The sequence below is a fragment of the Oryctolagus cuniculus genome, chromosome 7 (genome assembly GCF_964237555.1).
Source record: "Oryctolagus cuniculus chromosome 7, mOryCun1.1, whole genome shotgun sequence".
NCBI lineage: Eukaryota > Metazoa > Chordata > Mammalia > Lagomorpha > Leporidae > Oryctolagus > Oryctolagus cuniculus.
In genome coordinates this window covers 59,430,370-59,502,458 of record NC_091438.1, presented here as the reverse complement: position 1 = coordinate 59,502,458, position 72,089 = coordinate 59,430,370, and the positions used below count along the sequence as shown (strand labels likewise).

General features: G+C 41.2%; 2 protein-coding genes across 5 annotated transcripts; both read left to right on the top strand.

The window, feature by feature from the left end:
- Nucleotides 1-37,784: 37,784 nt before the first annotated feature.
- On the top strand, nucleotides 37,785-38,735 carry LOC100358174 (olfactory receptor 11A1-like). The gene has a single exon (XM_002715429.1). The coding sequence runs from the start codon at nucleotides 37,785-37,787 to the stop codon at nucleotides 38,733-38,735; it is 951 nt and encodes a 316-aa protein (XP_002715475.1).
- Nucleotides 38,736-43,573: 4,838 nt separating this feature from the next.
- On the top strand, nucleotides 43,574-68,826 carry CD53 (CD53 molecule). 4 transcript variants are annotated; one of them, XM_051856177.2, is made up of 10 exons: nucleotides 43,576-43,710; nucleotides 44,977-45,121; nucleotides 46,789-47,061; nucleotides 60,762-60,841; nucleotides 61,714-61,902; nucleotides 63,320-63,394; nucleotides 64,942-65,037; nucleotides 66,498-66,578; nucleotides 67,038-67,121; nucleotides 67,976-68,826. In XM_051856177.2, exons 4-10 carry the CDS (start codon nucleotides 60,779-60,781, stop codon nucleotides 68,045-68,047), a joined length of 660 nt encoding a protein of 219 aa, XP_051712137.2. In that variant the 5' UTR covers nucleotides 43,576-43,710; nucleotides 44,977-45,121; nucleotides 46,789-47,061; nucleotides 60,762-60,778; the 3' UTR covers nucleotides 68,048-68,826. The 4 variants fall into 4 exon arrangements, with proteins under 4 accessions (XP_017201494.2, XP_051712139.2, XP_051712140.2 ...); XM_017346005.3 differs by lacking the exon at nucleotides 46,789-47,061 and having other exon boundaries at nucleotides 43,574-43,710; XM_051856179.2 differs by lacking the exon at nucleotides 46,789-47,061 and having other exon boundaries at nucleotides 43,574-43,710; nucleotides 44,977-45,125.
- Nucleotides 68,827-72,089: the final 3,263 nt, after the last annotated feature.

The window sequence follows — 72,089 nt, the reverse complement described above, 5'->3', positions numbered from 1 at the left end:
ATAACAACAGAGAACAAAAATATTGAAATAAAAGCTGACAGCTATCTCTTCTTTTCTCTCTGTAACTCTGCCTTTCAAAAAAATAAATAAATCTTTGAAACAAAAACTAAAAAACAAAAAAATGAGGCCAGTATTGTAGTGCAGTGGGTTATGCAGGTACTTGTGATCTTGACATCCCATTTCAGAGTGCCAGTTTGAGTACTGGCTGCTCTTTCTCTAATCCAGCTCCCTATTAATGTGCCTGGGAAGGCAACTAAAGATGGCCCAAATATTTGGACCCCTGACACCCAGGATGGGGTTCTTGGTTCCTGGCTTTGGCCTGGCCCAGACCTGAGTGTTTTGGCCATTTGAGCATTTAGGGACTGAAACAACCGATGGAATCCCCTGCCATCTCTCTCTCTCTCTCTCTCTCTCTCTCTCTCTCTCTCTCTCTCCTCCCTCCCCCTCCACATGCATGTGATTCTGCCTTTTAAGTAAATAAATCTTTAAAAAAAAAAACCTGACAAAACTGTGAGGAAATGTAGACATCCAGTAATAACAGTTGTTGACTTCAACACCTCACTTTCAATAATGAGTAAAACAACTAGACAAAATATAACAAGAAAATAGAAGCCTTGAACAGCACACCAAATCAACGACCTAACAGACACTATAGAACACTCTGTTCAACAAGACCACAATACACATTCTTCTCAACTACTCATGGAATAAAAGGAAATAAACAGTAGAGAAGAAACTAAGAAATCAGAACTATGGGTTAACCAAGCAATGTACCCTTAAATTATCTTACAAGATAAATTAGAAAATAGTTTTAAATGAATTTTAAAAGTACAACACATCAAAATGTATTAAATGCAGAAAAAGCAAGGCTTCAAGAGAAGTTTATAACTATAAATGCCTACAGTAAAAAGAAAATATTTTAGCAATATTAATTCTTCCAATCCATGTATATTAGAATACATTTTAATTTTTGAGTCCCTGATTATTTCATTCATTAGTGTTTTATCATTTTCATTGTATAGACCTATAAACCTTTAATTTTGGTTAAAATTTTGTTTTTTAAATTTTGGTTAAATTTATGTCTAAATATTTTATTTTTTTGGTAACCATTGTGGAAAACATATGAGACCATAAAAAAAAAAAAAAAAACAGAACAGCCAAAGCCATCCTGAGCAAATATACACATGCAGCTGGAAACATCACAATACATGACTTCAAAGAATACCACAAAGCTGTGGCAATCAAAACAGCATTGTACTGGTATAAAAACTATTAATTATATCAATGTCACAGAATAGAGAAACCAGAAATTAATCTAGATGCATATAGCAAATTGATTTTTTACAAAGGTGCAAAGAAATATATCGGAGGAAGTTAACCTTGTCTTTATTTCTTATAAAAGATTTTTGAAAAGATTTATTTATTTATTTGAAAGGAGAGAAAGAGAGAGAGAGAGAATTTCATCTGCTGATTCATTCCTCAAATGGCCATTTCAGCCAGGACTGGGCCAGGCCAAAGCCAGGAGCTTGAAATTCCATCTGGGACTTACATATGTGAGGCAAGGGTTGAAGCAGTTGGGCTATAACCACTGCTTTCCCAGGAACATTAGCAGGGAGTTGGATCTGAAGTGGAACAGCCAGGACTGGTGTTCATATGGGATGTCAACATTGAAGTAGTGGCTTAACCTGTTGCACCACAATGATGACCTCTGATAGTATTTCCAAAAAATGGTTAGAGTAAACCTGGATATACATGTATAGAAAATAAAATCAGATTCCCACCTCTCACTATATACAAAAACCAAATCAAGATGGAATAAAGATCTAATGCTAAGACATGAAATTACAAAATTGCTAGAAGAAAACATATGTGAAACAATTCAAGAAATACCTGTAAACAAAAAGTTTTTGGATAAGACCTCCAAAGTGCAAGCAGCAAAATAAACTATATTAATGGGCTTTTTAAAATTTATTTTTGTGAACATTAAAGGTTCAATGTGGGCAAAACAATCAACGTGATACACCACATTAACAGACTGCAGAAGAAAAACCATATGATTATCTCAATAGATGCAGAGAAAGCATTTGATAAAATACAACACCCTTTCATGATGAAAAGTCTAAGCAAACTGGGTATGGAAGGAACATTCCTCAATACAATCAAAGCAATTTATGAAAAACCCACGGTTGGCTGGTGCCGCGGCTCACTAGGCTAATCCTCCACCTTGCAGTGCTGGCACACTGGGTTCTAGTCCTGGTTGGGGCGCCGGATTCTGTCCAGATTGCCCCTCTTCCAGGCCAGCTCTCTGCTGTGGCCAGGGAGTGCAGTGGAGGATGGCCCAAGTACTTGGACCCTGCACACCATGGGAGACCAGGAGAAGCACCTGGCTCCTGCCATCGGATCAGCCCGGTGCGTCGGCTGCAGCGCGCCAGCCGCAGCAGCTGTTGGAGGGTGAACCAAAGGCAAAAGGAACACCTTTCTCTCTGTCTCTCTCTCTCACTGTCCACTCTGCCTGTCAAAAAATAAAAAAAGAAAAAAGAAAAGAAAAACCCACGGCCAACATCCTATTGAATGGGGAAAAGTTGGAAGCATTTCCACTGAGATCTGGTCCAGACAGGGATGCCCACTCTCAACACTGCTATTCAATATAGTTCTGGAGGTTCTAGCCAGAGCTATTAGGCAAGAAAAAGAAATTAAAGGGATACAAATTGGGAAGGAAGAACTCAAACTATCCCTCTTTGCAGATGACATGATTCTTTATTTAGGGGATCCAAAGAATTCTTCTAAAGACTATTGGAATTTGGAGATGGCAGAATAGAGAGGGAAGGAGCACAGCGAAGCTCCACTAAGGGAAGGTTCAAAGAGGGATGAAAATTTGTAGTTTTTAAGCCCTTCCTCAAACTGAGGTGTTGGGGTGGACACACGGGGAGGACGCGGACGCCTGGGACTCAGGACACCAGCAGGAGCGTGTACGTGTACGCACCAGCGCTGGAGGCCGAGGTGAGACGGGGCACTCGCCCAGCACCGCGGCACAGCTGCCGCCGCCCCTCCCCCAACACATCCTGGGACGGACACTGGGACGTGCACGACTGAGTGGGAGAGCAAATAGAGAACGGGAACAGAGTGAGTGGCGCCGGCGGAGAGAGTGCACGATTCAGGGACACTAACTGAGAGACTGAGTAAGCCAGTGTCTCTTGGCGCCTCCCCGGAGCTCCAGCGGGCGGGAAGCAGCCATTTTGTTTGTTTACATTCGGGCTTAAAGGAGAACTATCTTTGCCTCCACACTAACCTTCGGAGGCGGAGCCCAAAGGTGGAGCTGAGGGTGCTCGAGGGAGGGCAGCCCGAAGCCCTGAGACTCAAGTTACTGAATAGCGCCTCCTGGTGGGGAAAAAGCACAGGATCCAGAGCTGCAGTGGGCAGAGAGCAGCCATCCTGCCTGTTTACCTGCGGGCTGTGTAGAGCAGCCTGGTTACACAGGATATTGGTAGAGACTCACAGCAGCCTATAGTAGAGGGAAATCAACCCGAAAAATCACCCAGACGGAATGCCAAAAAACAAAACCAAAAACCAAAAAAACATAGAAGATAATATAAATTTGCCAATGGAGCAGGCTAAACCAACAGAGGCAGAAGAAGAAGAAGTTGAAAACATGCCAGAAAAAGAATTCAGAAAATTAATAATCAGAATACTTAGAAATAATGAGAAACAGTGTCAAGAGCTGAATGAAAAACAAGCCCAAGGATTAGAGATCTTAAAGAGAAGCCAGAATGAGATACTAGAACTGAAAAACTCAATTGACCATATAAAAAACACCGTGGAATCCCTCGGAAATCAAACAGATGAAATAGAAGACCAAATATCAGAATTCGAAGACAAACTTCCAGAAATAATACAGTCAGTTCAATCGCAGGAAGAAGAAATTAAAAAATTAAAAAACACAGTCGGAGACCTGCAAGATTCAATCAAACGGTGTAATGTTCGGATAATAGGAGTCCCTGAGGGGGTGGAAAGAGAGAATGGATTAGACAGTGTCTTCAATGAAATAATATCAGAAAACTTTAAACAAAGACAGCTGGATAACAACACACAAATACAACAGATAACCAGGACCCCGAACAGAGTAGACCAGAAGAGAAATTCACCACGACACATTGTGGCAACACTCAGTTCAGTGACACACAAAGAACAAATCCTAAAATGTGCCAGAGAAAAGCGACAAATCACATTCAGGGGTAAGTCAATCAGACTCACCCCAGACTTCTCATCGCAAACACTACAGGCAAGGAGACAATGGCATGATATATTCCAAGTTTTAAAAGACAAACAATGCCAACCTAGAATACTATATCCTGCAAAGCTATCATTTGTGAATGAAGGGGAAATAAAGATCTTCCACGACAAACAGAAACTGAAAGAATTTGTATCCATGCGTCCAACCCTACAACACTTGCTCAAAGACGTGCTGCACACAGAAATACAAAAACAAGAACTTCACTGCAAAAAAAAGCGAATGTAGAGTAACCCACAAACAAAGTTCAAAATACATAAACAGCTCGTTTCAGGAAACATGAAGGGAAAAAGACAGTACTTAACAGTAATCACACTGAATGTGAATGGTCTTAATTCCACGACAAAGAGGCACAGACTAGCGGATTGGATAAAACAAGAGGATCCAACTATATGCTGCCTTCAGGAGACACACCTCATCAGCAAAGATGCACGCAGACTGAAAGTGAAAGGATGGAAAAAGATACTCCAAGCTAATGGAAATCAAAAAAGAGCTGGTGTGGCCATCCTAATATCAGACAAAATAGACTTTAACATAAAATCTATTAAAAGAGACAGAGAAGGGCACTATATAATGATTAAAGGATCTATCCAACAGGAAGACATTACTATTATAAATGTATACGCACCTAATTACAGGGCGCCTGGCTACCTGAAAGAATTACTAAAGGATTTAAAGGGAGATATAGACTCAAATACAATAGTAACAGGGGACTTCAACACCCCACTCTCACCAATGGACAGATCAACCAGACAGAAATTCAACAAGGAAACAACTGAGCTAATTGACGCCATAGACCAAATAGACCTAATAGATATCTTCAGAACCCTCCACCCCACAGACACAGAGTTCACGTATTTCTCCCCAGTACATGGAACATTCTCTAGGATTGACCATATACTAGGCCATAAAGGGAGCCTCAACAAGTTCAAAAAAATTGAAACTATACCATGCAGCTTCTCAGACCATAGGGCAGTGAAACTTGAAATCAACAACCCAAGAATCTCTACACCATATGCAAATATATGGAGAATGGACAACATGATCCTAAATGAACAGTGGGTCATCGAAGAAATTAAAAGAGAAATCAAAAGATTTCTAGAAACAAATGAAAATGATAACACAACCTATCAAAACCTGTGGGACACAGCAAAAGCAGTGCTAAGAGGAAAGTTTATAGCAATTAGTGCCTACATCAAGAAGCTGGAAAGGAACCAAACAAATGAACTCTCTATGCACCTCAAGGAACTAGAAAAACAGCAGCAAATCAAGCCCAAATCCAAAAGGAGGAAAGAAATACTAAAGATCAGAGAAGAAATAAACAGAATTGAAACCAAAAAAACAATACAAAAGATCAACAAAACCAGGAGCTGGTTCTTTGAAAAAATAAACAAAATTGACACACCATTGGCCCAACTAACCAAAAAAAGGAGAGAGAAGACCCAAATCTGTAAAATCAAAGATAGTAATGGAAATGTAACAACTGACACAATAGAAATAAAAAGAATCATCAGAAACTACTACAAAGAGATGTATGCTAACAAATTGGGGAACCTGGAAGAAATGGATAGATTCCTGGACAAATGCAACCTTCCTAAACTGAGCCGTGAAGATATAGAAAATCTAAACAGACCCATAACCATGGAAGAAATTGAATCAGTAATAAACGCACTACCGAAAAAGAAGAGCCCAGGACCGGATGGCTTCACTGCCGAATTTTACCAGGCATTTAGAGAACAACTAACCCCAGTTCTTCTCAAATTATTCCAAACGATTGAAAGAGAGGGAATCCTCCCAAATTCCTTCTACAAAGCCAATATCACCTTAATTCCTAAGCCCGGAAAAGACACAGCAGAGAAAGAAAACTACAGACCTATCTCCCTGATGAACATAGATGCAAAAATACTCAATAAAATTCTGGCAAACCGAATCCAACTACACATCAGGAAGATCATTCACCCGGACCAAGTGGGATTTATCCCTGGTATGCAGGGATGGTTCAATATTCGAAAGTCAATCAACGTAATCCAGCACATTAACAAATTGAGAAACAAAAATCATATGGTTATCTCAATAGATGCAGAGAAAGCATTTGACAAAATACAACACCCCTTCATGATGAAAACCCTAAGCAAATTGGGGTTAGAAGGAACATTCCTCAACACAATTAAGGCAATCTATGATAAACCAAAGGCCAGCATCATATTGAATGGGGAAAAGTTGGAGGCATTTCCATTGAGAACTGGCACCAGACAGGGATGCCCACTCTCACCATTGCTATTCAATATAGTCCTAGAAGTCTTAGCCAGAGCCATCAGGCAAGAAAAAGAAATTAAAGGGATACAAATGGGAAAGGAGGAAGTCAAACTATCCCTGTTTGCAGATGACATGATACTATATATAGAGGACCCAATAAACTCCTATAAGAGGCTACTGAAACTCATAGAAGAGTTTGGTAAAGTAGCAGGATACAAAGTCAACGCTCAGAAATCAACAGCCTTTGTATACACAGACAATGCCAGGGCCGAGGAAGAACTACTAAGATCAATCCCATTCACAAGAGCCACAAAAACAATAAAGTACCTTGGAATAAATTTAACCAAGGAGGTCAAAGACCTCTATGATGAAAATTACAAAACACTAAAGAAAGAAATAGAAGATGACACAAAAAAATGGAAAAACCTGCCATGCTCATGGATTGGAAGAATCAATATCATCAAAATGTCCATTCTCCCAAAAGCAATTTACAAGTTCAATGCAATACCAATCAAAATACCAAAGTCATTCTTCAAAGACCTAGAAAAAACGATGCTGAAATTCATATGGAGAAACAGGAGACCCAGAATAGCTAAAGCAATCCTTTACAATAAAAACAAGGCCGGAGGCATCACAATTCCAGACTTCAAAGCATACTACAGGGCAGTTATAATCAAAACAGCCTGGTACTGGTACAAAAACAGATGGATAGACCAATGGAACAGAATAGAATCACCGGAGATCAATCCAAACATCTATAACCAACTCATATTTGACAAAGGACCTAAAACCAACCCCTGGAACAAGGACAGCCTCTTCAACAAATGGTGCTGGGAAAACTGGATGTCCACATGCTGCAGTATGAAGCAAGACCCCTACCTTACACCTTATACAAAAATCCACTCAACATGGATCAAAGAACTAGAGTTGCGCCACGACACCATGAAACTAATTGAGAGCATAGGGGAAACCCTTCAAGATATTGGAATAGGCGAAGAATTCCTGGAGAAGACCCCACAGGCACGGGTAATCAAAGACAAAATAAACAAATGGGATTACCTAAAATTGAAGAGTTTCTTAACAGCAAAGGAAACAGTCAGGAAAGCGAAGAGGCAACCAACAGAATGGGAGACGTTATTTGCAAACTACACAACAGATAAAGGATTAACAACTAGAATCTACACAATGATCAAAAAACACCACAGAATCAAAACAAACAACCCAATAAAAAAATGGGCCAAGGACCTTAACAGGCATTTTTCAAAAGAGGAAATCCAAATGGCCAACAGGCACATGAAAAAATGCTCAGGATCCCTAGCCATCAGGGAAATGCAGATCAAAACCACAATGAGATACCACCTCACTCCGGTTAGATTGGCTTACATACAGAAATCAACCAACAACAGATGCTGGCGAGGATGTGGAGAAAAGGGGACACTAATCCACTGTTGGTGGGAATGCAAGCTGGTAAAGCCACTATGGAAGACAGTCTGGAGAGTCCTCAGAAACCTGAACATAGCACTACCACAGGACCCAGCCATCCCACTCCTTGGAATATACCCAAATGGAATTAAAGGGGTGAAAAAAGCCATTTGCACCTCAATATTTGTTGCAGCTCAATTCACAATAGCTAAGACATGGAATCAACCTAAATGTCCATCAACGGATGACTGGATAAAGAAACTATGGGATATGTACTCTATGGAACACTATATAGCAGTAAAAAACAACGAAATCCGGGCATTCACAACAAAATGGAGGAAGCTGGAAAACATCATGCTGAGTGAAATAAGCCAGTCCAAAAGGGATAAATATCACATGTTCTCCCTGATTGATGGCAACTAAACGAGCACCTAAAATGATACCCATTGAAGTGAAATGGACACTATGAGAGACAATGACATGAGCAGCCCTTGTCTAGACTGTTGAGGAAAAACTTACTATTTTGTTCCTTTAGTATTTTTGTTGTTGTTGTTGTTGCTCGGTGTGCTCTACACAAGACCACTGGTTGAACTCTGCAATCAATGCACAACCATTCTTAAGCGTTTAAAAATTAATAGGAAATTGATCTCTGTGGAACATGGGAGTGGGAATAAGAGAGGGAGGAGATATATAGGACGGCACATACTCAATCAGACCTACCTCCAATGGTGGAACTGGAAATGTGCCAGGGGATTTCAACTCAATCTTACCAAGGAGGCAGGTTCCAATGCCAGCACACTTGGCAAAGAGACAAATATAAATACACAGCTGATCCAAAAGATAGGGTAAGTGTCGAAGAGAGTACACAAATAAGACCAGTGTAAGCAAATAATGAAAGATAGAATCAAAAGGGTTGAGAATGATCCTGCGGGGGAAGCAGGTCACACAGCAGACTCATAGAATGGCAAATGCCCAAAACAGCACTCCTGCCTCAGAATCAACCCTTGGGACATTCGGATCTGACTAAAAGGTCCATGAGAGTCTCGCAGGCATGGAAAGCCATGACACGGTGGCAAAAAACAATCTAAATGAAGGATCTTGGCGAACAACACTCCAGCAGAAGGATCAGGCCATCAAGGAGAGAGGCGCCTTTCTCTGAAGGGAGGAAGGAACCTCCACTGTGATATGGCCTTGACTAAACAAATTCAGAGTTGGTGAAATCAAGGGGCCTCCATAGCCTAGACAGCTCATAGCAAGAGTCTCGGGTGATTGCTGACGTCATAAATAAGAGTGCCAATTGTTAAATCAACAACGGGAGTCACTGGGTTCATGCTCCCTTCGCAGGATCTCTGTCCTTAATATGTTTATGTATGAAACTCAAAAACAACACTACTAGTCGAACAATACCCTATACCTGGTTCGGTTGTGTGAGTGCAACCTGTTGAAATCCCTGCTTAGTATATACTAAATTGATCTTCGTTATATGAAGGTAACTGAAAATGAAACGTGATGAAGGGGGGAGAGGGGAGAGGAAGTGGGTGAGGGGAGGGCCACGGGAGGGAGGGAGGTCGGGGGGAAGTCACAACAATGCAAAAGATGCGTTTTATATTCTACTTAAAACTATTGGTTGAGCTCTGTAATTAATACACAATTACTCTTAGGTGTTTAATTAATGCTATAACTAGTACTCAAATAGTATTTTACACTTTATGTTTCTGTGTGGGAGCAAAATGTGGTAATCTTTACTTAACATACGGTAAATTGATCTTCTGTATATAAAGATAATTGAAAATTAATTGTGATGTGAAGGGGAAGGGAAGAGGGAGTGGGAGAGGGGAGCGTAGTGGATGGGAGGGAAGACACGGGGTGGGGGGAGGAGGCTATTGTGGTCCATAAGCTGTACTTTGGAAATTTATGCTTGTTAAATAAATTTAAAAAAAAAAAGACTATTGGAATTCTTAGAAGAGTTTGGCAAAGTAGCAGGATATAAAATCAATGCACAAAAATCAACAGCCTTTGTATACAAGGCAATGCCATGGCTGAGGAAGAACTTCTAAGATCAATCCCATTCACAATAGCTACAAAAACAATCAAATACCTTGGAATAAACTTAACCAAGGACGTTAAGGATCTCTACAATGAAAATTACAAAACTTTAAAGAAAGAAATAGAAGAGGATACCAAGAAATGGAAAAATTTTCCATGCTCATGGATTGGAAGAATCAATATCATCAAAATGTCCATTCTCCCAAAAGTGATTTATAGATTCAAAGTGATACCAATCAAAATACCAATGACATTCTTCTCAGATGGAGATTCATATGGAGACACAGGAGACCTCGAATAGCTAAAGCAATCTTGTACAACAAAAACCATGCCAGAGGCATCACAATACCAGATTTCAGCACATCTACAGGGCAGTTATAATCAAGACAGCATGGTACTAGTACAGAAACAGATGGATAGACCAATGGAACAGAATAGAAACACCAGAAATCAATCCAAACATCTCTAGCCAACTTATATTTGATCAAGGATCTAAAACCAATTCCTGGAGCAAGGACAGTCTATTCAATAAATTGTGCTGGGAAAACTGGGTTTCCATATGTAGAAGCATGAAGGTGACCTCTACCTTACACCTTGCACAAAAATCCACTAACATAGATTAAAGATCTAAGCCTATGACCTGACAATATCAAATTATTAGAGAACACTGGAGAAACTCTGCAAGATATAGGCACAGGGATTTCTCCTATGAGGATATGCAAATTGCCCACAAGCACATCAAATGATTCTTAACAGTGTCAGTCATTAGGGAATTGCAAATCAAAACCACAATGACATACTACTTCACATTCATTAGCATACCTTTAATATTAATTTTAGACAGGAAAATAACAAAAATTAGTGGGGATTTGGATGAACTGTAACCCTTATACAACTGAGAATGGAAAATGATAGAATTGCTGCTACAAATAGCTTAGCAATTTCTCAAAATGTTAAGCACTAAATTGTTATTTTAGCAGGTAATTTCAGAGAATTAAAAACAACAGTGTTCAAACAAAACCTTGTACATGAATATTCATAGTAGCATTATTCACAACAGCCAAAAACTTAGAGTAACTCAAACTTTCACCATCTGATGAATGGCTAAACAAATTATGGTATACTATACGATAGAATATTATTTAGTCAGAGAAGAGTGATGTATTGCTATATGCTCCAACATAATGAACCATTGAAATGTTATACTATGTGAAAGATGCTAGACCTAATTGTCATACATTGTATGATTCCTTTATGTGAAATGTCCAGAATAGGAAAATCCCTGGAGACAGAACGTAGTTCACTGGTGTCCAGTGGCTAGTAATAGAGTGGCAATAGACAGTGATGTCTTAACAAGCATGGTGTTTCTCTTTGGGGTGGTGAAAATGTTCTGGGATTAGATAGGAATGAAGACTTTAGAACATAGTAAATATACTACTGAATTTTACATTTTGAAATGGTTACAAAAGTGTTATAATATGAATTTTACCTTGACAAACTTTTTTAAAATAGTGGTAACATCATCTTCAAGGTGCAGAGAAACTGGATGATAAATATGCTACTGGGAGGAATATAAAATGGTATATGGAAAGGCAATTTCATAGTTTATTAAATTACTGAGCATGCAACCATTATCTAATCCCATAACTGTACTCTTAAGCATTTACTAAAGAAAAATAAAAACTGAAGTTTACACTAAATACTGTACACAAATGTTTATTACAGCATTATAGTAATCACCTACTACTGATAAAAACCCAGATGTTTAACTGGTCTGTAAACAACTTATTCCATCTGCACCATGAACTACCATTCAGCAATAAAATAGAATCAACTATTGAAGCATAAAATGTGTCTGACTAAATTCCTCTGTGAATAAATCTTCAGAAAAGTATCCTGTATGGAAAGAGGCATTCCAAAAAGATTAGGTACTATATGATTCTAAATGTGTGTAATTTTCTTCACCTTATAGAAATGGAAACAGAATTATAAAATTGTAGAACAGGTAGGTGGTTTCTGGGAATTAAGGAAAGTTATAGGTGAGAAACATATGGGGATGACAAGAAACAGAAGCAAGAAGATCTTTGTGATGATGTAAATATCATTTCTATTGACTATGTCAATGTAATATCATAGTTATGATACTGTGCTATAGTTTTGTAAGAAGTATTTGTCTATTGGGAGGAAAATGGAAAAAGGCACATGGGATCTCTTAATTATTTCTTACAACTGGATATGAGTCTGAAATTATCTCCAGATAAATAAGCTTGTATTTAAAAATGACAAGAGAAGGAATCTGATTTGTTTCTCTAGTGAAGTCTTTGCCAACTTGTGACCTTGAAAATGAAGAGAAAGCTAGTTGAGAGAAGAGGGACTTGGAGATGGAGTTTGTGTGAAGGCTGAAGGGAATTCTGTCTACTTCCTCTCTGCTTTCTGGCTCTGGCTACCAAATGGGAACAATCAACTAAGGGAGAGTGTTTTATAATTTCCTGATGGCAAGCATTTCCACAACTTCTGGGAAAGGAAACTGATAGTACTAAATCTACAATGAGGGTAGTCAATTCCTTGATTATTTGTAATCTCATGTCCATCTTGCAAAGTAGCATGGTATAAAATCAATGCACAAAAATCAACAGCCTTTGTATACACAGGCAATGCCATGGCTGAGGAAGAACTTCTAAGATCAATCCCATTCACAATAGCTACAAAAACAATCAAATACCTCGGAATAAACTTAACCAAGGAGTTAAAGATCTCTACGATGAAAATTACAAAACCTTAAAGAAAGAAATAGAAGAGGATACCAAGAAATGGAAAATCTTCCATGCTCATAGATTGGAAGAATCAATATCATCAAAATGTCCATTCTCCCAAAAGCAATTTATACATTCAATGCAATACCAATCAAGATACCGAAGACCTTCTTCTCAGATCTGGAAAAAATGGTGCTGAAATTTATATGGAGGCACAAGAGACCTCGAATAGCTAAAGCAATCTTGTACAACAAAAACAAAGCCGGAGGCATCACAATACCAGATTTCAGGACATACTACAGGGCAGTTGTAATCAAAACAGCATGGTACTGGTACAGAAACAGATGGATAGACCAATGGAACAGAATTGAAACACCAGAAATCAACCCAAACATCTACAGCCAACTTATATTTGATCAAGGATCTAAAACCAATTCCTGGAGCAAGGACAGTCTATTCAATAAATGGTGCTGGGAAAATTGGATTTCCACGTGCAGAATCATGAAGCAAGACCCCTACCTTACACCTTACACAAAAATCCACTCAACATGGATTAAAGACCTAAATCTATGACCTGACACCATCAAGTTACTAGAGAACATTGGAGAAACCCTTCAAGATATTGGCACAGGCAAAGAATTTCTGGAAAAGACCCGGGAGGCACAGGCAGTCAAAGCCAAAATCAACATTTGGGATTGCATCAAATTGAGAAGTTTCTGTACTGCAAAAGAAACAGTCAGGAGAGTGAAGAGACAACCGACAGAATGGGAAAAAATATTTGCAAACTATGCAACAGATAAAGGGTTAATAACCAGAATCTACAAAGAGATCAAGAAACTCCACAAAAACAAAACCAACAACCCACTTAAGAGATGGGCCAAGGACCTCAATAGACATTTTGCAAAAGAGGAAATCCAAATGGCCAACAGGCACATGAAAAAATGTTCAAGGTCATTAGCAATCAGGGAAATGCAAATCAAAACCACAATGAGGTTTCACCTCACCCCGGTTAGAATGGCTCTCATGCAGAAATCTACCAACAACAGATGCTGGCGAGGATGTGGGGAAAAAGGGACACTAACCCACTGTTGGTGGGAATGCAAACTGGTCAAACCACTATGGAAGTCAGTCTGGAGATTCCTCAGAAACCTGAAGATAACCCTACCGTTCGACCCAGCCATCCCACTCCTTGGAATTTACCCAAAGGAATTTAAATTGGCAAACAAAAAAGTGGTCTGCACCCTAATGTTTATTGCAGCACAATTCACAATAGCCAAGACCTGGAACCAACCTAAATGCCCATCAACGGTAGACTGGATAAGGAAATTATGGGATATGTACTCTTTAGAATACTATACCGCAGTAAGAAACAACGAAATCCAGTCATTTGCAAAAAGATGGAGGAATCTGGAACACATCATGCTGAGTGAAATAAGCCAGTCCCAAAGGGACAAATACCATATGTTCTCCCTGATCGGTGACAACTGACTGAACACCAAAAAGGAAACCTGTTGAAGTGAAATGGACACTATGAGAAACGGGGACTTGATCAGCATAGCCCTGACTGTTAATGAACAACTTAATACATTATCCCTCTTAGTAGTTTTTTTTTAATCTGTTCTACTTAATATGACTGGTTTAATTCTGTAATTAATACACAGTTATTCTTAAGTGCTGAAATTTAACTGAAATGTGATCCCTGTTAAACATAAGATTGGGAATAAGAGAGGGAAGAGATGTATAATTTGGGACCTGCTCAAGCTGACTTGCCCCAAATGGTAGAGTTAGAAACATACCAGGGGACTCCAATTCAATCCCATCAAGGTGGCATGTACCAATGCCATCTCACTAGTCCAAGTGATCAATTTCAGTTCACAATTGATCATAATGAAAGGACTAAGAGTCAAAGGAAGCACATAAACAAGTCTAGTACCTGCTAACACTAACTGATAGAATAAATAAAGGGGAGAGTGATCCAACATGGGAAGCGAGATACTCAGCAGACTCATAGAATGGCGGATGTCCTAAACAGCACTCTGGCCTCAGAATCAGCCCTAAAGGCATTCCGATCTGGCTGAAAAGCCCATGAGAGTATTTCTGGCATGGAAAACCAAGACACTCTGGCAAGAAAAAAAAAAAAAAAAAAAAAAAACAAACCCTAAATGAAAGATCATGAAAGATCTCTGTGAGTGAGATCCCAGTGGAAAGAACAGGTCTTCAAAGAAGGAGGTACCTTTCTCTGAAGGGAGGAGAGAACCTCCACTTTGACTATGACCTTGTCTAAACAAGATAAGAGTCAGAGAACTCAGAGGGCTTCCATAGCCTTGGAAACTCATGACTGGAGCATAGGGAGATTACTGATGCCATAGACAGGAGTGTCAATTTGTAAAGTCAACAACAGGAGTCACTGTGCACTTACTCCTCATGTAGGATCTCTGTCCTTAATGTGCTGTGCATTGAGATTTAATGCTATAATGAGTACTCAAACAATATATTTCACTTTGTGTTTCTATGGGGGTGCAAATTGTTGAAATCTTTACTTAATGCATACTAAACTGATCATCTGTAAAAAAAAAAAAAAGAAAAGAAATTATGAATTCCCAACTTGACTCTCACTGGGATTAAACATGACAATAGGTCTGATCTGATTTTATCATCATTTAAAAAATCATCTATTATTTTTCACTTTATGTTTGTGTGGGAGCAAACTGTTGAAATCTGTACTTAATGTATGCTAAACTGATCTTCTGTATATAAAGAGAATCGAAAATGAATCCTCATGTGAATGGAAGGGGAGAGGGAGTGGGAAAGGGGAGGGATGCGGGTGGGAGGGACGTTATGGGGTGGAAGCCATTATAATCCATAAGTTGTACTTTGGAAATTTATATTCATTAAATAAAAGTTAAAAAAAAACAAATTGGAATCAGAATTGACTTGTATAACTCTGCTGCTGCTGAACTGACTGATCTCAGATAAGTTTTCTTTTTAAGTGGTTTTACCAACTTCCCACTTGACTATTATCTGTTTGTATATCCATTTCTCTAGTTGGACTTTAAATAGCAGGGAAGAGAAGAGTGTACACACATAATTTTCTGTTTGTAATAGCAAATTAGCATAGTGTACATAGACAAAAATGAAAGAAGACATAAATCCAATGGAACCAGAAACTTAGAGATTATATAAGTAAATGAGTCCCTTTTTTCTGTACTGTTGTACATAATGCCTGGAGAACAGGTCTAGCAACATAAATTTTTAATGAATGAATCAGAGGCATGTTTGCCAGAAAATCCTTTTATGTTTGGAAGGAAACTATCAAATTACAGAGACTAGGAGTCACCTTGGGAAATAATTCTGTTACCCCTACCTTCTTATTCTGTTACCCCTTCCTTCCTACAAGAAAAAAAATTAAGGCAAAGTTCAAAATAAAGCTTTACAAATCAAAATATGTCCCTCCCCATCTCATAACCCTTGGGTAGAGCAGTGCAGATAAGTCAGTTAACTGTCTTAGGGAAGCAAATTAGTGTTTTCTTCATCACAAGACTTAAACAGGCAAAGGAAATTGGATGGGCACCACTTACCTAGGGAACCTGAAGCCCAGGAGCTGGCATGGACCCCATTTTCCACAGTGCTCTGGCCTTCAGCCAAGAGTCATTAACTTTGCATCTGAGTTTCAGGCAGTAACTAAAACCACCTATGAGGAATTAGTCTGTGGCTAGTGTTACATATTTTAAAAATACTTTATTTCTTTTTGGAAATCAGAGTAAGGGAGGAGAGAGAAAGAGAGAGAGAGAGAGCGAGCCTCCATCTTCTGGTTCACAAACCAAATGGCCACAATATCCAGGGCTGGACCACAGCGAAGCCAGGAAATGCTTCTGAACTCTTACATGGGTGACAGAGGCCCAAATTCTTGAGCCACGATCTGCTGCCTCCCAGATGCATAAGCAGGGAGGTGGATTGGAAGTGTAGGAGCCAGAACATCTCTTACTGACACTACAATAAGACATACTGGCATTGCAAGCAGTGGTTTAATCCACTTTACTGCAATGTCAACCACTACATATATTTTAAAATCTTTATCTTTACTTACATTTTTTATAGAGTAATTCATTTAGTTAGTGTTCATATATCTGTTTTAAAGTAATGCTTCCTGGAAAAGCTGAGGATCAGGGCTGTGTAGAACACAAGGCTTCTGTCTGTGACCTGTATGTGAGGACAGCTTGGCTGGTTAGTCACACTAACACACCTGAGTGTGAAGTACCTGATGAAAATAACCAACCTCTAGAAGGTCCACTTTGGGAATCTAATTCTTAAGTACAATTTCAAACTTCATGGTGATGTCATAGACTTGCTTCTATTATTTCCTAAAAAATAATTATCATTTACTATGTCAATCTATTTTCTGTTGCCAATAACACAATACCATGGACTAGGTAAGTTGTCAAGAAAAGCAGTTTATTTTGACTCCCAGTTCTGGAAGCCCAAGGTCAAAGGGCCACATTTGTTGAAGGGCTTCTTGCTCACCAAGTCCCACAGTGGCACAGGGCACCACATGGCCAGGACAAGGACCATGTGTCTGTGTTGTTTTCTGGTTTCTGTAAAATCCTCAGGGCTCAGTCACAGGGGGCTGCCCTGATGACCTTGGTAAATTCTAATCACCTCCCAAAGGTGCCACCTCTACAGGTCACAGTTGGATTAAATCTCCACTCTCTCAATAGGCCATGGTGGGGATTAAATGTCAACATATGAACCCTTGAGGGACATGCTCAAATTATATCCAAAGGATAAAAACTACTATGTGTCAGACACTGATATTGGCAACCTGATACAGTAGCAGACAAGACTGAAAAGTTTCCTGCTCTTGTAGATCATAATATGGTGGCAAGGCCAGTCAATATCCAAGTAAATGAAGATGCATTGAAATGAAGAAGCCCATCACATAGAAGTAAAAGCACAGTGTGTTCTAGGCAGGGTCAATAATTACAAAGTCTCTAACATAAAAGGAGACTCATCACTCTCATGGGATGGGAGATAGAAAAAAAGAAAAAATAATAATAGGCAGTCAAAATTACAGTTAACTTTCCATAATATCTATGAAGTCATTTTCCCAATTATGTGAATAACTGAAATTAACAAATTAGACTAAAAGTGCTTTTATTTTAGTCTTGTTATTTGCTGTTTAGAATTGTTCACCTTTTTAAGACTATAGTGTTTAGAGATTATAATTTAAATACTTCTTGAAGTCAAAGGATTACAAATATAACTCCTTCTTTTATTGTGCTTTATGGGTTAAGATACTGAAGTTTTTACCTGAACATGCACTTTGATTTTCAAAACATAAACATCTTTTATTTCTAAGAGCAAAAAAAAAAGGTATTATGATCTCTTAGAAGTTGCAAAATAATTTTCCCAAATAATTAAATGACATCTCTTAAATGGTTTTGTTCTAAATGAAATAATCTTTGCTGTTTTTATCCGTGGCTTTTGACTTAAAATTTATGTATGTATATATGCATGTATGTATGTATTTAATTTGAGAGGAAGACAGGGAGAAATAGAGGGAAGGAGAGAAAGAGAAGGGGGGGTGAGAGAGAGAGAGAGAATCTCCCATATGCTGGTTCACTTTCCAAATGCCTGAAGTCAGGATCTCTCCCATATGGAGCCATCATCACTGTGACCCAGGGTGCACATTAGCAGGAAGCTGGAATGGAGAACAGAGCCAGGACATGAACCCAAGTACCTCCATACAGGATTCAGGCACCTCGAGTGGCATCTTGAATGCAAACCCAAATTTGTGATTTTTAAAGATTTATTTGTTTTATTCAAAGATGGCTGAATAGGGAAAAGATATACTGCTTTTGACCAGGGGAAGACAGCAGAAGAAAAGCAGAAAAAATGCATTCCCAGCAGGGAGATGGAGAGAAGTTTGCAGTGGAAATCGTACAGAAGGAAGCAGGATGTCATGGAGCAATGTGATAAGTGTGGACATACAGCAGCAAGCAGTGACACCACACATGAATCCTGCAGCCGGGGGCTGTAGAAGACATCCGTATATGAAATCGAGGTGATAACAGGCTATGGCAGCCCATGCCACTGGTGATGTCGCCTGAGGGAAAACCTTGTGGATCACACTGACTTTGAATCCAGCCTAGAGCTTGAACAGGGGGCAGGGTACCCACCTAATCCAGCAAAAGAAAAGCACTTTATTTCTCCCCATCCCCCTGAAAGGGTATCCAGCAGGCAACGGGGAGAAGGTGCTGTCTTGACACCAGTAGAGGCTGTGGTGGCTCTTGTGCATGTATGTGATCAGGATATTTTTACCAGGGGGAAAAATTCTCATTTCCCACTGACCTGAGTCTGGCTGTGAGGGTTGACAGGAAGCTGGGGACCCATGTAGAACTGTGAGGAGCCTCCATCCTTTCAACATATCACAGGCTCTGGGGTTCAGACTGCCAAGGTAGAATACCCACAGACAGCTGGCTCTGGGGATGTCTCTGCTCTCTCTGTAGACAAGACAGGCTTATGGAACTGAACAAACACTCCGCACCCTGTGACTATGGGAAACTTCTGTGCTGTAACTGGAAATTCTGTGACTGAACAATAGGCCACAGGGTATAGCAGGGTCTCTGGGCAATTACAGTGACTGGCGTCAGAAGCTCAGTGTCCTCTGAAGGCCTGGAGTGGGTCATTGCAGAGGGCTCCTTGTGCACACTGAGGACCACACAGATCCTTTGTGTGATTCATGCACCAAAGTGTATGGGCGGGGGGTTGTATGCACTGTAGGCTAACCCTAGTCATTGATCAACTTGGAAGAGAGGAGTTGAAGTTGAGATTATGCCAATAGGCATGATCCTACCCTCTCTGTTGACAATAGAGGAGATATATCATATTCAACTTAGGTGTTACTCTGGATTCTGGCTGACCGGAACTCTCTGGTCACACACATCACACACCTCTGGGTATTCACTGAAGGAGCAGACACTCCAATAAACCACAGAGGAATAGTTCAAAGAAAAAATCCATATGAGGAAAAATTCAACAAATATTTCCACAAATTCCTATAAAAACTCAGAAACACAATAAACAAGAACAAGGAAGACAACATAACTCCTCTAAGGAACATAACACTTCAATATTAGAATATGAAAATGAAGAAATTGAGGAAATGCCTGAAAAGGAATTCAAAAGAATGATCATAGGATAACTCAGAATCAATGAGAAGCAAATTCATCAGTTAAAGAAAGCCATACTTCAAAAGACTTCCATAGTGTAGACAGCTCATGTCAAGAGCCTCAGATGGTCACTGACATCATATGTAAGAGTGTTAATTGTTAAATTAACATCAGGAGTCACTGTGCACTAACTCCCCACACAATGCCAATAAACCTGGCTGTTTAAAAGAAGTGATAATAAATCTAAAGGGAGACATAGACTCTAATACAATAGTAATGGGGATTTCAGCATCCCACTTTCATTAACAGAGCAACTACACCAAGATTCAACAAAGAATCAACAGAGTTAATCTAGAATATGTTCCAAATGGACCTGATATCTACAGAACCTTTCGTCCCACATTTACAGAATATGCATTCTTTTCATCAGTACATGGAACTTTAAGATTGATCATATGCTAGGCCATAAAAACAAGTCTCAGCAAATTTGAAAAACTGAAATCATAAAATATGTTTTTCTGACCACAATGGAATGAAGTTGGAAATTAACAACTCAAGAATCTCAAGAAAATATGCAAACACAGGGAAACTGAACAACATGCTACTGAATGAACAGAGGGTTAGAGAAATAATAAAAAGGGAAATAAAAAATTCCTGGAAATGACTGAAGATGACAATACAACACATCAAAACTTATAGGATACAACAAAAGGAGTGTTAAGAGGGGATACTACAGCAATTAGTGCCTACATCAAGAAATTGGAAAGGCAGCAAATAAATGATCCAACAATGCATCTCAAGAATCTAGAAAAAAGAATCAGATCCAAAATTATTAAGAGGAAAAAATTATAGAATAAAAAATTAAACAAAAAAAAGATACAAAATAATCAATGAAATGACGATCTGATTATTTGAAAAAACAAAATATTGGTACACTCTTGGTCGAAATAACCAAAAAAGGGAAAAGATCCAAATCAATAAAATCAGAGATGAAAAAGGAGATATAAAAATGAATATTACATCTACCAACAACAGATTCTGGTGAGGATGTGGGGAAAAAGGGACACTAACCCACTGTTCATGGGAATGCAAGCTGGTAAAGCCACTGTGGAAGTCAGTTTGGAGATTCCTCAGAAACCTGCATATAGCCCTACCATACAACCCAACCATACCACTCCTTGGAATTTACCCAAAGGAAATGAAATTGGCAAACATAAAAGTGGTCTGCACCTTAATGTTTTTTGCAGCTCAATTCACAATAGCTAAGACCTGGAATCAACCTAAATGCCCATCAACAGTAGACTGGATAAAGAAATTATGGGATATGTACTCTATAGAATACTATACAGCAGTCAAAAACAATGAAATCCAGTCATTTGCAACAAAATGGAGGAATCTGGAAAACATAGTGCTGAGTTAAATAAGCCAGTCCCAAAGGGACAAATACCATATGTTCTCCCTTTTCGGTGACAACTAATTGAGCACCAAAAAGGAAACCTGTTGAAGTGAAATGGACACTATGAGAAACGGTGACTTGATCAGACCTTGCCCTGACTGTTGATGAACAACTTAATACTTTATTCCTTTTAGTATTATTTTGTTCTACTTAAGACTATTGGGTGAACTCTGTAATTAATACAGAATTATTCTTCAGTGTTGAAACTTAACTGAAAAGTGATCCTTGTTAAATATGAGTAGGAATAAGAGAGGGAGGAGATGTACAGTTTGGGACAAGCTCAATCAGACTTGCCTCAAATGGTAGAGTTAGAAACATGCCAGGGGATTACAATTCATTCCCATCAAGGTGGCATGTACCAATGCCATCACACTAGTCCAAGAGATCAATTTCTGTTCACAATTGATCATGATAGGATTAAGAGTCAAAGGGATCACATAAACAAGACTAGTGTCTGCAAATGCTAACTGATAGAATAACAATAAAGAGAGAACGATCCAACATGGGAAGCGGGATACACAGCAGACTCATAGAATGGCAGATGTCCCAAACAGCACTCTGGCCTCAGAATCAGCCCTTAAGGCATTCGAATCTGGCTGAAAAGCCCATGAGAGTTTTGCAGGCATGGAAAGCCAAGACACTGTGGCAAAAAGAAAAATGACCTAAATGAAAGATCTCCGCGAGTGAGATCCCAGTGGAAAGAACAGGTCATCAAAGAAGGAGGTACCTTTCTCTGAAGGGAGGAGAGAACTTCCACTTTACTATGACCTTGTCTAAATAAAACCAGAGTTGGTGAGCTCAAAAGGCTTCCATAGCCTTGGCAACTCATGAAAAGAGCCTAGGGAGATTATTGATGCCATAAACAAGAGTGTCAATTTTCTAAGTCAACAACAGGAGTCACTGTGCACTTACTCCTCATGTAGGATCTTTGGCTTTAGTGTGCTGTACATTGTGATTTAATGCTATAGCTAGTACTCAAACAGTATTTTACACTGTGTTTCTGAGTGGGTGCAAACTGTTGAAAGCTTTACTTAATATATGCTAAATTAATCTTCTGTATATAAAGATAATTGAAAATGAATTGATGTGAATGAAAGGGGAGAGAGAGCGGGAGAGGAGAGGGTTGTGGGTGGGAGGGAAGTTATGGGGGTGGGGAGCCATTGTAATCCATAGGCTGTACTTTGGAAATTTATATTTGCTAAATAAAAGTTAAAAAATGGATATTACAGAAATAAAAATAATCATCAAGAATTACTACAAACAACTGTATGTCAACAAATGGGAAAATCTTGAAGAAAGTGGAGAGATTCCTCATCATATACAATGTACCAAAATTGAGTCATGAAAACAGAAACCAAAACAGACCAATAACCAAGATGGAGATTGAACCAGAAATAAAGAACCTCCCAACAAAGAAAAGTCCAGGGCCAGATGGCTTCACTGCTGAATTCTACCAGACATTTAAAGAACTAATTTCATTCTTTTCAAACTACCCAAAACAATGGAAAGAGAGGGATCTTCACAAACTCCATCTATGAGGGCAGCATAACCTTAATTACAAAACCAGAAAAGGATACAACAAAGAAAGAGGACTGTTGACTGGTGAACATAAATTCAAAAATCTTCAACAAAATACCAGCTAATTGAATTCAACAACATATCAGAAAGATTATTGACCTGGGCCAAGTTGGATTTATCTTTAGTATACAGTGATGATTCACCATATGCAAACCAACAAATGTGATACATTACATTAACAAGCTGAAAAATAAAAACCAAATTATTATATCAATAGATACAGAGAAAGCATTTGATAAAATACAATATCCTTTCTTGATAAAAAAAAAACCCTTAATCAAATTGCATATAGAAGAAACATTGCTCAACACAATTATGGCAGTATATGACAAATCCACAACCAGCATCAAGCTGAATGGGGAAAAGTTGTAAGCATTTCCTCTAAGATCTGGCACCAGACAAGGATGTCCACTTTCAGTATTGCTATTCAATTTAACCCTTGAAGTTTTAACCACATCTGTTAGGCAAGAAAAAGAAATCAAAGGTATACAAATTGGGAAGGAGGAAGTAAAATTATCCCTGTTTGAAGATGACATATTTGTATATATAGGGGAACAAAAAGACTCTACTACGAACCTATTGGAACTCACTAGAGAGCTTGGTAAAGTTTCTAGATATAAAATCAACACACAAAAACATCTTTTTCATTTGTTTCCTTTTGTTTTTTTTTTTCTTCATACTATTTGTTAAACTGTCTACTTAGTGTAGGGTTAATCTTATGAGTATCCTGTAAACTGAAAATAGATCTTTATAAAAAGTAAGAATGGGAATGGGAGAGGGAGGAAGAAGTATGGGAGTAGGACTAGAGGGAGGTAGGGTGGGGAAGAATCACTATGTTCTTAAATTTGTATATATGAAATGCATGAATTTTTTATTCCTCAAATAAAATAAAAAATCAATAGCCTTCCTACACAGACACTGCCATGGCTGAGAAAGAACTTGTAAGATTAGTCTCATCCACAATAACTCCACAAAATTAAATATATTGGAATAAATTTAGCTAAGGATGTGAAAAAGTTCTACATTGAAAAATAGAAAACATTAATAAGAGAAATAGAAAAACACAAAAAATGGAAAAATCTTCCATGTTCATGTTTTGGAAGAATTAGATTCATCAAAATGTCCATACTGATGCACCTAATTGCAGGACACTGGTTTATTTAAAAGATATGTTAAGGGACATAAAGGGAGACTTAAAATCCAATACAATAGTATTGGGAGACTTCAATACTCCACTCTCAGAATTGGACAGATCAACCGGACAGAAGATCAACAAGGAAACAGCAGATTTAATCAACACTATAGCCCAAATGGATCTAACAGAATCTACAGAACTTTTCATCCTACATGTAAAGAATACACATTCTTCTCAGCAGTACATGGAACCTACTCTAGGACTGACCACATACTAGGCAATAAAGCAAGTCTCAGCAAATTCAAAAGAATCAAAATCATACCATGCATCTTCTCAGACCACAATGGAATGAAGCTGGAAATCAGTAACTCAGGAATCCCTAGAGCATATGCAAACAGATGGAGACTAAACAACATGCTCCTGAATGAACACTGAATGATAGAAGAAATGAAAAGAGAAATAAAAAACTCTCTGGAAGTAAATGAGGCTAACAACAGAACATATCAAAACTTCTGGAATATAGCAAAAGCAGTGTTAAGAGGAAAGCTTATATCAATTGGATCCTACATCAAGAAATTGGAAAGGCACCAAATAAATGAGCTTTCAATGCATCTCAAGGATCTAGAAAAACTGCAGCAAACCACACCCGAAACTAGTAGGAGAAAAGAAATAATTAAAATTAGAGAAAAAAATCAACATAATAGAATCCAAAAAAGCATTACAAAAGATCAGCCAAAAGAAGAGCTTGTTCTTTGAAAAAATAAACAAAATTGACACACCATTAGCCCAACTAATGAAAAAAGGAAAAGAAAAGACCCAAATCAATAAAATTAGATGAAAAAGGGAACGTAACAACAGACACCACAGAAATAAAAAGAATCATCAGAAATTACTACAAGGACCTGTATGCCAGCAAACAGGAAAATCTATCAGAAATGGATAGATTCCTGGAAACATGCAACCTACCTAAATTGAACCAGGAAGACATAGAAAACCTAAACAGACCCATAACTGAAACAGAAATTGAAATAGTAATAAAGGCCCTCTCAACAAAGAAAAGCCCAGGACTGGATGGATTCAATGCTGAATTCTACCAGACATTTAAAGAAGAACTAACTCCAATTCTACTCAAACTATTCAGAACAATCGAAAAGGAGAGAATCCTCCCAAATTCTTTCTATGAAGCCAGCATCACCTTAATTCCTAAGCCAGAAAATTCCTAAGCATTGAAAGAGAATTAAAGACCAATTTCCCTGATGGACATAGACGCAAAAATCCTCAATAAAATTCTGGCCAGTAGACTGCAACAACACATCAGAAAGATCATCCACCCAGACCAAGTGGGATTTATCCCTGGTATGCAGGGATGGTTCAACATTTGCAAATCAATCAATGTGATACACCACATTAACAAACTGCAGAAGAAAAACCATATGATTATCTCAATAGACGCCAAGAAAGCATTCGATAAAATTCAACACACTAGGCCGGCGCCGCGGCTCACTAGGCTAATCCTCCGCCTAGCGGCGCCGGCACACCGGGTTCTAGTCCCGGTCGGGGCACCGGATTCTGTCCCGGTTGCCCCTCTTCCAGGCCAGCCCTCTGCTGTGGCCAGGGAGTGCAGTGGAGGATGGCCCAGGTGCTTGGGCCCTGCACCCCATGGGAGACCAGGAAAAGCACCTGGCTCCTGGCTCCTGCCATCGGATCAGCGCGGTGCGCCGGCCGCAGTGCGCCGGCCGCGGTGGCCATTGGAGGGTGAACCAACGGCCAAGGAAGACCTTTCTCTCTGTCTCTCTCTCTCTCACTGTCCACTCTGCCTGTCAAAAAAAAAAAAATTTAAAATTCAACACACTTTCATGATGAAAACTCTAAGCAAACTAGGTTTGGAAGGAACATTCCTCAATACAATCAAAGCAATCTATGAAAAAACCACAGCCAGTATCGTATTGAATGGGGAAAAGTTGGAAGCATTTCCACTGAGATCTGGTACCAGACAGGGATGCCCACTCTCACCATTGCTATTCAATATAGTTCTGGAAGTTTTAGCCAGAGCTATTAGGCAAGAAAAATAAATTAAAGGGATACAAATTGAAAAGGAAGAAGTCAAAATATCCCTCTTTGCAGATGATATGATTCTTTATTTAGGGGATCCAAAGAATTCTTCTAAGAGACTATTAGAACTCATAGAAGAGTTTGGCAAAGTAGCAGGATATAAAATCAATGCACAAAAATCAACAGCCTTTGTATACACAAGCAATGCCATGACTGAGAAAGAACTGCTATGATCAATCCCATTCACAATAGCTACAAAAACAATCAAATACCTTGGAATAAACTTAACCAAGGACGTTAAAGATCTCTACAATGAAAATTACAAAACCTTAAAGAAAGAAATACAAGAGGATACCATAAAATGGAAAAATCTTCCATGCTCATAGATTGGAAGAATCAATATCATCAAAATGTCCATTCTCCCAAAAGTGATTTATAGGTTCAAAGTGATACCAATCAAAATGCCAAAAACATTCTTCTCAGATCTGGAAAAAATGATGCTGAAATTCATATGGAGGCAAAGAAGACCTCGAATAGCTAAAGCAATCTTGCACAACAAAAACAAAGCCGGAGACATCACAATACCAGATTTCAGGACATACTGAAGGGCAGTTATAATCAAAACAGCATGGTACTGGTACAGAAATGATGGATAGACCAGTGGAACAGAATTGAAACACCAGAAATCAACCCAAACATCGACAGCCAACTTATATTTGATCAAGGATCTAAAACCAATTCCTGGAGCAAGGACAGTCTATTCAACAAATGGTGCTGGGAAAACTGGATTTCCACATGCAGAAGCATAAAGCAAGACCCCTACCTTTCACCTTACACAAAAATCCACTCAACATGGATTAAAGATCTAAATCTATACCCAACATCATCAAATTATTAGAGAGCATTGGAGAAACCCTGCAAGATATAGGCACAAGCAAAGACTTCTTGGAAGAGACTCTGGAAGCACAGGCAGAAAAAGCCAAAATTAACAATTGGGATTCCATCAAATTGAGAGTTTCTTTACTGCAAAAGAAACAGTCAAGAAAGAGAAGAGGCAACCAACAGAATGGGAAAAATATTTGCAAACAATGCAACAGATAAAGAGTTAATTACCATAATCTACAAAGAGTTCAAGAAACTCCACAACAATAAAACAAGCAACCCATATAAGAGATAGGCCAAGACCTAAATAGATATTTTTCAAAAGAAGAAATCCAACTGGCCAACAGACACATGAAAAAATGTTCAAGATCACTAGCAAATAGGGAAATGCAAATGAAATCCACAATGAGGTTTCACCTCACCCCGGTTAGAATGGCTCACATGCAGAAATCTACCAACAATAGATGCTGGAGAGGATGTGGGGAAAAAGGGACACTAAGCCACTGTTGGTGGGAATGCAAACTGGTCAAGCCACTATGGAAGTCAGTCTGGAGATTCCTCAGAAACCTGAAGATAACCCTAGCATTCAACCCAGCCATCCCACTCCTTGGAATTTACCCAAAGGAAATGAAATTGGCAAAGAAAAAAGTGGTCTGCACCTTAATGTTTATTGCAGCACAATTCACAATAGCCAAGACCTGGAACCAACCTAAATGCCCATCAACAGAAGACTGGATAAAGAAATTATGGGATATGTACTCTATAGAATACTATACAGCAGTCAAAAATGAAATCCAGTCATTTGCAAAAAGATGGAGGAATCTGGAACACATCATGCTGAGTGAAATAAGCCAGTCCCAAAGGGACAAATATCATATATTCTCCCTTGTCGGTGACAACTAATCGAGCACCAAAAAGGAAACCTGTTGAAGTGAAATAGACACCATGAGAAACAATGACTTGATCAGCCCTTGTCCTGACTGTTGAGGAATAACTTAGTACCTTATGCCTTTTAGTATTTTTTTGTTCTACTTAAGACTATTGGTTGAACTCTGTAATTAACACACAATTATTCTAGGTGTTTAAATTTAACTGAAAAGTGATCCCTGTTAAATATAAGAGTGGGAATAAGAGAGGGAGGTTATGTACATTTTGGCACATACTCAATCGGACTTGCCCCCAAAATGGTAGAGTTAGACACGTGCCAGGGGATTCCAATTCATTACCATCAAGTTGGCATGTACCAATGCCATCTTACTAGTCAAAGTGATCAGTTTCCGTTCACAATTGATCATAATGATAGGATTAAGAGTCAAAGGGATCACATAAACAAGACTAGTGTCTGCTAATACTAACTGCTAGAATTAAAAAGGGAGAGAACAATCCAACATGGGAAGCGTGATACACAGCAGACTCATAGAATGGCAGAGATCCTAAACAGCACTCTGGCCTCAGAATCAGCCGTTAAGGCATTTGGATCTGGCTAAAAAGCCCATGAGAGTATTTTAGGCATGGCAACCCAAGACTCTCTCATAAAAAAAAAATGACCTAAATGACAGAGCTCTGTGAGATATCAGTGGAAAGAACAGGCCATCAAGGAAGGAGGTGCCTTTCTCTGAAAGGAGGAGAGAACTTCCACTTTGACTATGGCCTTGTCTAAATATGATCGGAGCTGGCGAGCTCAAAAGTCTTCCATAGCCTTGGCAACTCATGACAAGAGCTTAGGGTGCTTACTGACACCATAAACAAGAGTGTCAATTGTTATGTCAACAACAGGAGTCACTCTGTACTTATTGCCCATGTAGGACCTCTGTCCTTAATGTGTTATACAATGTAAGTTAATGATATAACTAGTATGCAAACAGTACTTTATACTTTGTGTTTCTGTGTGGGTGCAAACTATTGAAATCTTTACTTAATATATACTAAATTGATCTTCTGTATATAAAGATAATTGAAAATGAATCTGTTATGGATGGGATGGGAGAGGGAGCATGAGATGGGATGGTTGCAGGTGGGATGAAGGTTATGGGGGGCAAAAGCCACTGTAATCCAAAAGCTGTACTTTGGAAATTTATATTTATTAAATAAAAGTTTAAAAAATTCCATACTGAAAGAAATTTAGGGTCATTGCAATTCCAATCAAATTACAAATGATGTTCTACTAGATCTAGAAAAAATTATGATAAAATTAATATGGAAATACAAGAGACTCTGAATAGCTAAAGCAATCTTAAACACAGAAGCAAAGCTGGAGGCATCAAAATATCAGATATTAAGACATTTTGCACAGCACTGATAATCAAAACAGTTTAGTGCTGGCACAAATATAGACATGTAGACCTAAAAAAAGAATAAAAACTCCAGAAATCAATCCACATCTTCAACCAACTAATCTTTGACAAAGGAACCAAAATCAATTCCTGAAGAAAGGATAGTCTCTTCAACAACTGGTGTCATGTAATTGGATTTCTACATGTAGAGATATGAAGCAAGATCCATACCTTACACCTTACACAAAAATCCATTCAAATTACTATAGGAGAACATTGAGAAAATTCCAGAAGACATTGTTGTAGGAAAAACTTCTTGGAAAAGACCCCAGGAACAAACACAGTCAAAGAAAAAATTGATAAATGAGATTGCATCAATCTAAAAAGCTTCTGTACTGCAAAAGAAACACTCAGCAAAGTGAAGAGGCAGCTGGAAGAATGGGAGAAAATATTCACTAACTATACAACTGATAAAGGATAAATATCCAGAATCTATTAAGGTCTCAATAAACTCAACAACAACAACAACAAAAAACAATCCAGTTAAGAAATGAGCAAAGGACTTGAACAGACATTTTCCAAAAGAGGAAATACAAATTGACAACAGACACATGAAACAATGCTCAGGATCACTTTCAGGGAAATGCAAATCAAAACCACAATGAGGTTTCACCTTACCACAGTTAGAATAGCTCTCATACAGAAATCAACAAACAATAAATGCTGGCAAAAATGTGGGAATAAAGTTATTCTTATCTACTGTTGGTGTGAATGTAATGTAGTACAGCCATTGTGGAAGACAGTATGGAGATACCTCAGAAATCTGAAAATCGGTCTACCATATGACCCAGCAATCAAATTCCTGGGATCCTGGGATCTTACCCAAACTAAATGAAATCAGCATATGAAAGAGTGATCTGTACCCCATGTTTATTGTAGCTCTATTTATTATAGCTAAGATATGAAATCAACCCAGATATCAATCAACCAATGATTGGATAAAGAAAATGTGAGATATATATATATATATATATACACACACACACAGATTAATTTCACTGATTAATTTCTCATTGTTGCATTGTTACACTTATTGAAAGGCTGTATTAATTTGCTGGTTTGAGCAAAATATCTCCACTTTGTTCTGCCTGTCAGTAGGTGATAGTTTTGATTCCAGAAATTTTCCACTCACAAACCTAAATTTCGTAGCCCAGGACAAGTCTCCATAATCATATTCACTTAATAACAAGAATTCAGTAGGCACACATACTTTAGAATCCCACTTGATGGTTTTGACAATATTTACTATTATAGTTCCCTATCAAACCTATGGCTGTAAGAAGATGCACAATACTTTTTTCTTCCATGGGACAGAAACCAATTGAGTACTGAATGCTTCTTTCAAAATATTGTTTTAATTGAGTCCCCTAAAGCTTAATACAATCAGCAAAAGCTCTTTATAAAGGTCATTATTAAAGTGTGTACTTCGACATCACTAACCATCAGGGAAACACAAATCAAAACCACAATGACATATTACCTCATCCCTGTCAGAATGGTCAAAATACAAAGCACAAAGAGTAACAAATGCTGGAGAGGATGTGGAGAAAGGGGAACAATTATATCTTGTTGGTGGGAATGTAAATTAGTGCAGCCACTGTGGAAAACAGTGTGGAGATTTCTTTAAAATCTAGAAATAGACTTTCTATATGATCCAGTAATCCCACTACTAGATATATACCAAAAAGACTTGAACACAGTGTATCTAACAGACACCTGCCCCATCACATTTACAGCAGCACTGCTCATAACAGGCTATATGGAACCAACCAAGGTGTCCATCATCTGATGAATGGATAAAGAAAATCTGGTGTGTATATATATATATACACACACACATACCAGAATATATATATTTATATATCTACATATAAATATATGAATATATAGTTATACAATGGAGTATTATTCAGCTATAAGGAAGAATGAAATTCTACTATTTGCAACAAAATGGATGCAACTGGAGGACATCGTGTTGAGTGAAATGAGCCAGAACTTGAAAGACAAATACCACATGCTCCTCCTATATGTGGCAGCAAAAATGTAAAAGATGAACAAGAGAGAGAGAAAAAATAAAGAAAAGAAGAAAAAAGAGAAAGAAATGTCCGTGTGTACTAGTATTGTTGCAAATATAGTATTGCAAAACTTTGTTTTATAATTTTTAAGGCAATGGTTAATAATGTTATGCTACTATAGTTTTTTTCATTATTTTTAACTTTTATTTAGTAAATATAAATTTCCAAAGTACAGTTTATAGATTACAATGGCTTCCCTCCAATAACTTCCCTCCCACTCGCATCCCTCCCATCTCCCACTCCCTCTCCCATTCCATTCACATCAAGATTCATTTTCAATTATCTTTATATACAGAAGATCGATTTAGTATATATTAAGTAAAGATTTCATCAGTTTGCACCCACACAGAACATAAAGTGTAAAATACTGTTTCAGTACTAGTTATAGCATTACTTCACATTGGACACCACATTAAGGACAGATCCCACATGAGGAGTAAATACACAGTGACTCCTACTGTTGACTTAACAATTTGACACTCTTGTTTATGGTGTCAGGAATCTCCCTAGGCTCTAGTCATGAGTTGCCAAGGCTGTGGAAGCCTTTTGAGTTCGCTGACTTCAATCTAATTCAGACAGGGTCATAGTCAAAGTGCAAGTTCTCTCCTCCCTTCAGAGAAAGGTACCTCCTTTTTTGATGGCCCTGTTCTTTCCATTGGGATCTCACTCACAGAGATCTTTCATTTAGGTCTTTTTTTTTGCCAGAGTGTCTTGGCTTTCCATGCCTAAAATACTCTCATGGGCTCTTCAGCCAGATCCGAATGCCTTAAGGGCTGATTCTAAGGCCAGATGCTGTTTAGGACATCTGCCATTCTATGAGTCTGCTGTGTCCCACTTCCCATGTTGGATCATTCTCTACCTTTTTTATTCTTTTTTTTTTAACTTTTATTTAATGAATATAAATTTCCAAAGTACAGCTTATGGATTACAATGCCTTCCCCCCCATAACGTCCCTCCCACCCGCAACCCTCCCCTTTCCCACTCCCTCTCCCCTTCCATTCACATCAAGATTCATTTTTGATTCTCTTTATATACAGAAGATCAGTTTAGCATACATTAAGTAAAGATTTCAACAGTTTGCTCCCACACGGAAACATAAAGTGAGAAATACTGTTTGAGTACTAGTTATAGCATTAAATCTCAATGTACAGCACACTAAGGACAAAGGTCCTACATGAGGCGTAAGTGCACAGTGACTCCTGTTGTTGACTTAGAAAATTGACACTCTTGTTTATGGCATCAGTAATCACCCTAGGCTCTTGTCATGAGCTGCCAAGGCTATGGAAGCCCCCTGAGTTCACCGACTCTGATCATATTTAGACAAGGCCATGGTCAAAGTGGAAATTCTCTCCTCCCTTCAGAGAAAGGAACCTCCTTCTTTGTGACCCGTTCTTTCCACTGGGATCTCACTCGCGGAGATCTTTCATTTAGGTTCCCCCCCCCCCCAGAGTGTCTTGGCTTTCCATGCCTGAAATACTCTCATGGGCATTTCAGCGGGATCCGCATGCCTTAAGGGCTGATTCTGAGGCCAGAGTGCCGTTTAGGACATTTGCCATTCTATAGGTCTGCTGTGTATCTTACTTCCCATGTTGGATCGTTCTCTCCCTTTTTTATTCTATCAGCTAGTATTTGCAGACACTATTCTTGTTTATGTGATCCTTTTGGTTCTTAGTCCTATCATTACGATCAATTGTAGCTTTTCTTTTAAGTAGGAGCTTAACACAAAGTAAGGGAAAAGAGATTTCCTCTAGGTTGATGACACCTTGGCTTCATATACTTTGCAAGAGAAATAGCAACTCCCCATCAGAATCATTTGGGAAATGCCTATGAGCACCAGTATCAAGGGAGGGATGGCTTTGCCCACAGAGGCACTCAAATTTACACAAAGGAAAGAAGGAGGTGTGGAAATGGGTCCCAAACTCAACTCAGCTTGCCTCCTGGTCTCACAAGGAGGGTGCCCAGGGGCATGTATTCCAGATAAAAGCCTGATTCTAGATGTCTAGTCCCATTCTATGAATCCAGTGGAATTGGACATACTATAATCTTTGTCATCTGATGTCCCAAAACTGTAATGGACTCCTCTGAGGCACTGCTAGGTAAATCTCAGCCATTCTGCTGGTGTATACTTGGGTTTCTCCTGTTTTGAGTCTGTCTTTGCTAGATGTACTAGTGTATTAAGTCAACTACAAGATTAGCAGTGAACTATTTTTCCACTGTTTTACCAATTTTCAACCAAATTGACCAGCACTTGACATGAGTCAATTACCTCCTGTTTTGTGTGTGTGTGTGTGTGTGTGTGCGTGTTTGTGTGTAGTTAATTTTATTGTCATGTCAACAGATAGTTGGAATCGAACACATTTTATTGAATTGAAACAAAAAAACACTTGAAAAACTTTTCTAGTATACAGATTTTATTTTATGCTCCAAATTTAAATGAATCCTTATGCACTGATAGAGAACATTAAAACAAGCTCAGTTAATAGTCTTAAAAACACACAACATGGCATCACCAGGAAGATGCCCAACCACTGTGATTGGGTTTAACAAATTAGTGGGTATTGGGCCAACATTCGAAATAAATTTAGAAATGAAATCCCGACATAATGAGTTTGTAGAAAATTTTTAAATGTTTACTTATTTTCATCTACATGAAAACCAAAGTGACAAATACATACACACACAGAAATAACGAGAGAGAGAGAGAGGATGATTTTGAACCGGCTATGGGGGATATTGGCTAAACTGATTAGTTGGTTCAATCATCATTTAATTTAACCAAGAGATTAGATCTCATTTTTTCAGTGCATGATCGATCTCATGTCCTCTGCTTTTTTGTTGTTAGTGGAAGAAACAAAATGTGTGATAATTTACTGAGTATCTGTGTTTTCAACTTTGTTTTGTAGTGAGTCCCTTCACTTTCCCACAAATTTGCTTCACATGTGTGTCCTGGGGGCAATGGAATTCTTCCCAAGTAGAAAACAAGATCTTAAGTTTGGAAGGAATGCTAAAAATCATCAATCCAAATAATTCTCCAGTGCTTTGGTGTTCTTTGATTGCCATCACTAGTTCTTGTTTATCATTTCCAGTGCAGGGGAATAGATTTCTTCCCAGAAGAGCCTAACTCTCTACAGAGGACATTAACTGCTGGGCAAGGTTAGGAGGAAAGCAGAGAATGGAAGAGAAAAGATGGAGAGCAGAGGAGAGGAGAGAGAAGGAGAGGGGGAGAAAGCAACGAAGAGGAGAGGAAGGGGAGTAATCATACCACCACTGAGTGAGCACTTCTTCTAGACCCAACCCTGTGCCAACACCACTTGCAGACTCTTGTGTGCTTTTTCAGGCTTGTAGTTCTACAGTGAAGCAGTGCAAATGGGCAAAGTCAACAAAGGAGCACGTTAGCAGAGTCCATTGCTTAGCTTTCTCAATAGTAGCCATTTTTATTTCCATCCTTCCGCTGAGGAGGTAGGGGAAGAGTGGCTGCATGCTAGGGTATGGAGGTCAGCACCATCACCCTCAGCTGCCTGTCACCCTCAGAAGCTCTCCTGCCCAGACCTGGAGGCAGCAGAATTGCTCTTTGCCTCAAGGTCATCAAACTTGTCCTTGTCACATGTCTTGGTGGCAGGGCATGGATTTTAACTCAGCCTTTTAGTTTTGTGGTCTGTTCTCACAATCAGACTCTATATTTTAAATATTGCTTGTCCTCTTCCCACAACACAGTCATGCAGTTTATTCCCCAAAGTTGTATGTCAGTTCCATTAAGGGTGGAAACTTAATTCAACTATGGTATTTAGTGTGGAGCTCCTGTGACTGAATCCTGGTAGCCTTACAAGTAGAGGGAGGGAGACACACACACACAATTGCACGCTCTCCCTGTCTCTTGCCATGTGATGCTCTGCACTGCCTTGGACTCTGCCAGAAAAGGCTATCACCCAGTGCAGCCCCTCGACCTTGCACTTCCAGAACTGTAGGCCAAGCTAATCCTCTCTTCTTTATAAAGCAGCCTGTCTCAGAGATTCCATTATAGTAATATAAAAACAGGGCAATATACCAGGCTTCTCTTTTTCTAGTCAGTTCTCTCTGACTGTTCCCCGCGATGGGACTCTGCCCTGCATTCAGGCGGCGAAGCAGCCCTGCAGCAGAAGCTGGAAGGGAAGTGGGAATTCCCTGTGCGCACTCAAGAAGGGTTCTCGTATTTTTAAGGTAATGGATTGATCTGGATTTTTTATGATCATAAAGGATGTAAAAGTAGCAGTGTGAAGGCAAATCCAGGAGACAGAACCGCATGGGGAGTGTGATCTTCCTGGGATCACACACACAAGCAGCAGGGCAGGCCTTGCTCTCCCTGAAGTTAGAACCAGGATGAAAGGCTTCTCTGTGAGATGAGGCAAACCGTGGAAGCACGAGGCCTGTAGAGGTGGGAGAGATCCAGAGTGAGACGCCTTCTCCTTGTAGCTGATGAGCATGGGTAAGGCATTTACTGTCTCTACACCTCCATGTGTAAAGAGTGGGTGAAAAAACTACCCTCCACGCAGGGTTGTTATGGTGATTGAGTGAATTCTGTGTTTTCAACACTTAGTGTCTGAGACAGTGGAATCTCGTCACCAATAGCAGCAGCAAGAGAAACAGCAGCAGCAGCAGCCACAGCCAGGAGTCTGGCTGGGTTCTGTTGGAACTGAGGTCTCAGGGCTGGAGAGCTGTGTTATCATTGTGCCTTCCCCATGTTCCACTCCCTGAGTTCAGGGTCTGAAACACCAGTTTCCTGGCATCTTCTGAGTCCCAGGACTACCAAGCAGCCCAGATTTTAATTTAGTTTTTAAAGTAGAACCAGGAAATAGTCAAAGTGATAGAATAGTCAGTTGTGATCACAGATAGCAGAAACAGCCTAGTTCTTCACACAAACACAAGTAGTATAGGATGCTGCAAAGGCGACGGGGATGTGCTGTAAGTGCCCCCTTCAGAGTGAAGGCCATTGTTTGGTGAACTTTAGTGATGGCCGAGGTCCTGAATCGTCAGTGATTCCCCAATCTTTCCATTTATGGGATTGTTGTAAATTCTGGGCACATGCTAAATTCTTCTCCAACCCTGTATGCCATTTGATTGGTAGCCACACTAACTGTATCTAAGAGAAATAAAACAATTTGCTCCAAAGTCAGCCCCTGGCTTGACTCAGAGCTCCCTGTCTACTTGTAGTAACTACCTCACCATTCATCTTCATAGTGCCTTCTGTGCTGGCTCTTGGGATTTCCTATCTCCTTGTGCCTATGGGCAGCCACCTAGTCCCTCCATAACTATCTTTAGGAGGTGCAGATCCAGTTCAAAGGGGTGGAAGATAGAAAAGTGGGTTCAGCTTCAGACTCTTCCTGTAGCCACAGCAGTGTCTTTGGGTGGGGGCAGGTGGGGAGCAGATTCCTTACCTGCCCTGAGCTTTGAAGTGGGATGTGTGGCTTTGATCAAGATAGGATTGAAGAGGACAATTCAAAAGAATCCAAGGCTGGCTTACACTCAATGGATTTGATATATTCCCTTAGGTCCCTTAGGTCCCCTGGCTCTGAATCTTACCCTCCCTTTTATTGCAATCCTAGATACAATCTTTTTAATGGTCTAATTTTGTCCATTTAAAATTGTAAGAAAAAGCACTTCTACCCTTGGGTTACATATGTGTGGGTGCTGACCTCACAATCAGAAAATCTCAATCTTTGCATTCACATTATTTTCTCTTGATAATGTCATGGAAACAAAAACAGAAATCTAAAACTTCCTTCACAACTCACTAGGAAACTGGAAAGAGTGGAGGACAGGCTGGTAGCTGCCATTTCCCTAAAGATAACTTGGGCTTGCTGCAGGAGAAAAGGGGTTTCTCTGCCATGGACCTTTGGCTGTCCAGGTCCTGAGAGTCCACAGTCTCCGGAATGCACTCTTTCTCCTCCTCCTCTCTCTCCCACCTCCCGTGAGGTCTTCTTCCCCCTTGTATGCCACTCCCCAGAACACCACACCACAGTAAGGAAAGGCACACAGAAGGCGCTCCTCCTTCCACTTTGCATTCTTATTCCCCATCTGCTTCTGCTTTTCCCTCAAACTGACATTGCTCCTGATACAGTGATACAGGCAGGAGGAGAAGGGTAGGTTGAGTCACAGTTTCTTATCCCAAATTCTTTTCTTTCCCACTTTAGGCCTTGAAACAAAAGATACTCTTTCTCCAAAATAATAATTTAAAAAAACTTCCAAAAACTTTGTGGGGAATCATTCGCTGCCTGTCCTTGTTCTTAGTGTCCTTGGAAGCTAGAACTTTCTGCATGTCACTTGTTTCATCACTGCGTGTTCTGTTTCTCGGGAAGCCAAGGCATGGTGATCCCATTTCTGGAAAACCAAACAATAATAGTGGAATTTGTGCTTCGAGGATTCTCTTCCATCCGGCAACTAAATATTCCCCTCTTCATGATATTTTTAATTTTCTACATTTTAACTATTTCTGGAAACATCCTCATTGTCCTCCTAGTTTTGTTCAATCATCACCTTCATATTCCCATGTATTTTTTCCTGGTGAACCTGTCCTTTCTAGAGATCTGTTATACCTCCAACGTCGTCCCCAAGATGCTGCTGATTATCATAGCAGAGCCTAAGACTATCTCTGTGGTAGGCTGTCTGACACAGTTCTACTTCTTTGGATCCCTGGCTGCAACAGAGTGCCTCTTGCTCGCTGTGATGTCCTACGATCGCTATCTGGCCATCTGCCGACCTCTGCTCTACCCCATGCTCATGACTGGCTCCCTCTGCATCAGGTTGGCTGCCAGCTCTTGGCTGTGCTCCTTCCTCCTCACAGCAATCACTTTGGTCCTGATGTGTAGACTAACATTCTGTGGGCCCAATGAGATCAATCACTTCTTTTGTGACTTCACTCCTCTGATCCGCCTCTCCTGCATGGACACCTCACTCACGGAGACCATTGCCTTTGTCACCTCTTCTGCAGTGACGCTCGTCCCATTTCTCCTCATCACTGCCTCCTACTCCTGCATCCTTGCTGCTATCCTCAGAATTCCATCTGCCACAGGCCAGAGAAAGGCTTTCTCCACCTGCTCCTCTCACCTCACTGTGGTCACAGTGTTTTATGGAACACTGATTGCTACGTACCTCGTACCCTCAGCCAGTTCTTCCCAACTCCTACGCAAAGGATTCTCTCTGCTCTACACGATCCTGACACCCATGTTCAACCCCATTATATACAGTCTGAGAAACAAAGACATTCATGAAGCTCTGAAGAAGTGCTTGAGTGAGAAGTCAGGTCTCCTCAGATGATGCAAAAAGGAAAAAAGCTGCATTTGTTCAATGGTTGACGGACTCAGATGAGTCATTAACATCCACAAAGGAAACTGCCTAAATTAGGAGCTGCCTGCCCCAGATTGCCAGGTGCCTCTGAGAATGGCTGCGGACACTGCCAACTCTGGCAGCTTCGGTTGTACTGGTATGCCAGGATGTGACTGTAGCGGATCACACTGCTGTATCACCCCTAGTAGACCTGAAATCTCTGGTAAAAACCTACATCCAAGTGATCTCAGTTCACTATGGGTGAAATTATCTGATTAGCTAAAATTGCTCTAAAAATAAAAAATCTGTTTAAAATATTATTACCGTAATAAATATTATTACTATTAGTTGTGCACCAAGATTGTGGTGCTCCATCGCCTTTTACTGCTGTAGATTTGGCTGAGGAAAAGCATTTTCTACCCCTTTACTCTCTAGTCTTAGAAATGAGATGAAGATTTGGGGGTACATGGCTGGTAAAGGACCCAGGACAATGGTCCATCTTCCCTGTTGCTCGAGTGCTAAACTCAGCTGCAAAACAGGGCTTCATGGTTTTTGAACGCCACCTCCTGCCAGGCCTTCTGCCAGGCTCTCGCCTGCACTTGCTCTCCTTCCTGCTGACACATGCTCTCAGTAGTTAGGACATAAGGGTGTGGTGGGTGTGTTTGTTCTTAGTCCTATGCAATTCTGAAGAACTGAAGTGACTTCAGAGTAGAAGAGCTGAGGTCAGCATTGTGCATTCAAGTGCTGCCTGCCTCCTGGTCTGGCTCTTACAACTTATGTTCCCCCAGTGCTGGGGACAGGAGTATTTCTTACCTATACTTTCCATTTTTCTTTTTTGACTGAGGCAACAAGATTATGTTAATAATACATGGAGATTACTGAAAACTCTGGCTGGGAAACAGAGCCAATGACACCGCACTGGGATGTCTGAAAAGATTCTTGGACTTTGCTTTAAGAGAGGATTGTGGGCCAGCGTTGTGGTGCAAATAGTTGGGCTGCTGCCTGTGAGATCTGCTTCTTGTGTTGGAGTGCCAGTTTGAGTTCCAGCTGCTCTACTTTGATCCAGATCCCTGCTGATGTGTTTAGGAGGGCAATGGAAGATGATCCAAGTGCTTGGGGCCCTGCCATCCTTGCGAGAGACCCAGGTGGAGTTCCTCGCTCCTGGCTTCAGCCTGACCCAGCCCTGGCTGTCGGGGAGTGAACCAGCAAATGGAAGATTCTCTCTCTCTCTCTCTCTGTTCTGCCTTTAAAGTAGATAGACATATAAGTAAATAATTTTTGAAAGGAGCGAGTCGCCTCTTCTTTCAGCCCTTGTAAACTAGGAGAGTACTGTTTTGATCATCTTAGAGTACTCGTGGAAAGAGTGCAAGTTGTCAGCTTTCAATTATCTGCAGGTAGGTCACCAGCAGCAAGGGTCAGCATCAGATTAACTTTGGGTGAAGCTGAACGGCTGGATGAGAGAGCAGGCTTTGTGTCCTGGGCAAGTTTTGAATGAAAGCTCTACCACTGTCGAGCACTGCAGTTTTGGGTAAGTTACCCAAACTCAGTAGCCTTAGCCTCCTGTCTCTCTGAAAAGGATGAAAGGCCATGCCTGTCATGCTGCTGCTGGGTGAGAACACGTACATTGCCCTGGCTGGCCCACAAGAAGAGCTTTGTATATGAAGAGCTCTGCAACTCTTCTTCTAGGCTCCACTTTCTGTATCAAATCCTAACCAGAACTATTACATGAATAACATGACAAATGCTCTACATTTAAAAAAAGAATTATTTATTTGAAAGTCAGAGGAAAAAGTGGGGGGGGGGGAGAGACTGAGACCGAGACAGAAACAGAGATAGAGACACACAGAGAGAGAGAGATCTTCCATCTGCTGGTTCACACCCCAAAAAGCTACATTGGCCGGCACTGGGCCAGGTTAAAGTCAGGAGCCAGAGGCTTCTTTTTGGTCTCCCACATGGATGCAGGGGCCCAAGGACTTCGACCATCTTCCACTACTTTCCCAGGTACATTAGCAGGGAGTTGGATCAGAAGAGGAGCAGCCAGGACTCGAACTGGCACCCATATGGGATGGTGTCACTGCAGGTGGCAGCTTTACCCACTATGCCACAGTGCCAGTCCCAGATGCTCTGCATTTTTAAGGCCCAGGTAGAATGTGAATTACCCAGTCTATATCATCTGAGAGAGAGAGAGAGAGAGAGAGAGAGAGGAGTGATCTCCATGGGATTAGGTAGACTTTCCCTGGGTAATTATAGAACAAAGGTTAAAATCCATTGCTTCTATTTTCTGAGTCCAAGTTTCTCCCCAGGACCATGCTGACTACCAACTAGTGGCTTCTCTTCTTGTCCAGGGACACAGAAGTTACAAAGTACATGCCACAGCTGCCTCTAGGATGCTGTTTTGTTTTATTTGACAGGGAAAGAGTGTGTTATTTGACCACATGTGCCAGAACCATCAACACCCCACTAGCACTGAGCCTGCAGTGCACTTCCTACAAGATTATAACCTTGAGTTAGGTGATGAAGCCTCAGGTTTTTGTGACCAGCGGATGACTGTCAACTGGGAGCGATATCTCCCCACTATTCCTTCTGCAGGAAGTCACAAGCAGGAAAGGGAATGTGTTGGGTTGGAAATGCTGTCTATTTCTATCGAGCTGTAACAGTGAAACCTGAAGTCTGGGAGCTCCTTCCAAGTCAATGAGAGATGCCGGACCAAAGGAACCACCTTCCTGGTACTGTGACTGATTATAAATCTCAACCCTGGCCAGGTCCCCAGAATTCTGGCCACCTGGACCAGGACTTTCTTTTCCTTAGAGTTGGGCAAAAGTGTCTAAGAAGCTACCAAAGGAGGAAAGAGGGTGAACAGTCTCTGGCCTGCCCTTGCGATCCTGAGCAGTTCTGCTTTCATCTATCTTATTTATGGCTGTTCCATTTAAAACTTCATTTGAATAAACACTTCTCCTACTATACTCGTAAATGCATATGTACTCTTTTTCCTCTTTACTAGACTTTTTTTTTGTTCATAGTTTCCATTATTTTTCTGCTACAAAAACATAAAAAACATAGGGGTCATGTTTGGCCTAATGAATATCCTATAAAGTCAAGCACATTTGACATCTCTGGCTGAGAGTAAGGAGACAGCATTTGGAGGAGACTGAAGTTTCTAGGTTGACCAGCTCCTACAGGTCATTTTGTATCTCACAGCTACCAGCACTGGATTTTAACTTTATTTTATTTTTTTAAAAGATTTATTTATTTGAAAGAGAGAGAGAGAGAGAGAGAGAGAGAGAGAGAATGAATCTTCCATCTGCAAGTTCACTCCCCAGGGCTGGGCTAGGCCTGGAATTCCATCTGGGTCTCCCACAAGAGTGTCAGGGACCAACTATTTGGGCCATCTTCAGCTGCTTTCCCAGGTACATTAGCAGGAAGCTGGATTGGAAGCAGAGCATTTGGGAATAGAACTGGTGTGCCAATATGGGCGTTTGATGTCAGTATTACAGGTAGCTATTTAACCCACTGTGCCACCAACCACCAGAGCATTATATTTTTAAAATTTATTTTAGTTGAAACAAATTAATTGTACATATTTGAGGGGTGCATGTATATAATCTAGAATGACTAAATCAGATTATTTAGCATTTCATCTCCTCATACATTTATTATTTATCTCTGGAGAATATAGACTCATTACTTCTAGTTCTTTATAAATATATAATAAACTGCTGTAAGCAATAATTACTCTCTTCTACTGTTAAGTTCTAGGACTTATTTTCCACTCCATATTTTGATATCCATTATCCATACTCTCTTTATTCCCTCTCCCATATCCTTCTACAAATCACTATGCTACAAATCACTATGCTACTCTCTTCTGTGAGACAAAGTCCCTTAGCTTCCACATATGAATGAGAAGACACGGTATCTGTTTTTCTGTGCCTGGCTTATTTCACTAACATAATATTTTCCAGTTCTATCCATTTTGTTGCAAATGGCAATATTTCAGTTTTTATGGCTAAAATGATATTCTGTTGTGTATATATACCACATTTTCTTTATCCACTTATTTGCTATAGATACCTCGGTTGAAGAAAGGACAGCTTCTTAAGTAAAATTGGATATTCATTTGCAGCAAAATGAAACCAGATCGCCATTTCTTATCATATACAAAATACAACTCACAATGGATCAAAGATCTAAATTTAAGATATGAAGCTACAAAACTACTAGAATAAAACAAAGATGAAACATTCCAAGACACTGATACAGGCAATGGGATTTTTTTTCATATGGACTAAGAACATAGGCCACAAAAGCAGAAATAAACAAAACTAGATCACACTAAGAAGATTCTACACCATAAAGAAAACAATCAACAGAGTGAAGAGACAGCTTACAGAATGGTAGAAAATATTTGCAAACTATTAATTTGACTAGCGATTAATATCCAAAAAACTCAAAAAACTCAGCAACACAAAAACCAAACATTAATTCGAAAGTATGCAAGTAATCAGAATAGATACTTCTCAAGAGAAAATATACAAAGGGTCAATAAATATGAGAAAAAATGTTCAACACCACTAATTCTCATTAAAATGTAAGCTAAAGCCACAGAGTAATATTATTGCACTCTAGGCGGGAATGGATATTATCAAATAAAATATACCAAAAGCTCATAAGGATGTGGAGAAAGAGGAACTTTTATGTACTGTTGGTGGAATGTAAATTATCTATAAGTTCCTGATTCTTGTGCCAGCTCTATGCCGTCTTTTAGTGATGGATGGGCGGGATACAGTCAAGCCTGGGCTGGTGGACAGGAGGGAGGTGTCATAGCCGCTGCTGCCATCCCAGAGAGTAGCTGTGTCTGCTCTGAGACCTGTGGAGCATTATATCTCTGGCTGAGCTTCCTGAACTCGCAGGTTTCATTATCACTTGTGGTGGTTGATAGTGTTCTGTGCACCGAGAAGAGCAAACCGTGAGTCTGAGATTCTGCTAAATCCTTTTTCTAATGTAGTTTTTTCAAAGCTTTTGAGCATTCATGCCAATTACCCAACAGCATGGGGTTCCCCACATTCTTGCTCCCCGCTTGTTTTTGCTCATGTTCCAATGCATTGTAAACATCTGGTGGTCAAAGGCAGCACCAGGGACAGGCATGGTGGTGCAGTGGGTTGAGCTGCTGTGTGGGACACCCACACGCCAGGCCAGATGCCTGGTCTGAGTCCTGGCTACTTCCTGCTTCCTGCTTCTCGGTCAGCTTCTTGCTAACTCACTTGGGATGCAGTGAAATGAATGATGAATGATGAATGAATGATAGCACAAGTACTTGGATTCCTGCCACCCATGTGGGAGAGCAAGATCGAGTTCCTGGCTCCTGGTTCCTGGCTTTGGCCTGGCCCAGCCCCAGTTGCTGTGGATAGAAGATCTCTCCCTATCTGTCATTCTGCCTTTCGAATAAATAAACACAGCTTTTTAAAACAGCAGCTTTAGTTATCAACAAAATCTTGTAGGTTTGGGTCTAAGTGAGGATCCTGTTCTCCACCCCTGCCCCACCCTTGGGCCAAGGTCACCCCTGAAAATCAAGGACTTGAATGAGCCCTTCCTGGTGGGACAAATTCCCCCACTACAATGGCCATCCACCTTTCCTGTGAGGAACTCTTGGCCTGAGAAGTTCTTACCCAACCCATCCGCGGATGTTCCTTCTACTTATTTCTTTCTTCCTCTTACTCCCTCTTACTATCCCAAATCTCTAGTCCTTCTGACTTTTAGGTTTTACACTACCAGAAAGTATTCAAATGCTTATAAAGCACTGCTCTTGGCACCAGACCTGACGGGAGGCACTAAAAACGCAATACTGAGCAAGATCACTCAACATGCACACAGCCAAGCAGAATGTGAGAGCTCTGAGTCTGGTGGCGAGAGTAGCCAAGGAGGAATAATGAGTGATGGGGCAGGCAGTGGGAACACATAGCAGGAGTGCCTGGTCTTGTTTGGAGGACTTTCTGGAGTAATTGAGATATGAGAGATAGCTAGGAATGAGTCAGGTGAGAAGCTGGGGTTGGGGGAGCGGGAGTGGGGGTTGGATGGGGAGAGAGAATAGACTGAGTCATTCAAACAAATCAGAGGAATTTGGTGTCCTGTGTTATCCAGGGTGTGGTGTGGAGGTGGGGCTGGCTGGGAGCTGAAGCTGGCCCGTGCTGTATCAACTTTGCATGTTGAAGGCAGTCTTCTCCTCCTGGGGCAGAGCGAGGAAGCGCCAGCATCTGACGGCAGGTGAGAGGTGAAGATCAATGTAATGACTGTGGTGCTGGAGAGAAGAGACCCGGCTGGAGCAGTGCTTGGCAGGAGCATACTTCACAGGACTTCACAGGACACCACAGGACATAGCGGTTGGTGAGGGACGGGGTTGTGATAGAGCCAGAAGCTTAAACAGACCCCTGGCTTCTGATGTGAGCAGCTGGGAGGTGCGTCAGCTCTCCTCTGGGGTGGTGGACATGGTGCGGAAGCTGGATTGGGGGTAAACTGGATCAGGGTACCGACCTCAGGAGCCTGGGAGACACCTGAGTAGATGCACGTGGGGTAGAAATGAGTGCTGGGGCCACGCATGTGCAGAGTTGTGACCCTGTGGAGTGACAGCAAAGGAAGCCAGAGGAATGGGTGCTATAACTTGGAAAATGGGAGTCGAGAGGGGAGCCTCTCCCCAGCTCCACAGCGAGGGCCCAGCAGAGCCACAGCCCCAAGTGGAGGGCAGTGTCAGACGCCCCAGAGAGGGGACCTTAGGACAGCACAACCTGACTTAAGTCAACAAGTTGTTTTCTTCAGAAGGATCACACACATGTGTGTATGTGTGCCTGTGCATGCGTGTATACACACACATACACACACACACACATTGCTCCAGCATCAGATAAGTTTGGGAAAAATCTCAACAGTGTTCCCTCTGCTTAGAGAATATTAAGGATTGACAAGTTCTGCAGTAAAACAAAAAAGAAAAAAAAAAAGCCTTTCCCTCTTTGTTTGACTCAGTTTCCCCATGAGCCAGCCCTGGTCAGAGAACACTCCAGAGTCTACATGTCTCAGGGTGAAAGAAGAGACAGAGAGAGATGACTTTCCCCAGTGTGAGCTTCCAGGTCAAGCCCTCGGGAGAGAGAGCCATCCATGTATCCACTTATCAGAGGAAGAAACGGGGGCTCAGTGATTTGTTCCAAGTCTCAAGCTGCCAGTGACACAATCAGGTTGTCACTTCTCCCTTGACCATTTCAGCCCAAGAAAATTCCAGTAGATGAAGCAGAGGGGACACTGGAAACGATTTTTAAAAATCTACTGGTCATAATGTTTCTCAAACAGCTTTCTTGAATTTGAGTCCCAGCTTTGCCATTTCTTTGCGTGATTGTATAAATTCTCTAACCGTTCTGAGCCTCTGCTTTCTAATCTACAAATGGGGATAGAACAGGAACAGTAAGTAGTGGCTTCCTGTTGGGTGTTACTATCAAGACGTTGAGGTTGAGAGGTTGAGATGTGCTCTGGATTGCACAGCCGGCCGAGCTGAAGCAGGGACCGAAAGCAGACCTATGGGCTGCAGAGACAAGGCTCCCTCTACTAACTGCCTCTTTTCTACCAGTGCCCCTTAACTTGAGCCTTGGGAACTGCCCGTGACCATCCTCTCACATAAGGAAACTCTTGCTTTTGAGGCAGAAAAGTCTTGCCCAATCCAAGAGGAGCCCAGAGACTGCCCAAAGCCAGCTGAAGAGCATGGGGAGAGGGCAGAGCGCCTTCAGGAAGGCATTGCTAACTTTTGGTCTTTAGAAGCTTTAGAGAGCATTGATTCTTTGGCCCCCCCTGTTGCTCAGTCCACCCGAGTGGGAGATGCTGGCCATGGGGCCAGGCACCCTTGTGCCTGAGCAGACTCATGGGGAATTCTGAGGTCCCACTTTGATTGGGAAATAGTCTCCTTTTTTCCAAACAACAATCATGTCTGAGGCCACCCAGGACCCACCTCGGTGGGTCACAGGCTGGTTCCCACATCTTGGTCCTTGGCTTTTCCCCTGTGTCACAGCAAGCCGTTTAGGGTAGGCTTCAACAGAAAGCTTCTGAAAAGCCTCGGGGGACGCTTTGACTCTCTGAAGCTAAAGACGGAGGACTCAACCTCACTTCCTCCCTCCGCTCATTTGGGCTTCCTGTCGTCACAACGTGATCGTATTTTTTTCACCCTCCACTTCTCCTTTTACACAAATATCTCCCGACATCCGGGTTAGCAGCCTTGTCACAGCCACTTCAAGTATAATCACAGAAGCCTGCCTAAAGGATTGAGGAGCAGTGCCTGAATAAGGTAAGACTGATGACATTGAACTGGTTCAAAAGCAGAGCTCTGGATCATTTTGTGTAGGGGAGGGTGTCTGTCTACGAGTCTCTACATCCTTGTACTAACTCTGAAATCCACAACTCTTGTTTCACAAATACTGAGGGCAGGAAGAAGTAGAGACAGCCATTGAGATCCCAGTGACGTCTCCGAAGGCAGCCAGGCCCCAAAATGTTCATTTAATCAAGCTCCTTTTGCCTGATGTCTCTTTGGGCCTGGCATTCCATGCTTGAGTTGCTTTGTCCGGTAACTTCTGATGCCTGGAGCTCTCTGTGTGAGATGAAGTTGGAACGATTTCCTTGTGCTCAGGTCTTTAGAAAATCGGTCTTGTGATTTTAAAGTGAGGAGAGAACTCACGGCTGGAGCCATGTAGAAAGGCCGCTGGGAGACGTGGGTCTTCTTCATTTGAGAAACATTCAAAAGGGAAGTTAGTGATTTCCACTGTGACTCCCCACAGCCGCTAAATAGAAGGATGGTTAAAGGAACACATCAGATGTGCTCAGTAACTGGATGATTTTTTAAAGTACGTATTTATTTTTAGTAACTGGATGTTAAGAGGTGGAAGCTACATAGCACTAAGGGATGCTTAGTGTCCCTACAGGAAGTGTGTAGTGGCTCTTAAGGCATACCCACATTAACTTGCCCCTGTACGCAAAACAGGAATGCTGGTAAATATAATTTGAAAGACAACCCACAAACTTGACCTAGCCACAACTTTCTGTGTGCCATAACTAATGTCCGAGGTGACATGGACTCAGTCACAGGGTAGCCAGCTCTGGTCCTGACCACCACGGTAGTTGCTGGGCACCGCGGGAGCTCTGTGTCGGAGCTTACTTCTCTAGAGGCCTGCGAGAATCTCGCTTGATTAGGCTCTGGGAGGAAGAGAGGAAAGTCCCCTGTGACCACACTCACGTAGCTGTGGAGGAGGGGTGGTGACGGGAGAGAGCCCTAGACTCTGAGGTACTTCAGGAGCTCCTGGGCCGTGGCTTAGAAGATGAGGAACCAAAGTTCTCAGGCATTCACTTAATCACCAGGACTTAGGTGCCTCCTGAGGCCAGATACTGTGGAAAGTACTGGTGGGGACAAGATAGAAGTGGGTTATCTGTTCAACAGGGAGTCCTGCCCCTAAGGAATTTACACGGTAGATAAGAGATAACTGTGCAGGCGTTTTGGAAGCCAGCTGAACCAAAGCAGAATTCTAGCTTCAAGTTTTGCTTTCTCAATCTCAAGCAGAATCTGCACTGTTTTGAAATTGTGGTTGAATGGGAGTAGAAGGTGAACTGAAACATGATTTCCTGTGACATTTCCTGTGTGGGCCTGTTAAGAATATTTAACTTTTAAACAGTGGGTTGGACATCTGTAGTCACAGGGAATAATTCAAAACCCATCCCTTTGCTGCTACTTTTACTGCCATCTGAGTGATCCCACTTTTGTCCCTTGACAAGAAGTACAAACTAAAAAGGACAAAATCCATTGGTCCTTAGTTTCTTATAACCTCTGGTTGACCCCTGACTTCCCAGAAACCCTCAGACTTCTGTTCTTCTTCCCCGCCCTGTAACTACAACATACCCCTGGCCCAGCATTGTGCGCAGTGCTGCAGACACAAGGACTGCTGATGTGGGCATCGATCTCCAAGCGTTTGCAGAACCCAGCAAGGAGAGCTGACACAGCAATACACAAGCACAATGCAATGTGCTCTTTCTGTGCTGGAGGGACAGTGCACACAGAAGGTGATTTAGGAATGTACTAGAGACTCGCTGGGAGAGGATGCGAGTGCTGAGATTCACTTTCAAAGAAGCATGAGTTTGCCGTGGGGACTGGGAGAACTGGCATTCCAGACAGAAGGCACTCTACAGGTGAACCCGAGACCCGCACAAATGAAAGTGAGCAAGTGAGATTGTCGCATCACAAGCCAGATTGGCAGGACCACAGGAAGTGGGAAGTCCTTTCTCCTACTTTACACGTGAAAGTGGAGGGCAAGGGTCCACTGACCTGGCAGATGGTGGGCCTCCCCATGGGCAGGGCTCTATCTTGGGGATATAGCCCATCCACATTATGGAATTGATGAGATGTAGCTTGAGGTGAAGCTGAAGGGGCAGATTTTCTCCTCCTCAACTTAGGTTTTTTCCTTTAGGTCAGAAGGAAGGGTGGAGCTTTTCACAAGGTTACAGCCATTCTCTTTCTTCAACTTCTTTTCCAGGAAACACTGTGGTTAGTTTGTGTTCCTAGATTAGTCAGCCTGTAACACGCCTTGCACTGAGAGCACACCCACGGTGTGTAAATCCTCCAGGGCTGTAGTCTGGACATCTGCCCTTATGTAAAGCTTTCGAAACCCAGCTGTCACTGCAGGTGCTAAGCCCTGGAGCAAAGTGACCCAAGCAACCCAACAGCTGGGTAGAGCTGACTTCCTGGGGGGCTGTTTTGTCAGCAGAAGGAAAAGACTGCAGCTTGAGTGGGGACATCAGTTTGGAGAGCTGTCTGGAAGCGGATTTGGGGAGACAGGGAAGTATGTAATATCAAAACCAGTGGGTGAGTGTCCGAGAGGAAACCATGAAAGTATGTTGGGACACAGAGGCAAGTCTCCTTTATCACTATCCATTTAGTGACCTCACAATAGAGTTTCTGTGCAAGCAGTAGCATCATATGCCACAGCTGAAGCCAAGAATTGTCGTAAAAGAAAAGATGCAGCAAGCATGTGTTTCTATAGTTATTTGCAACGAGAGCTATGCTCCAAGTGTTAGATGGTCCGTGTTTAAAAGGACTTTGGAGATTATTTAGGTTCAAATAAAGTAGTTAGCTCACAAGAGCCCAATAAATGTTAGCTGTTAGAACTTTCCAATCTGCTTGTTTTTCAAATAAAGTGACTTGACTAATGTCATAGAACTACTTAACTAGTTATTTAAGCTGTCTCTTGGTTCTTAATAGAATGCTGTTTCCTCCACCCTATACTCTAATTCCTTTTGTCAGATATTTCTTCATCAATAGGCATCATTAGACTGTGTTTTTGCTTTTTTAAAGGATTTATTTATTTATATGAAAATCAGAGTTGAGAGAAAGAGAGAGATCTGCTGGTTCACTCCCCAGATGGCCACAACCACTGGGGCTGGGCCAAGCTGAAGCCAGGAGCCAGAACTTCTTTCCGGTTTCCACTGTAGGTGCAGGAGCCAAACACTTGCACCATCTTCTGCTGCTTTTCTCAGGCTTTTAGCAGGCAGCTGGATCAGAAGTGGAGCAACTAGGACATTAACCAGTGCACAATGGAATCCTGGTCTCTCAGGCAATGGCTTATCTCGTTATGCACAATGCCAGCTCCAAGTCTTTGTTTACATAAAGAAATTTCTGGTGCATTTTTACATAATCAGGCAAAGAAATATGCGTTAATAAATCCACTAATGAGAAATCAATGTTAGCTAATCAGATACTCAATATATATTTAATTTGTCACAGTTTTGCTTGACATTTTCTATTTTGGGAAAACTTAGTTAAAGAATAAGCATGAGAAATGTTTTTGAGGCTAAAAAGTTATTCAAGTGTATTTGAACTCATGGATTAACATTTATTCTACATCAGGAGCACATAGAGAAATTGAAAAATTGACTTATGGTTCATTTCTCTAAAACTAACGATTGTAAAATCTCAATATTTATACCATCAAGGACTAAAGTTGTAGGAATCTCGATATAAGAACCCTTTCCATCAGGGCCAGCGTTGTAGCATAATGAGTTAAGCTGCTGCTTGTGATACCAGCATCCCATATCAGAGTGCCAGTTCCTTTACAACTTCTTACTAATTATCCTGGGAAGGCAGTGGCTGATATCCCAAGTGCTTGGGTCTCTGTCCCTCGTGTGGGAGTTGAGAATGGAGCTCCTGCTCCTGACTTCAGTGTAGCTCAGACCTGGCTGTTGCAGCCATTTGGAAAGTGAAACAGCAGATTTTGTTGCTCTGTATTTCATACATATAAATAAATCTTTTTTAATAAATAATACCTTGGATCATTATTCATTTTCAATTCTATTTTTTAGCTTTTGCTTTGACAAATAGTCAGACTTAGAGAACAGTTACAAAAATCATGCAAAGAATGTCTGAAATCCCTTCATCCAGATGTCCCAGAGATTAATGTTTCACCACATTTGCTTTACCTTCCCTGGATTTTTCATATGATAGTAATTACCCTTATGATTTTTTCCTATAAATACTTTCGTAATACTTTTGTGTGTGTTCTGACAAATGAAAACAATCCTCTTACGTAGTCACTTTGAGACTATCAAAATCAGGAAGTTAACGCTGATACAATGCTATTAGTGATTTATAGGTTTTATTCAGATGCTACCAATGATGCTCATTAACATTCTTCAAAGCAAAAAGAACTCTCTGACCCTGAATTGCCCTGGACTGTCATGTCTCTTAGCCTCCTTAATTCAAACACTGACATTCTACATACTGTTGAAGAACACGGACAAGTTGTTTTCTAGAATTTCCCTCTGTTTGGGTTTGATGATGTGCTCCCATGATTAGATCCAGGTTATTCAAACTGTGGTAGGAGTAGAAAAGAAGTGGCTTTCCTTACCCTACACAGAGTCTTGGTTAAGCTGGTGTTGCTGCCTGTATACACTATGGGCAGGCCTCTAAGAGACAGACCTTTTGCTACAAAGTTCTGCATATTTTTAGGAAAATAAGGACAGAGAACCTCTAGTTCATCAGCTGTGTACAGTTTAGGCAACTCTTTCTGATTTATGGAGTGCCCTTATTAGGAAGGTCCCTGTCCCAGCTCAACTGTGCAGCTTGTTAAGCTCCCAGATGGGAGGCAGTAAGTTTCCAAGATCACCAGTATTTCTTTCTTCAATTTTTCTCTTTTGTCCTTCTTGTCTTATTTCTCTCTTTTGCGAATCACCAAATATTCTCTCCTTTTTCTTGAAGGGAAAGAATTTTTATTAGACCGTGATTTCAGAGGGGAATACACTGACACACACATTCCATGATCAGATACAGAAAGGTTAGAGGAAATTATGCATAAAAGTTGGTACTTTTGCTTTGTTTTATGTATTGTCATCTCTCCCCTTACAACTGTTTATCATACCCTCACTTATATAAGTATATGCCTTTTAAATAAAAAATTTATTTGAGAAGCAGAGACAGATAAAGAGAGATAGCCCCCATCTGCTGGTTGTAAATGCCAGCAATGGCTAGCGCTTGGAGCCAGGAGCTCAATCCAGATCTCCCTGTGGGTGACAGAAGCCCAGCTACTTGAGCCATTACTTTTGTATTCCATGATCTGCATTGACAAAAAGCAGGAATCAGAGTGGAGCTGGGAATCAAACCCTGGCACCCTGCTATGGTATGCGGGTGTTCTAACTGGTATCTTAGCCACTAGCCAAATGTCCATCTGAAACATTTACTCATAGCCCCTCTACCTCCCCAGTCACTGCCCCCAGGAGTTCACACTTGAGGCCTGAACTGATGAAAGATGGCTGGGGTCCATTTGGTTGCCTATTACACTATAGCAAATGAGTTGAGTTAGGAAGTGAGAGTTTTATACCAGAGCCTAGGACGAGAGGAGGAATGTGGACTTTGTGGATGAAAGGCCCTGGGCCGAACCCTGCCTTTGCTGATTGCTGGATAGGTGATCTTGTGCCAGTTAAAGGCTGAGTCTCTGCTTTTCTGTTTGTAAAATGGGGTTTAATGACATTCGAGTTGTAGGGTTGACATGAGGACTATAAATAAGATATAACAATATATTTCACTTTGTGTTTCTATGGGGGTGCAAACTGTCGAAATCCTTACTTAATGCATACTAAACTGATCCTCTGTAAAAAAAAAAAAAAAAAAAGAAATTATCAATTCCCAACTTGACTCTCACTGGGATTAAACATGACAATAGGTCTGCTCTGATTTCATCATCATTTTAAAAAATCATGTATTATTTTTCACTTTATGTTTCTGTGTGGGAGCAAACTGTTGAAATCCATACTTAATGTATACTAAGCTGATCTTCTGTATATTAAGATAATCGAAAATGAATCTTGATGTGAATGGAAGGGGAGGGGGAGTGGGAAAGGGGAGGGTTGTGGGTGGGAGGGACGGTATGGGGGGAAAGCCATTGTAATCCATAAGTCGTACTTTGGAAATTTATATTCATTAAATAAAAGTTTAAAAAAAAAAAAAAGATATGTGTAGGAGGAATTTGACATTCCAGGGGGTTCAGTGAACTATTTATTATTTATATAAATTTATATGAGCAAGAAGCTCTTACTTTGGAGATACTTATAGAGAAGAGATTTTCCCTTCTATTTAGAAAAAAACTCTTTGTGAATAACACTCTCAGTTTTCTTTGCAGTGAAATCAAATACTTCACAGGCCTGGGTGGGAAGGGTAAAGAAGTCATAATGACCCGTGAATGCTAAGCTCTTGTGTGTGTATAGGAGAGCAGATCTGTGTGTAGAGAAATGCCTGGGAAGATGTTCAGCCAAATATATTAGTGGTGAAAGTCAGAGTTACACAGAGAGAGAAGGAGAGGCAGAAAGAGAGAGCGGTTTTCTACCCACTGGTTCACTCCCCAATTAGCTGCAGTGGCCGGAGCTGCGCTGATCCGAAGGCAAAAGCCAGGTGCTTCTCCTGGTCTCCCATGCAGGTGCAGGTCCCACTGCACTCCCAGGCCACAGCAGAGAACTGGCCTGGAAGAGGGGCAACCGGGACAGAATCTGGTGCCCCAACCGGGACTAGAACCCGGTATGCCAGCACCACCGGTGGAGGATTAGCCTATTGAGCTGCGGCGTCAGCCCAGCTTTAGCCACTTCTAAGCTTGATTAAATTCAAGACTAGATGGGGTGGTGCTCCAGGGATAGCTCAAAGCAGAGAGGTGTAGAACCAGATATCCACAAGACAGGTTAGTAGCCCAGGCTCTTTGCTTGGAGGAAACTGAAAAGCAAAGCTCATCTCTGGGCTCCACACTGGGCCATGGCAACACGTAGCTTGCTTAGGAAGGTTTCCTGGAAACTGATATCAGTGGCTTTCTGCACGAAGCCGTGAGTCATGAGGTTGGGAGACCCAGACTTTGACTGCAGGAGACGTGTCGGTTCCTCTGGATGGTGGTGGGAAGTGGTGACCAGCGTCAGTGAGGAAAAGGAAGGGGAAAAGGATAGCATTCTCTCTCGGGTTAGAAGGGAACCAGAACCGTCCCTGTGTGTGGGAGAAGGCAATGACAATCTCCACCACCTAGGCAGATTGTCTTCTTCAATTTGGTATGAGGTTAAGTAGAAAATAAGAGAGGGAAGAGGTAGAGGCTCTTCTTCCTGTCTGCGAAGGAAAGAATAAGTGGTGATGCCCTTGGGTTTGAGGAACCACAGTAGATGGTGCTCTGTGGACCATTAGGGTACACAGGCCTGAAGCAACCATCACAGGATCAAAGGATGTTGGCGCTGACATGACTCTATTGGGAATACGGTGCAACAGCTTTCTGTTACTGATGGATAAACTATTTGCCTATGTACAAAAAAGCAATTTAGGAGCCAGCACTGTGGCATAACAGGTAAAGTCACTGTCTGATGTGCTGTCATCCCATATGGGTGCCAATTCAAGACCAGTTGCTCCACTTCAAATTCAGCTCTCAGGCATGGCCTGGGAAAGCAGTAGAGGATGGCCCAGGTGCTTGGGCCCCTGCACCCACGTGGGAGACCCAGAAGAAGCTCCTGGCTCCTGGCTTTGGATCAGCACAGCTCCAGCCATTGTGGTCAATTGGGGAGTGAACCAGCGAATGGAGGACCACCTCTCTCTCTCTCTCTCTCTCTCTCTTTGCCTCTCTGTAGTTCTGTCTTTCAAATAAGTAAATAAAACTTTTTAAAAATATTGGTTTATTAGCAGAATAAAAACTCTACCAAGTTCATTCTACTGCACTATGTTAATTGGGGTGGCTAAGTCAAGGGTCAGTTCTTTGTTCATTCAGTGGCATTATGCTACCTTTCAAGGATTCAAGGATGAGTAGAACATTCTGTGTTCAAGGAGTTGTAATTCTAGTGATGAGAGAGATACATAGAAAAGCAAGTGTTGAGGTTGTTCAGTATCTGTTTTTTGTTGCTGATTATAAGACTCTGTACAGTATTAAAAAACAAAGAACTCTAAGCAAACAAAAACAGTTACTGCATTAAAATTTCAAAATAATTAGATGAGATCTATAAACAGATTAGACCAAGTGTTTAGTGATGGCAGAGACAAAGCATTCCCTCGGAGGCAGAGAGATTTGAGTGTGAAGTAGACACATTGGGGAAGTTTTCACAGAAAAGTGACGCAAGCTGAATCATCAGGATGATTAATAACTAACCAGATTAAGAGATCAGAGATAGAGAAAAGGGCGAATTTCAACAAAGGACCACATGAACAATTGTGAGGAAGGAGGTGTTGAAATCAGTGCTAGTGGTGCTTGCTGAGTTTTCATGTGTAAAACAGGGAGTGTTGTAAGAGTTTGAAGTAGTGGACAGGAGCAGATTAGGAAAGGCCCTTAACATGTGTATGTCTGTGTAAATCCATCACACAGTCAGATAATGAGCATATTCATTACTCTCCAAAGATTCTTCTTGGCCTTTTATAATCCTTTTCTCCCATCCTTCCCTGCTCCCCTTCCACTTACTTCCTACCCTACACCACCCACATTCCTAGATGCTTTTTATTGCTATAGATTAGCTTTCATTTTATATAATGTTATATAACTGGAATTACACAGTATGTACTTTTTTAAAAAATACTTATTTATTTTATTTGAAAAGCAGAGTTACAGAGAGAGAGGGAGACACAGAAATAGAGATCTTCCATCTGCTGGTTCACTCCCCAAATGACCGCAACAGCTGGAACTGGGCCAGATTGGAGCCAGGAGCTCCTTCCAGGTCTCCCACAAGGGTACAGGAGCCTAAAGACTTGGGTCATCTTCTACTGATTTTGCAGGAACAATTAGCAGGGAGCTGGATCTGAAGTGGAGCAGCTGGGAAATAAACCGGCGCCCATACGGGTTGCCTGCGCTGCAAGTGGTGGCTTAGCTCACTATGCCACAGAGCTGGCCTCCCACAGTATGTATTTCTTTTAGTATTTATTTATTTATTTGAAAGGTAGACAGGTACAGAGAGAGATAGGCAGAGGAGAGAGAGAAAGAGAAATCTTCTGTCTGTTGGTTCACTCCACAAATGGCCATATTGGCCACAACTAGGCTAGGCAATTTCCAGGATCTGGGAATTCCATCCAGGTCTCCCACATGGGTGGCAGGGGACCAGACACCTTCTGCTGCTTTCTCAGATGCATCAACAGGGAGCTGGATCAGAACTGGAGCAGTCAGTACTTGGATCAGCACTTATATGGATTGTCAGCATTGCAAGCAGCAGCTTAATCTGCTGCACCACAATGCTAGACCCAATATATATTTTTAAACTTCTTTCACCATGATTATTTTGAGATTCATCTAAGCTGTAGAATGTATCAGTAGTTCACTCCTTGTTATTGCTGAGTAGTATTCCAATGTACAGTTATCCAATAGTTTATTTATACATTCATCTGTTGAAAGACATTTGGGTTGTTACCAATTCGGAGTTATTAGAGATTAAGACTGCTATGGACATTCCCATACAAGCTTTTATATGGACATATGCCTTCACCTCTCTTGGGTAAGCATCTAGGAGTAGAATGGCTAGATCATATAAGTTATATGTTTAACTTTTGACAAAACCAGCAAACTTTCTTAACATAGACATGCCATGTTATTTTCCCATCAACAGTTTAAGAGAGCTCCAGTTCTACCACATCCTCACCAACGCTTGCTGTGGTCACATCTTAAAAAAGGAGAAGTGCAGTGGTACCTCACCATGGCTTTAATTTGCATTTCCCTAGTGACAAATGAAGCAGAGAATTGTTTCATGTACTTATTTGCCATCAATGCATCTTTTTTGGTGAAGTGTCTATGCAAATCTTTTGCCCATTTTTAAATTGGTTGTTCATCTTTAGACCATTGAGTTTTGAGAGTTCTTTTTGTACCTGTTTATAAGCTGTAAGCCAATTTTCTGTGGCCATTTCAGAATACCTGACACTGGGTAATTCTTAAAGGAAATACGTTTGTGTCCACTCATGTGTCCTGGAAGCCAAGAAGTCAAAAAGTAGAGCTGGGAGAGCCTGTCCTTCTCAGCTTATGGAGGAAAGTGTAACTGCAAACACTTATATGCAAAAGAGGCAAAACCCCAAAATCAGCCCTACTTTTTAATAGTACACTTGTGGTAACTAACCCAATAACTCATTCCTGCAAATGATGCATTAATCTCTTTTAAGGCTTTAGTATCCCCTTAAAGGCTCCTCCACTTCACAATAACCCTTACATTGGCACTCAGTTTCAACAAATGGTGACAAGGATAAACTCATCCAACCCATAGCTAAAACATTTTATCTTATGCTGATTTGGAAATATTTTCTCCTTTTTTGTGTACTTTTTTTTTCATTTCCCTAATACTGTCTTTTGAAAAGCAGAATTTTTAAATTTTTGGTAAATTCAGTTTACCAAATACTTTATGAATTCCACTTTTGGCATTTTCCATTCTGTCTAATCAAGCTAGCAAATGTTTTCTCTGTATTTTCTAGAGAATTCACAGTTATGATCTATTTTAGTTACTTTTTAATTCAATGATAGATATAGATCCAAATTTTTGTGGTTTTTTTCATATTGGTATCTAATTGTTTCAGTATTATTCATTAAAGAGAGTATCCTTCATTCTCTAATATACTGACTTTAGATCTTTGTTGAAAATCAGTCTTCCATATATGTCTCAATTCTATACTCTTCCATTACTGCTTAAAATATTTATTTTGTTTATTTGAAAGGCAAAGTGACAGACAAAGAGGTGGAAACACAGAGAGGTATCTGCTGATTCACTCCCCAAATGGCCACAAGAGCTGAGGCTGAGCCAGGCCAAAGCCAGGAACCTGGAACTCCATCTGGGTCTCCCACACGGGGGATAGAGGCTCAAGTACTTGGGTCATCTTCCGTTGCTTTCCAGGCACATCAACAGTGAACTAGATAGGAAGCAGGACAGCCAGGACTTGAGCTGGTGTTCCAATGTGAAATGACAGCGTCCCAGGTGGTGGCTGAACCTACCGTACCACAAGGCCGGCCTCTGTGTTTTCTTTTATTTATCTCAACAAAGATACTGTGTTCTCTCCATTATTGTAGCTTTATAGAAAGTAATGAAATTAGGAGGTGTTTGCTCTCCAATTTTGTCCTTTATGGCCTTGCTGTTTGTGGTTCTCTTAGCTGGAGCAGCATTCATTTTAGAGCTTTATATTCCCACTCTTCAGGCCAGGCCTTTCTTTGTACTTTACTCTGTGAGTCTTGAGGCTTTACATTCTCTTGAGAGAGAACAGACACTAACTGGGCTCTATGTGAGTGCTAGACAATATGATACCTAGCTTTGGATAGCTTCTTCACACACATGTGCTAATCAGCACTTGCTTAAATTCTTGACAAGCACTGCTGGTAGTCCTCCAGCTCCAAAATGTCAATGCACCTTGTAATGCAAAGGTGACTTTGCAGATTGATAGAGCTGAATATCTCAAGATGGAAGGATTATTGTGGTTTATCTGGCTGGGGCCTATTTAATCATATGTGTCTTTATAAGAAGCAGGAGAAAAGAGTAGGAAGTTGCAAATGTGTTGGAGTGATATAAGGAACCAGAGAATGCATGAGACTTTTAGAAGCAGACAAGGGCAAGGGCATGGATTCTCTTCCTGAACTTGTCAGAAGGGATACAGTCTTGCCAACTACTTGAGTCTGGAGGTCTGAATGTCAGAACTATAACAGTGGTTTTAAGGCACCACTTTTGTGGTATTTGTTGCAGGATTTAGAAGAAACTAATGCAGGTGCCCCCTGCAAATCTCTGAGGTTTGTTCTCGGTGCAGGTTTCCCTTCTACATTACCCTCAGCTGGGAGGCCCAGCGACCTTTGTCTCCTTACAATCTCAGCTCTGACTCTCTCCAAGAAGTCTGCCAGGCTGTCCCATGGTCTGGAAACTGTCCACGCAGTAAGCTGGGCAGTCACAGGGATCACATCATTTATTTTCCATCTTTCAGGGGTTGATTTCCTTTGTTGTCTCAAAACCAGTGACTTGCAAACCATCGTTTTATTTGTGCATTTTTAAGTTTTTCTGGTTAGAAAATAAGTCCGGCCCCTGTTAAATCATCTTAGCAAGAGGAACATATCTCAAATAGATGATATTATTTGATATTATTATTTGATAGTTCACAATGAGAACGCTGAAGTGAAAAAGATAAAATTAATTTTAATATTGTATTTTATCTCAATATTTCCAGAATATTATCATTTCAACATGTGATCAATATACAAATGTTAATATAATTTTTTAAAATCCTAAGTGTGCCTTTTACCCTTCCAAACACATTTTAATTCAAACTTGTAAAATTGCAAGTGCTTAGTAGCCACAGCAGAGCTTAGGTATAGCAAATCTTAATAATGTTTGACCGCTCATAACTACTTCCATTTGAATGGGTCAAATTGTTACCTTGCCCATGAAATACTCTGTGAGTAGTGTAGCTAAAATTCCTTGAATTTGCATGGTATTTGGTGCTATCCTTAGGGACTTGACATATTTTATCTTTTATTGCTTGATAAACGGGTTTAAAGATTCTTAAGAATTTGTGCACTACACTTTGTGAAAAGGGTATTAGGGATTCTCAAGAATTTGGAAATGAGACTGCTAAATGGCACATTCTAAAGGGTAAATTAATACAATTTAGATGAAATTATTATTCATCATAGGTTATATTTTTTAAGATTTATTTATTTGAAAGGCAAAGTTACAGTGCGGGGTGGAGAGGGAGAGAGACAGACAGACAGACAGACTGAGAGGTCTTCCATCCACTGGTTCACTCCCCAAATGGTTGCAACGGCTGGAGCTAGGCCAATCCAGGAGCTTCTTCCAGGTTTCCCACATGAGTACAAGGGCCCAAGCACTTGGGCCTCTTCCACTGCTTTTCCCATTGCTTGTTTGTTTGACTTGTTTTATTTCTGCTATAACATAGACATCTTCAGGGAATAGCTACTGCTTATTCAGGGTTGTATCACCCCTAACAGGGAGAACAGAAGACCAGAAATGTTTCTGCAGAAAAAGAATGAATGAGGCTTGTGTATGTTCACCTCCACTTTCACATGGACACATGTGCAAAGCAGATTTGCTATGTATAGGGATCTCAAAGCATTGTAGGAGGTGCTGGCCTTCTCCAGGTGTAACTGACCAGCAGCCTATCCCTGACTCCAAGTGCTGCCTTCTTGAGTGATTTCCCAGGCTCTGCTCACCAGCGCTGCACATAAACTCAAAGCACTGGCTTGACCTATGTCACTGTGACTCACCTTCTGAGAACAGCTCTATTGTTTTCTTCAATACTGCTTAATTCAGTGTTAAGCATCCTTGACTTGTAGAATTGGAGCAAAGTGAATGCCCTAGATGAGCCTGTTGGTACCTCAATTCAGAGACTAGGAGAACAAGAAGCCTGAGGAAACTTTCAAAGGCAAGTCTTAGCTCAAAGGCAAGGTGATGCTGGTGACCCTTGAACCCTGAACACCTGTATACTGTAGTCTCCAATGCCACCTTGTAGAGTCTGGCCACTCATTTCTCTCTCTTTATTCTACTTTTTAGGGAAAGAATAACACAGCATGAGCATGAGTAGTTTGAAACTGCTGAAGTATGTCCTGTTTTTCTTCAACCTACTCTTCTGGGTAAGTGTGTATTTTCTGAGTGTGGCAACGGGACTCAGCTCAAGTCTTTCCAGCTAAGCTCTCCTTCTTCCCTTCTACTGGAGAGTCTGGGTTGAGTGTAGCCCATACACCCTTGGGTTATATCCAACCCATCCTGTCTGAGAGCAAAGGAGTAATAAGTTACTCCTTTCTTCCCATCCTATCACAGAATGAACCTGCAAAATCAAAAGGTACCAGTGCAGTAATTAATGGTAGTGCCACCTCTTTCTGGGAGCTTTAGGCTACTGTTGCTCAGTGATGGCGGCTACGCAAGAAGCCCAAGACTGCATTCTGGGTATTGAGTGCCTCTTTCTGTTCTTGTATTTTCTTCTCTGGGCCCCTTGGAAGAATAGCTGCTTGAAAGAGAACTAATCTTTTCTGGAGAGGTTCATGTACCAGACTCAGCAATTGAATTTCAGACACAGCATGAGTCTGTACTTATGTGTGTGTGAGAAGATCACTATTCGCTTGGTTTCTGTATAGAAAGATGAACTTCCTCAGCTGGGGGATCTCCTCTACATGGTCCTGGTTTCCAAAAGGGAGGCCACATATGAGCAATTGAGGCAATGAGAAGTAGAATATGTGAAGCCTGGAATTGGGTCTGTGGCCCATAGCAGTGAGTTTTCTTTGGTATCTGGAAATGGGTAAGAAGAGATGTGGGTGGGAGTCCATACAAAGAAGCTAGGATTGCCTGTCTTCTGGGAGCATAGGGAAGCTGGGTAAAGAGGTTGTTTACAACAGTCTGCACCAAACCAATGGAAGAAAGGTGATTCCAATCTGAAGGAGGTGAAATATGAGAAGATAACTCAAGAACCATATTTCACCTTGGAATGTTACGGGATTCTTCTTTTCAGTTCTGTGGCTGCTGCGTTTTGAGCTTTGGGATCTACCTCCTGATCCACAAGAAGTTCGGGGTGCTCTTCTTTAACCTCCCCTTCCTCACGCTGGGTAATGTGCTTGTCATCGTGGGCTCCATTATCATGGTGGTTGCCTTTCTGGGCTGCATGGGATCTATCAAGGAAAACAAGTGCTTGCTGATGTCGGTGAGTCCTTACTGCAAACGTAGTGCCCTATATGGGGAAAAACAATGCCTCAAGTGGCACATATGAAGTTTCTAGTTAGTCACTGAACCACAAGGAAACCACAGGGCCATGGGATTGGCACCTCAGATCAGTGACTCCAGACCTATAATAGTATTCTGGTGTGGGTCCCAGGGATAAGTGGGAGGGGGCATCGTTTTGACAGTGTTAATCATGACCATGCCATTAGAATTTTCCTTCATAGAATTCTGTTTGTTCTTCATATCTGGTTAAGATCAAGTCTCATCCCTCGATTTACATCCTCTTTCTATTAGAATGTACTGTCAGGATCTGACTCTAAGTCATTAACTGGTGGAAAAATAAGTCTTCAGAGCGTGGTAGCGCCCATAAAATGGCAGAAGATGCTTCCTTAACTCATCTCTGCACAAGGTACTCCACAGTGAGAGTGGCCCAACTTCAGCAAGAGCTCCAGCTATACCTGTAGAGATTGACTGTGAGAGATACTAGAGTCTCCAGTTGTTTCCATGTCAGTTCAGTGTCCTGAGGACCACTGCAGACTCCGGGTTTTCTCTGGAAGCACTGTGAAGGAAGGGCTCCATGCAGAATAGGACTTGATACAGCAAGTGCTGCTCTCCACGGCCAGGGGCTCCCAGGCACCTTGGTTCTTTCTTGAGTCTTTCAGTTAATCTTCTTCCCCTATGGGTCAACTCATAAACTGGAGCCAAGAAAAGGAATGCAAAAAAAAAAAAACAAAAAAAAAAAAAACAAAAAAAAAACAAAAACAGTCCCCATCTTCAGTTCTTAGACAGAGATGGGAAATAACAGGCATGGGATAAATATTTCATATGGTCCACAACATGAAGGAGCTGATAAAAGAGAAGAAATGACTGAACATGTGTTTTCTGTTGTGTGAAATTTGCATAAAGGGAGTAAGCATCTAAAGGTGGAGACAAATGTGAGTTAGAACCATGATTAGAGCCACTCAGCTCCTCATCTGTCCAGGGCTCTTGTTAGCCTTCAGGATTACTTGCCCTCTACCCTAAAGTAGCCATCTAACAGAAAGGATTGGGACCCAAACTCTCAAGACACATGACTTAATTTATTATCCCCCAGTGCAACTTATTATATAGGATGATGCCAAAATTTCTCCTTTTGTCCAATAGATGGTATTGAAAATGCAACAGGGAAATGCTGCTCTTAAAGGCACAGTGGGCGAGAACAGCTACAAGACAGCTAGTCTGCCCTCTGGTGTCCAGTTGTAAGAACAGAATACACATTGCTCACAAAATAAAGAGGTCTACAAAGGCAGGAGACTGCAAGAACAGGAGCATTCTGCCAAGACCCACCTGCTCCCAGGGCAGAGAGGGGGTGGGATGGGATCTGGGACCAGTGCTGTGAGTGTGTCTCTGCTTTACCCCAGTTCTTTGTCCTGCTGCTCGTCATCCTACTTGCTGAGGTGATCTTGGCCATTCTGCTCTTCGTATATGAACAGAAGGTATGTTACACAGAACAAAACTCATTGTTGTGTTGCTGAAAGTGGGGAGTGTGCAGTTGGAGAAAAAGTTAGAATAAAATATGTTCTATAGTAGGGATAGAAGTGAAGTGGAAGGATGGAGGGGAGAGAGATTAACTCTAATCGGGCAGATGAAAAATTTCCTGAAGGACGTTGTGCTTGGTGTGGTGAAGAAGGACCGGAAAGAACATTAAGGACAAATTCATCTTTCTCCTACTTACTTTTTCACATGTATCTGCATGGCAGAACACAGTCTGTCAAAACACTATTTGCAGCAACACTGATACACAGAGACATTTCTTTTTCTGTTTTTGTTTTTTGATTTTTAAAAATTTTAGCCCCCACATATAAGGAGGAACATGCAGTATTTGTCTTTCTGTGTCCAACTTACTCCACTCAACTTGATGTCCTCCAATTGCAACCATTTTGACACAAATGATAGAATTTCATTTTTTATAGCTGAATAATATTCTATTATATATACATTTGTGTGTGTGTATATATATATGTTTATATATACTCCATTTTCTTTATCCATTCACCTGATGATGGGCATCTTGGCTGATTGCATATTTTAGTGATTGTGAATAGTGCTGCTGTAAATACTGCGGTACAGGTACCTCTTTGGTACCATGTGTTCATGAATTTTATTTATTTTTTAAAAGATTTATTTATTTATTTGAAAGTCAGAGTTAGAGAGAGGAGAGGGAAAGAGAGAGAGAGAGAGAGAGAGAGAGAGAGAGAGAGGTCTTCCATCTGATGGTTCACTCCCCAATTGGCCTCAACAACCGCAGCTGCGCCGAACCAAAGCCGGGGGCCAGGAGCTTCCTCTGGATCTCCCACACAGGTGCAGGGGCTCAAGGACTTGGGCCATCTTCCACTGCCATCCCAGGCCATAGCAGAAAGCTACATCAGAAGCAGAGCAGCCAAGACTAGAATCGACACCCATCTGGGATGCCAGCGCTTCAGGCCCAGGCATTAACCCGCTGCGCCACAGTGCCAGCCCCTCATGACTTTTAAAACCCAAGCTCTTAAAGGACAAGAATCCACTGATACTTCTTTCTTCTATTCCATCTCATCAGCAGCAATTCTTCCCATAAAAATAAATTCCTCCTCTCAGTTCTAAGGAGACCACTTGGAAGGGAGGAGCAAGTGGATCACTAGAAATCCTTATTTCAAAAAGCTGAAATCCAAAATTCTTCAAATTCTGAAATTTTTGAGCACTGACATGATGCCGCAAGGGTAAAGCTCCAGACTGACCTCATGCTGATAGGTCACAGTCAAAATGCAGAAGCACTAAAACCAAAGCATAACTTATTTTCAGGCTATGTGTATAAAGTATATGTGAAACAGAAATGAATTTCAGGTTTAGATTTGGGCCCAATCCCCAACATAGCTAGTTATATATATGGAAATATTACAAAATCTGAATAAATCTGAAATCCAAGCCACCTATACTAGAAACTCCTTATTCCTCAAACTCACCTGCTTTTTACAATGTTTTCTCTGCTGGCATGCACCCTGTCTAGCTGAACAAGTATGTGGCTGATGGTCTGACTGACAGCATCCAACATTACCAATCAGATAACAGCACCAAGGTGGCATGGGACTCCATCCAGTCATTTGTGAGTACAGACAAACCCTCAAACCAGCCCAGACCTTGTTTTCCAGCCTTAATACCTGGGGCTTGCACCTTGCCTGGAAGTTTCAGAATCTAATGCTTACAGTCCTGGCATACAGAGTAATGCCTTGGCTTTCACACACAAGGGAGCACAGCAATCAATTCTGTTGACACAAAATTCTCTCTATCTTCTCATTCATCTTGTGCTAACTCAGATTGGCTCACTGTTTAAGTTCTACTCTGATGTGAAGAGACCCAAAGATATACTACTGGATTAGTTTACTTATTTTCTAAAATTTAATTGAAAAGAGGCATATATGACACAAGAAATCCCTACAAATCCCCAAGTTGCACAAGCCCTCCTGCATCCTACTCCTCGTGCCACAGTTTGCATCTTCAGCAATACCACTTTGACCACATACTTGTTTAGCATGGAATAGAGGAAATGGCACAGGAATTAGAGTGTGGAGACAAGAAGTGGGCAGCCTTGGGAAAATATCACTGAATCTCCCTAGATCCCCAATCCCATCTTTTTCCCAGTTCAGTTTTAAAATATTTTATATAATTTTCATAATATACAAAATAAAGAGAACAATTGCAAATGATTCTCTAAGTACATGTCACCAAGTTCAGCAGTTGACATTTTGCCAGAGTCATTTCCTCTAATTTCTTACACTTCTTTGCTAGAATGTTTTGAAGCAAACACTATATATCATCCCATTCATGAAAAAAGAACTTTTTTAATATATCTAAATTTTTATCATTCCTTAATATTACTAATACATAGTCTGCAGCCAAGTCCTTAATTCTTTCAAAAGTCTTTTAATTGATTTGTCCAAGTCTAGACCCAAACAAGTTCCCCATTTCACATTTGGGTGACTATTTTAATCTTCAGTACTATCCTTTTCTGCTCATATTACCTGTTTTTTGGAAAGAAATAAGGTTATTGGTACTATAGGATTCCCCACTTCCTGGATCTGGCTGTTTGGTTACTCTAGATATTTTAGTGTCAGAGAGTCTTGCCTCCCACAAACCCAGAGAATCAAGGGGCTTGAAGCAGTTTTCACCTTGTGAAAGGTGAAACCTTATGAGAGCTGGCATTTCCCTGGTGTACCTTGTAAACAGGCACATAATATCTGATTCTCCTGCTGTTATCTTCAAATTGGTTGGTGGGTCCAGGTGTGGTCAAACTGAACCTTTCATGGTAAAGTCCTATGGATGCCTACTTATTGCTCTGTAAAATTTGAATACATTAAGCACGCCCTCTCTAGTTCACAGGAGTCTTATGTGAATAAAATGGTATAACATGTTTGAAAGTACTTTGTTCCAAGGAGCCCATGTAGTCAGACCAATTCAGGACTTTCTGCTATGGAGTCAGATCTGAAGAGCCTAACCATTTCCTCTGAGGTCTAGTTTTCCTGTTGACTTTCTAACCATCCTATATTGGGGGGATTTGGCTTTCAGCTGCAGTGTTGTGGTGTAAATGGCACAAGCGACTGGCCCCGTGGCCCACCAGCATCTTGCCCTTCAGATTCACAAGTTAAGGTAATCCTGTTGGCAACTTTTCTATTATCGCCCTCTTTGTTTAAACTCTTATTTATCTCATTCACCAACCAAAATCCGACCTGGAACTTTGTAGGGCTGACAGATTTACTAGTTGTTGAAGCAGAAACTGAAATGCAAATCAATCCCAGGACTGCACAGGCTATATTATCCTTGTTAATATTAGATCAACACCAAATATTCAAAGAACACAAGGGCATTTGTTGCTGCCCTGCCTTTTGGGAGCTGATTTAATGGGTAGTAAAGATCTAAACCTTTTGTATTAGGTGTCATTGAAAAGTCTCTTGTTTAGTATTCCCTACCTTATACCTGTTTCTACATCCATGCAAAGAAACCTGTCTCTGCATTACGTCAGGAAAAATACAAACTATCTTCCCAAATAATCCTCTTGATAAAGTTGAATCATGGTGTACTATCATCCATACCTGTTATTTTTTCCAGGGTTGCTACATAAAAGCACAACAGTGGTTTCAATCCAACTTCTTGTATATTGGCATCATCACCATCTGTATATGTGTGGTTCAGGTAAGAACTTAACTGTGGGACTGCTGTGATGATTAGGTGGGGTAAGTCACGTCAGGCTTTAGAACAATACCAGGCACATAGCATATATTCAACAAATGTTGGCTGCTTTTATTAGATAAGTTCCTCTGGTCAATTAGCAAACGATGTTATTACAAATTTGATTTAAGGCACACAGAAAGCATGCTGTAGTAACATCTACCTGGTCAACTTAGCCCTCAGAGACCTTTGTGACTCACAGTCAACTTAAAATCTATGAAGCAAAACCCCACGCTTGTCTGTCACTCAACCAGTCTGGAAAAGACTATGATCAATGAAGTGTTCCACTGGAACAGTTGACCTAGCATAGTAAGAAGGAGTTGATGATAGCAATTTCATCAGTTTAGTTATAAAGGGTGGATTGGGGGGAGCTTTGTGTGTTTTTTCATTATGTGATATTTCTAACATGTTTCTACCCAAGTGTTGAATATATCAAAGATTAGTTAAAGTTTAGTCAAAAAGTTCAGAGAAAGATGATTTTTCTTTGCTTGGAAACTGTGCAAGCATAGGATGTTTATGGTGATGACTCATTGCGCAGTGTTCAATGAGCAAAATTGGTATTATCTCAGCAGCAGGGCTGCTTTGACTTCTTAAGACAGAGATGTTTTCTTGCCATCATGGCCACCATTTCTCTCCCCATTGCTCTCTTAAGTCAAAGGAGAGTTACTGTGAGGGAAGTTGAAGCTATGGTGGGAATGGTGGTCTCTGTGTGACAGATATGTTCTTTATTTTGGCGGGGGGGGGGTGCTAATTCCAGGAGCTGTGGAAGGAATGACTACTCATATGAAGACTTCACATTTTCCCAACTCTTTTCTCAGGTGTTGGGAATGTCCTTTGCACTGACCCTGAACTGCCAGATTGACAAATCCACCCGGGTCCTAGGACTATGACCTGCAACCTCCCTGTGCTGGAGAGATTTGTCTCATCTTTGGAAATCTAAAACCACTTATAGCATGAAGCCCTAAATAATCACCTGCTGCACTGTTGTCATCATCTTCCCTTCATCTCTTCTCTGCTTGGGTCTCTGTCTTATACAACTGGAGAAGAGGGTGTTGGTCAGATACTTCCCATCTCATGCAGCAAGACAACTATTCATCCATTGACGGAAGCAAGGTGGTAAAATACCTGGGTGTTTTACAGAAGTGAGAGACCAAGAGAACTTATGGCGCTAGTAGGTCAAAACCCAGGGGCAAGTCTAGGATTTGATGTTTTGAAAATTACTATTGTTAAATCAGTCTCTAGCCTCTAAACCACATCCAGTCTGCTTTCCAAAGTCAAGCAAAAGAAAGCAGAGGAAAGCTCTGGGGCCAGGCTCACTGGATTCTTGTCACAACCCTATGTTTCCTTTCGCTCTGGGGGCCTTGGTTACAGGAATTAACAGAAAACTCTTTCCCCAAAGGGTGAGGTTTCATTTCAACTTTTTTGTTAAATGCCTTATTATTGTAAGTCTTTCCAGATAAAGAAACTATCCAGTGATTCATATCTTGACTGCAAATATCTTTTAGCCTTTGATTTACATAGTCATGGAAGAACTCAGCAGTCCAGTATCTCTGGTGTATTAGCTGATAATCTCATTCAGAAGAGCTCTAGTGTAACTTCTCTATCAGATAAGGTTTTGTTAATGTGCTATTTTTAATTCTTCAATAAATAAAATAGCTTATGACCTCAATCCCAAACTTCTCATTCTTATATCTCAAATACACCTTCCTTTACTCAGCCTGACTCTCTAGCTGGCAAGCCAGATGTATTAGTTATATATTGTTGCATAATAAATTACTCCAAAATGTAGTGGCTGAGAACAACAAAGGTCCTCCATCTGATGGTTCACTCCCCAATTGGCCACAACGGCCAGAGCTGTGCCAATCCAAAGCCAGGAGCCAGGAGCTTCTTCCGGGCCTCCCATGAGGATGCAGAGGCCCAACACCTTAGGCCATCTTCTACTGCTTTCCCAGGCCACAGCGGAGAGCTGGATTAGAAGTGGAGCAGCCAGGTCTTGAACCAGCGCCCATATGGGATGCTGGCACTGCAGGTGGCAGCTTTATGCACTACTCACCCTGTAGTCATTTGGCAATTGCTGGATGGTACTCATGTTCAAATAATCTGTATTTTGCTTACTGATGAATCCAAAGCACAGGTGTAGTAATGCTTGCAATTCTGATATTTCCTTTAAGTGAAAAGGTGACAGTTCTTTGGTTGGACATTTGGCCTAGTCCTAAGATGACAGTTAGGACACTTATGTCCCACATTGGAGTACCTGGGTTCAAGCTGGCTCCAGTTTTTGTCATCAGCCCTGGGAGGCAATGGTGATGACTCAAGTAATTGGGCCCCTGATATCCATGTGGGAGACTTGGATTGAGTTACTGGCACCCAGAGCTAGCCATTGTTAGCATTTGGAGTGAACCAGTGATTGCGAGTATCCTGTCTCTCTCTCTCTTTCTCTCTCTCTTTCTCTCCCTGTCAAATAAATAAAAATTTTAAAGATGTAAAAGTTCTCAACAAAGAAAGAAAAAAATCACTCATTGAGGTTGCTAAGATCTACAGTACAATAATGTATTTTGAGAGGAGGAAGCAAAGTGGTGGATGCTAAGATGCTCCAGCCTCCATCACCCTAGAGAGACAATGATTTGAACAGTTACTCACACACCAAGTCACCTTTGCAAGAGCTCCAGAAGAGGGGTGAGAGGCTGCGCTGCCTTATTTTAGTTCAATAGCAAGAAAAGTCTCATTGAAGAAAGCAGGAAGGAAAGTTTCCCGCATCTCTACCCTTCCAGCTCAAAGGAGTGCAAGATAGAAATGCCTTCTACTTGGAGGAGGGGAGCTGGAATTGAATCCCTGTGGCAGTCCCATTGTGATAAAATTTGGAGTTAGACTGGACTCCATGGTACCTTCTCCCAGATCACTACCCAGAGACAAAATATTGGGGCCTCCACAAACAATTGGGTTTCTGCCACTCCTGCCCCCTCCCCACACACACACACAGCTGCTGGTAGAAAGTGAAGCTGAACTCCAGTCACTGTGGAAAGAGCAGAAGAGAGAGCTTAGGACCACGCTTTGGCAATCAGAACAAGGCCACAGCCTAGAGACCCAGCACCCAATAAAGCCTCATGACGGAGTCACAAGACTTGAGTTTTCATCAGGCTGGGACCTGCATTCCAATGGGACAGTTTGTTTTGGCATGCATCACCCCTGGCCTCAGTCAGGCCTGGCATGAACTCTGTGAATTTTGGGGGACTCTGTGATTGTGGAGCCAAAGTGTAACCCAGCCTGGCACATCTGTGTGGCTCGAGGTGTCTTCATCCCATCCTCTAGCCTTGAGCAGACAGCAAGGACCCACAGGACGATGCCTTGAGACTCAGTGCTGGGCTGGTAAAGACCAACACTAAGAAAATCCTAATGGTGCCTGTCCCAAGGTGTGCCTCTGGATCTTGGAGGTTCTAGATTTTCCCCAGTATCATGTGGGGAACCTTCACCCTGGTGGGATGGTATCATTTTGGTGGGTAGCAGCACCAATCTCACATGGGCATGGTGTGCACTTCCAAGATTACACAGGGCTTGATGACTGTGGGACCCTGATGTGACCCACCAGTGCCTGTCTGGGAGGCTAGGGGGTTCCTCTATGATTCCTTCTGCAACCTTTTACAGACAGCAAGGGGTCACAAGACTGCTTTGGGACTCAGTGCCAAGCTGGAAAAACCCAACATTCAGCAGATCCCAGTGGTGTCTGTCCAGAGGCCACTGCCTACAGACAGAACCTCTGGACCTGCCTCAATGTCAGGTGGAGTTCTGTGGACCCAGTTGATCAGTATTATGCACTAGTCGGCATCACTAGTGACTGGGCAGTGAAGCACCTCAGCAGCAGACAGATCATGGCAGGGTGGGCTTTAGCCCTACCCTATGGTTCTACTGGCCGCAGTGGGCTGTGGGTTCCAAGTTTTACCTAGCATTTTGGCAGTGGTAGACATGGAACTAGAAGTCTGAGACTGTTGCAGCCCCAGGAAGAGGCTTACAGGGATATTTTATAAGCAATCCCCCCCCCCCCCCCGCCAGTTCACCCTGAACAACATATGAACTATGGATTGGGGCCAATTCTGAACTTGGGGAGTACTGTAGTACTGAAAAAGTTTAAAAACATCAACAGCAGACCCAAGGAAAACCTTGACTTAAGGGGTATCTAGTGATGAAATAGAATATATCTATAGGTTTGAGGCCAGTGCCGTGGCATAGCAGGTAAAGCTACCACCTGCAGTGCTGGCATCTCATATGGGCACCAGTTCAAAGTCCCGGCTGCTCCACTTCTGATTCAGCTCTCTACTATGGCCTAGGAAAGCAGTAGAAGATGGCCCAAGTCCTTGGGCCCCTGCACCCTCATGAGAAGACCTGGATGAAGCTCCTGGCTCCTGGCTTTGGATTGTCCCAGCTCTGGCTGTTGCGGCCATTTGGAGAGTGAACCAGCAGATGGAAGACTTTCTTCTCTCTCTGCCTCTCCTGCTCTCTCTGTGTAACTCTGACTTTCAAATAAATAAATAAATAAATCTTTTAAAAGAATGTATCTATAGGTTCAGAGAAAATAAACAGGCAGCTTAGAATTTCCAGAAAGACACCCATAAACAAAGCCAGGTCAGTATAACTAAACCTTCCATGTGCAGATGATGGCATACAAGCATCAAGGATCTTCAGAAAATTATGACCTCACCCAAGTAAAATAAGGTACAGAAAACAATTATTTAGGAATTAAATCTTTCAAATGCTCAGATGAAGATTTCAAAATAGCTGCTTTAAGGAAACTCAATAAACTGAAAGAAAACACAGATAAATGGTCAACATTTTTAAAGGCAGAGAGATGGGGAGAGAGAAAGAGAGAGAGAGAGGGAGGGAGGGAGAGAATGTTTTCCACCTACTAGTTCATTCCCCAAATGTCTGCAACATCCAGGT

Excerpts from the sequence above, each read along its gene's own strand:
- CD53 (XM_017346005.3), top strand. The coding sequence starts at position 60,779 with ATGAGCATGAGTAGTTTGAAACTGCTGAAGTATGTCCTGTTTTTCTTC. Across the intron at positions 60,842-61,713 it reads TCTTCAACCTACTCTTCTGG|TTCTGTGGCTGCTGCGTTTT; the intron begins GTAAGTGTGTAT and ends TCTTCTTTTCAG. Across the intron at positions 65,038-66,497 it reads GGGACTCCATCCAGTCATTT|CTGCAGTGTTGTGGTGTAAA; the intron begins GTGAGTACAGAC and ends TTTGGCTTTCAG.
- LOC100358174 (XM_002715429.1), top strand. The coding sequence starts at position 37,785 with ATGGTGATCCCATTTCTGGAAAACCAAACAATAATAGTGGAATTTGTG.